This window comes from Myotis myotis, unplaced genomic scaffold (assembly GCF_014108235.1).
Source record: "Myotis myotis isolate mMyoMyo1 unplaced genomic scaffold, mMyoMyo1.p scaffold_m19_p_11, whole genome shotgun sequence".
NCBI classification, from domain to species: Eukaryota; Metazoa; Chordata; class Mammalia; order Chiroptera; family Vespertilionidae; genus Myotis; species Myotis myotis.
This window is the reverse complement of record NW_023416315.1, coordinates 37640555-37712643: the sequence shown is the minus strand read 5'-3', so window position 1 is coordinate 37712643 and position 72089 is coordinate 37640555. Positions and strand designations below refer to the sequence as shown.

The window sequence follows — 72089 nt, the reverse complement described above, 5'->3', positions numbered from 1 at the left end:
TTTTAGTCTGTATGCCTTTTATTTCCTCTCTATGCCTTATTACAATGGCTGGGATTTCCAGTACAGTGCTGAAGAGAATTTATGAGAATAAGCATCCTTGTCTTGGTCTTCATATTAGTTCCCTCCCTCAAGGAAGGTTCCATCTTAGTTTGCCGATAATTTTTACCATGAATTGTTGTTTTCTTGGCTACTCTTGCTTGTTTATATTTTCCATATCAATTTAATAACCATATATGGTTCAAAACATTTTTGGAAATATAATAGAATTATATTAACTTATAAATTAATATTGACTTGATACATTAATGATGTATCAAACTCTTGTTCAAGTGTAGTTTATAATTTTAGTAATGTTTTAAAGTTAAGGCTTTGTTAAGATATTTTAAGTTATGGTCTTGCCTAAGTATTTTTAATAATTTTTCACTACTGTAAATGGACCTTTTCTTATATTTCTAACAGATTATTTGTATCCATGAAGACTATTAATTTCTATATGATAATTTTTTATCCTTCTCCTGTACTAAATTTTCTTAGATTTTTAACTTTTTTTTATTAATTCTATCATGTCATATCACCCACCAATGATGCTAGTTTTACATTTTATTTTCTACCCTTTGGTCTCTAATTGTTTTTCTCTAGTTGCATGGGCTAATATCTTCAATGCTATGTCACAGAGGGGCTGGTACTGGGTGTCCTTTTATTATTCCTGGCTTTGTTGCAAAGACTCTAGTGTTCCCACATTGACTGACATGATTGATTGTGGATTGTGACATAAAATTTGTTGGAAAATGTCATGTGAGTTTGTTTGTTTTTTTTCTTTTTTCTTTTTACTCTTATGGCTAACTAGTTTGGTTTTAAGGAGGAGTTTCAGGGAAATTAAAAAAAAAAACACACACACTGCTACCATGATCATGCCATAGGAAGTTCCTCAAAGTTTAACTTTTATTTAGTAGTAATAGCAGAGAGAGAACAAGAAGGAGGGAGAGAGAGATCTTCTCTATGACTAGAGATAAGTGACTGCAGTGAAGAGATTGCTTGCCTGCAGAGACAGAAGGAGAAGGCTTGTTCAGTGTGTGAGCGGAACACAAACCACTAGAGCACTAGTAGTTGTGCAGCAGCAGGTAATGAGGAAAGAAGCAGCATGCAGGAACATCCCTGTAAGCAAATATGAAGTACATTATTGGGAAAATCAAATAAATTGACCAATTAACATCAAGCTACTATTAAAAATTCTGTCCTTAGATTGCTTTAAGAGCTCATTGGATGCAAAAGGTAGTTTAGGGATTAGGATTCCAGTTTTTTATCTTTGAAGACACACTCCAGCTCAACTGAGACTTGATAAAATGAATAAGTAATTTGTTTTAAATCAACTAAAAACAAGCAATAGTTTTTTTTTTTTAAAAAATCTCCCTGAAACTCCTCCTTAAAACCAAATGAATCCTGTAGGATTAATTTTCCACGGCTTCCAACTCTGCACCTATTCAGCCTAGAGAACTCTGACTTCTTACATTTTAGTACTTCAAGCTTAGTGGAAATGCTTTCTTCTCAGAACTGAAATTCCTAGCTCTAGTCCTCCTTTCTTGGACAAATCTCCCCCCGCTCCCCCCCCCCCCCAGATTCATGACATCTACCACGCTAATCACCAAAACTCCAATTTATGAAAGGATGGCAGCTAACTCAAAGGCAAGTATAAGAAATAAACCCCCAAAGAATACTATGGTTGGTATTCAGATCAGAGATCTGCAGCTCTCCATCATCCCTACTGAGTTAATGATCCTGAAAAACCAAGAGATTGAATAACAATGCAAGTTTATTTTGGCTTGAACATTCACCCAAGTTATTCTGAGATTCCAACTACCCTAAATGTCACCCAAGCAAGTCACCCCACTCTGATAAAGGGATGTAGTCAAAGAGGAGAAAAATATATTTCTTTCCCATCACACCATGGTAAATGCATTATCACTACCTTCTGTATTTACTTAAATTCCTGGTTGCATTGTATCTCCTGTTATCCTGTTGCACTTCATTCAATGCATCATAATTTTCAGATAAGTTTTGGAAATAATGATTTTGAGAATTCAATTTTCCCCTTTTCATTTTTTATGTATGGGCATGGTGTTAATTCAACCATAAAATTAATTTGCTTTACTTGAGGGAAATAGTTCTATGAGGCTATGACGTTCTTATACCAATTTTAGCACTGGGGATTTTGCTATGAATATTGTACAGCCTAGCTTGTCAAGTGTGGGAAGACTAAGTACTGTGATGTGTGATAATCTTTTTTGCCTGAATACTGAAGCCTCTGCCAATTAGAATGAACACTGATTGGGGGATGACTACTAGATATTTGGAGAGAGCCAGGCGAGTATGAGAGAAAACTCCCTTTTGACCTGGTAAGCCATGCAAACCAGGGGAATAGCTTCTTCAGGGATTGTCATTTCAGGAATTACTCTGCAAATGCAAGAAAGTTTGCCAGACAGCTGTCCCTGAGAGCAAAGTTTTTATTTTACTGTTTTCTGTCTTATTTCTGTTTTGTGGAAAACTCTCCTAGACAACCAAATATTTGTGCTGGAATTACTTTCTTGTTCTGCTCCTGTCAGTCACAAAAAACAAGAAAACATTCTGTTTGCTCCAGAGGAGCCATATAGGTGGCTAAATGGCAGCACTGAACTATATAAAAAACCACAACAAGGCAAAAAAACATAATTAGTTAATGGGATTTTAAAAAAAGAGAGCAAGAAAGGAGAGAGAGAGAAAAGAAACAAGAAAATAAATATTTATCTCATAGTTTGTCATTATTTAACTTGAGGACAGTGTTAAATATTCAAATTTTTTAGACTCTCCTTATTAGTTTCAGGTGGTCACCTTTGCAAAATATATATTTCCCTCACTGTGCTCTTCTAAGATGAATTTCTATTATGGATTGAGATGGTAGAAAATATAACCATGCGTTAGTAAGACACATACACTCACACCAGCAACAACAAAAAAATAGTTTCTCATTTACCCAGTGCTCAGATTGTTAGATAAATATTCCAATTTGGGTATTTTTGCATATGGATAATATATGTTTTTGAGAGTTAAGAATTTTCTGAGCTGTATTATTTAAGAAAGAACTCAGTTTTGTGTCTATATCATTCTATACTGTTGGATAATGAAAAAAATAGTCAGGATTTTTTCCCTTAATTTATGTCATTTTGGGTTGGGTTATTTGTGTTTGTTTGTTTTTCTCAGTATCCCTTTAAGAAAGATAAGAACCCTAAAATCTGGGAAATAACTTATTTAGGCTTAGGGAAAGGAGGTTCATGGGAGTTGCTGATAAGATTGCTCATCAAGGATACTCTCCCTGTTTGAAAGCTGCCAAAAGAAATCTATTGGAAGGACATCACCCATGGGCTCAATATTTTAAAAAAAGGATTTTTTGTGAAGAAATATGAGATGGATCTCCCAGATAAAATGGAAAATAGAGGAATTCCTTTAGGAAAAGATACCAGATGTCATAGAAAGTTCATTGAGGGATGAAACATCAAAGAAATACCTCTTCCTTCTCTAAACGACCATGGCACTAGGTCAGAGAGAAGCGGCACAGAGATAAAAGAATCCCATGTAAGGTTTCATTTAAGAAAAAGGAATTCAACTTCTATAATTGGGAAACCATTGGATTCATAGTATTCATAGTATTCATGGTCTCTTTCCACTATAAAATTCTATAATGTAAGCATTATAAAAGCAGAATGTTTATTGTAGTATTACTCTTTATAGTAAAAAAATGTGCTCTGGGCAAAACATAATGATTATCTCCTAAGCTTTTCAAAAAGTTAGACATAAATGTCCTCTTTAGTGGCTTTTGTCTAGGGGTCCTCTGCCTAGGAGGTAACTGGCTTGGCCAATGGGAAGTTACCCTCTGAAATGAGCAGCTCCCTATTCACAGTTCCAAAGCCATATCATTGCACAGATCTCTCAGGAACACTGTTTCAGGGGCAAAGTATCAGCAGGAAGGTGAGAACTTAAGCAAAGGAACAGAGTAATAATATTAACATTATTAAAACTCACAGAAAAGGAAACAGACCAACCAAGAAAATACCATAATGCTTCTCTTAAGATCGAAGGGAAGTCTGATGTCCTGACACCCCCATCCAGGACAAAGCAACAATCTGATTAATAGTTGTCAAAGGGAAGGGGACCACCCAGCGACAGAATGTTATCCGTTTTAATGGACACCTTCCATTCCCATTCTCTCACCCAGGCATACTTCCTGCTCTTTGTAGGAGGAAATGTGGTCATCCAGAGACAGATGTGAAATTCTGCCTGTCAGACTTTTTATTTGGAAACAGGATTTGCCAATATTGCGTGTGATTTTATGCTTACCGGGAATCTTCAGAAACCCACTCTCAGCTCTATGAATGACAGATTCTAACAGCTGTTATTTTCCTGTCAAACTTTTCATTCCCCTCATGACTGTTCAACAGAGACCACCTCCAAACCGAAATTTGACGATTCAAATGTATCCTTCTCCCAGATTCCTTTATGATGTGGGTCTTGTGGTCCTAAAAATTAATTCTGTGTCTTTCTACTGACCCACCTTCCTTTAGACATGTTAAAGTTTCTCTTCTTTCTATCTCCATGTTCAAAATCTCTTGTTCTTTTCTCTCACAATCCTGGATATATGTCCTAGGTGATATCCTTCTTATAATAATTAATTCTTTAAAAATATTAATGTCTTTCTCTTCCGGTGGTAAGCTCCTTCCAACCTACAATACTGGACTCTAATTATATGAGGGACAGGATCTGAGACATTCAGGTAGAAAAATCCCTTTTTTAAAAAAAATTTTTTTATTGCATAAAGTATTACAAAGAGTATTACATATGTCTCCTTTTTTTCCCCTTCTTGACATTCCCCCAGCCTCCCCTATCCCCCAATGTCTTATGTCCACCGGTTATGCTTATATGCATGCATACAAGTCCTTCGGTTGATCTCTTACCCCCCCTCCTTCCCCCCAACCCTCCCCAGCCTTCCTGCTGTAGTTTGATAGTCTGTTCGGTGATGCTCTGCCTCTATATCTATTTTTGTTCATCAATTTATAATGGTCTTTATTATCCATAAATGAGTGAGATCATATGGTATTTTTCTTTCATTGACTGGCTCATTTCACTTAGCATAATGCTCTCCAGATCCATCCATGCTGTTGCAAATGGTAAGAATTCCTTCTTTTTAACAGCAGCGTAGTATTCCATTGTGTAGATGTACCACAGTTTTCTAATCCATTCATCTGCTGATGGGCACTTAGGCTGTTTCCAGATCTTAGCTATGGCGAATTGTGCTGCTATGAACATAGGGATGCATATATCCTTTCTGATTGGTGTTTCTGGTTTCTTGGGATATATTCCTAGAAGTGGGATCACTGGGTCAAATGGGAATTTCATTTTAGTTTTTTGAGGAAACTCCATACTGTCTTCCATAGTGGCTGCACCAGTCTGCATTCCCACCAGCAGTGCACAAGTGTTCCCTTTTCTCCGCATCCTCTCCAGCACTTGTCGTTTGTTGATTTGTTGATCATAGCCATTCTGACAGGTGTGAGATGGTACCTCATTGTTGTTTTGATTTGCATCTCTCGGATGATTAGTGACTTTGAGCATGTTTTCATATGTCTCTTGGCTTTCTGAATGTCCTCTTTTGAAAAGTGTCTGTTTAGGTCCTTTGCACATTTTTTGAATTCTTTTTAAATAGCAGTAGCAACCCTCAAAAAGTCACTCAAAGTATTTCCCAAAAACTGTGATGGGCCTTAATGAGGTTATATTTAACCTCACTTGTAGGAATCTATTGTGGTGGATTAACCTTTTCTCTAAACTATCCCTTATCATTTGTAGAGTGTCTTTGCCCAAATTAATGGAATTATTGGGTAAATATCTGGTTTCTGTAATGACTACAAAATATTGACTTGGATGACTTCCTTCCCCAAATGCATTTTTGTCCAAAATTATTCAATATCATTATCTTCATACCTTAATTTTGTCATATAAAGTACAAGAGTTTTCTTTACTTTAGCATTATAAAAATAGTTTATGTAGTTTTGATATTTTTTTCCTGGAACTTAAACTACTATGTATTTCCTAAGATGCCATTGTAGACATGGGGTCAGGAAAGGTAATAAACCAAGTGAAGGACTCCCAGGTTGCCATGGACAAGACACATTCCCTGTGTGTGTACACAGGAAGATTGGCTCACCAAATCCTCCACTCTAGAAGGAAGGGTTGTTGCATTGCTGCTCATGAGTCTCTCTCAGATCTCATCATACTCACTGGTAGCAATTGTTGGCATAAGAAATCACCCAAAGCAAAAATTTCATTTTATTCATGTGACTCCATCAGGGATTTACATGTATAACAAGCAAATCAGAACTTATTTCTTATTATTTGCTAACATCCATTTAGCTTATTTTATTCAAGTAATTCAACGTGATTAAGCAGTTTAAACATAGCTGGAAGTCAAACCTCCCTTAAAAATTTTGTTTTGAAAGCCCGGCCAAGTGGTTGAGCATCAATCTATGAACCAGGAGGTCACATTTACATTCCCTGTCAGGGCACATGTCCAGGTTTTGGGCTAGATCCCCAGTGGGGACATGGAGGAAGCAGCCGATCAATGATGCTCTCTCATCATTGATATTTCTCTCTCTCTCCCTCTCTTTCATCTCTGAAATCAATAAAAAATATTTTTTGAAAAAGAAATTTGTTTTGGAATATTATAAGCATAGATTTGATGTGTTCGCTAGGAAAGTGATTTATAGTATTTATGAGCTAATTATCTTAAATGTGTTACTTTCAAAGGTAAATTGAGAATAAATAAAAATCAGATACCTAACTATTTCAACTATTCATCTTTGGATAATCTCTTCTCTAGTTTCTGATTGAAAAATAATTAATTTGCATATTTCCTCCCAAGTCTGATTAAGGGACCTAATACTCTCACAAAGCAATTTACTTAACATGGGCAATTATGTACATCTCAAGCATCTCCATTCACTAGACATGTTTTGGGAATTTGGAAAAGGTGACCTCATTTCATGTTAATTAGACTAAATTTAAAATCTCACCAGAAACCTAAGGTCATGTTCCCAAGTTTCACCTCATTTCCTTTCTCTGAGTCTGTACATGGGAAGATTTGCCATGCTTCTACATGCAGCAGTGAAACTTCTAAGCAAACTAATCTTTAGTTTTTAGTATGGGTTTTGTCTGAAAAAATATTCAACTTTGTCAGCAGACTCAGTAAGTTTTAATCATTGTTGGAAGGCTAAATGTGGATACAATTCTGTTGCATGGGGGTGGGGGGGAGGGAGAGGGGCGGAGAGAAAGAGGAGAGAGAGAAAGTGCTTTGTTGTTTCATCAAAAATACAAAAGACCATGATGTTGCTTTTTGAAGGTTGAATGAGAAACAGCTCCACCAGCCCCCTTCAGAGGATGGTGATCTCAAGAGGTCTTCATGGTGAACTCCCTTCTAATATGATGTAACAATTTGTCCTTTCTCTTTGGCACTACGGTGTCATTTCCACTGTAATTGTCATTTACAAGTTATTTGCTTAGACTATTTTGGTTTGTGTTCAACAAGGGTTTTGAATGGTTTTGTGGGATAATTTTTATTTTTTCAGGATTTGTGGGTGCTAAGTTGACGCTTATCATTATCAAAATTCGTTAGAATAACATAATGACTCCTTGTTGTATTTTGCATTGCTCTTTTTCAATTTGGAGTCATTGGCCCTTGAGAATATATGAACCCAAAGTTTTCAGGTTTTTTCCATCTGTTTGCTTTATCGTTAGCACTGAGTTCATCCCAAATTTTGCATTTGATTTGGTCTTTAAAATATTTTTCATTATTGGGTTAGCCCTCAACGGTTCTCAGCCTGTGGGTCGCGAACAATAAAAATACATCCTGCATATCAGATATTTACATTACGATTCATAACAGTAGCAAAATTACAGTTATGAAGTAGCAATGAAAATCATTTTATGGTTGGCGGTCACTACAACATGAGGCACTGTATTAAAGTGTCGTGGCATTAGGAAGGTTGAGAACCACTGGTTAGGAGGTATGTGTATGCTGAACAGATATCCGACATCTTATATTCAGGTTCACAGGATTCCAAGTGACCTGGACTTTTATAGGCACAAAGTGCATAGCACAGTGATGGCAAACCTTTTGAGTTTGGCGTGTCAGCATTTTGAAAAACCCTAACTTAACCCTGGTGCCGTGTCACATATCAAAATGTTTTGATATTTGCAACCATAGTAAAACAAAGATTTATATTTTTGATATTTATTTTATATATTTAAATGCCATTTAACAAAGAAAAATCAACCAAAAAAATGAGTTCGCGTGTCACCCCTGACACACATGTCATAGGTTCGCCATCACGGGATAGCAGGAAGATTTCTAGATCTTCCAGATATTTCTTCAATCTTTAAATTGACTCAGCATAACTATCTATAATGAACTGAATTTAAGATTTAATCAACATGGCAAAACCAATTCCAGTTATTAGGCTAAGCACAGAATCTTTGGGGGATATGATATTGTAAAATTCCACCTTCCCCTCTTGGTTTTTATGGCTGATTGAGTAATTAAAACGACAGAAGGCAAATTAACAGAAGAAAAATCAAGTTTTAGTACATACACACAAGGGATTACATAAGCATGAAGAATTCGAAAGAATAAGGCCAAATGAGGCATATTTGTTATGCTGGACTAATGAGGAGTTAGGAGCCTGGGACTTCACATGGAAGTCAATTTATAGGTACATGAAAAGAGTTCATGTTTAGTAAACCATGTTTGCTGGGCCATCTAGAGACAATGCATCAAAGAAAAGATTTTGATCAACCCTCCTCCCTGTCTATCACACTTAGGAATTTTCTATAGTTATCTGTGGTGATAGCTCCTTCCTGGAACAGGCCTTCTTTATAAAAATAATATTTATTGTTGAAAGTATTCATATGTCCCTTTCCCCTTTCCCCCATTGACTCCTTCTAGCCCACCCTCACCCCCACCTTAGGCCTTCACCACCCTATTATCTATGTCTATATGCATACAAGTTCTTTTTTTAAAAAAAAATATATGTTTATTGATTTCATGGAGGAAGGGAGAGGGAGAGAGAGATAGAAACATCAATGATGAGAGAGAATCGGCTGCCTCCTACATGCCCCCTACTGGGGATTGAGTCCACACCTGGTGTGTGCCCTTGACTGGAATCAAACCTAGGACGTTTCAGTCCGCAGGCCGATGCTCTATCCACTGAGCCAAACCAGCTAGGGTCATACAAGTTCTTGGGTTGATCTCTTCCCACCCATACCACCCACCCCACCTTCCCTCTGAGATTTGACATGGAACAGGCCTTCTGCCTTAAATTCTTTTAGACAGGGATAAGGTACAAAGTTCTTCCTGAGCCTTCTACACCTACAAATTAACCAGCTTAAAAAAAATCCAAAAGAGGCATATTTTGGAGTGGCAAATTCTGCTCTTCTTCAGTGTAAAGGCACAACGTCATGGCTATATCTTAGGGTTCTATGTGAACATACCAGATTTGTCATTATGGCCATTATAGAAATCCCAAAGGAAGATCTCTGTGATGAGTTGACTGTGCTTTGAGTATGTTCAAGGACATGTTATTACTCCTTTGGGATGTTTCAGGAGACTTTCTTGCACTTTATCATAAGGTAACCACAGCAGTTATTACAATTTTGTTCTCCTTTTCTGTGGTTACCTACCATCCTGTGCTTTCCCAATACTGACAGATAGAGCTGTTGGACTTTCTTTCTTTACAGATTTGGCTTGAAACCAGTTTCAGGGAAGGAAACAGAGAAAAATTTCCCCTTGCCCAATAAGCCGTTCTCATCTAATAAAATAAATAATGCTGCTACTGTTTCCTTGGTGTGCTGTGTTAATCAACTTTAGAAAATTATATCTCCATTTTTACACATGAAACTATGAAGCACAAAACTGGACCGCTTTTAAGGAAAAGAAACCAATTATATACAAAGATGTGCTTGAAAATAAGCAGCAATCATGGCAAATTATTTGTTTGCATGCTGCAATCTAATCCTTCTTGCTTTCAATGAACTTAGAGAGTTTATTGGCATCCACATAATTTACTCTGGAGATAATGACATAACAAGCAAACCATTTTATTTTCTCTTGGTTAGCTAAGTGAACATAATCAACAAAAAGATTTTACATAACCGTACAGTCTGAGTGGAAGATTCTTTTTCAAAGACATTCAAAATCCAAGGTGCCAAGAGAGAAAACTTCATTACTTCCAAGTGGTTATTTCCCCAAAGTTAAATAACAGGCAATGGTTGATCTAAGAATATACAAGATGGTATAACCAAAAGATTAATCATTGTATACTTGAAACCTAGATAATCTTACTAACCCAATAAACTTAATTAAAAATGCACCAGAAAAAATACAAACTTCATAATTTTACCAAACTATAATAGAGTATAAGTTTAATCTTTATAAATAAAAGCACTTTAGAGGTGACATCCTGTCACCTCTAAGCAGGAAGAATATTTTTGTACCAAGACAGAGCCATGAAAGCTGAAACAACTAACATGACAGGAAGGGGAAAATCTGGGGAAACAATGATGTTGAGAATATTTGGCTACATTTAAATATTTAATGTTCTGTAAGATTTACTTTGACCTTGCGGGCTGCCTTAAAAATAATATATATGTATATATGTTTATGTAAGTATATATATGTAAATGTATGTATATATGTTCAATAAAATGTCACCGTATAATATTATTTGTAACTATATCATGCAGCCAGTTTTCTGTTCTAGATATCAGCAGAACTTACTGGCCCTGTTAGTACTGTATCTTTATTGAAGTTCTTATACATGTTTCTAATAAGGTAGATATTATTATCAAGGAAACCATTGTATTCTACCTCATTTACTTCCTACATCCCCACTGAGCCTCTGAATTATTTGACTTAACCAAAAGAATTAAGTGTGTGCTTGCAATTTATTTTCCATTACTTAAAAGTATCAACAAAAATTATAGTTAGTTATTATAAGGCAACACAAGCTACTGTCTAACAAATCTGGTTTGTTGGATCAAAATATTTTAAAACACACGTTCATGGAAAAAAGAAAATAATGGGGAAAAGAGTGCTTCTTTGGTAAAAATTTGGGAAAAACAGCCTTAGGTGCTATTTAAAATCATGCTGACAAACCCAAATCAATACCTTGACAGATTCAAAGTTCAAACCAACAGGAGAGGTGATTAAAGTTACATCTATCTAGATCTAAGACATTTGGCAATTTAGCATCTGTGTTCCCAATAAAGGTCAATAAAATTCCTTTTCCAAATTGAAAATCAGGTTAAGGAAAGAGAATCTTAACTAAACTCTGGCCTCAGACTCATGTTTCCAAGAAATGGAGGAATTATAACAATTAAATTTTTTAAAAAATCAAATGAAATATCATATTTGATGGGGGGGGGGGGATGCACTGGCTCAAGATTCAACCAGTATATTTTCCTGAATTTTCACATAAAAAGCAAAATAATGTGGAATATGCATTAAAGACAGGTAGCTGAAATGCTTTGAAAAGGTCATAGATTACATTGCCCAAAGTATATAGTTCTCAAGTTGTTCAATGTTGTTTATTATTCTCCCAATAGCAAGCAGGACAAGGAGATATAAATATAAATATATATTAATATGTTCTAACTATTATCAGTGCAAGTAAATGATAATATCTGTCTTTGGGCAAAACACAACTCTGGTATGCATCAAAGAGAGCTGATAATTTGTTAGATCCAAGAGTGGGTCGCTCAATTATTTGTATTCCACCCTATAATCAAGAGCACAAATTTGCTACACAGAGATAACTTTGTAGACTCTAAATTTGGTTTGTTCTTTTCTTCCTGTGACGTAGCCTGCAAGTTAGTCCAGTCACCAGAGTGGCATAAGAGGCTGATTTGAACCAATTTTGAATGCAAATTAAAGAAATTTAGATCAAAAATATATATGGACTGCTCTAGTTCCTCTTTTTAATATTATATAATTTGGTCTTTCACGTTGGCTCCAACTCTTCATCTACTTTGTATAAAAAGGTGACATAATTTAAAACTGTTTTCCAGCCCTAGCCGGTTTTGCTTAATGGTTAGAGCAGTGATTCCCAAAGTGGGCGCTACCGCCCCCTGGTGGGCGCTGCAGCGATCCAGGGGGGCGGTGATGGCCACAGGTGCATTTGTTTTAACTTTTTGGCTTACCTTTCTATTCTGAGTTCAATAAATAGTTTCATAATTTCAAACTTCAATGTTTCTAATTTACACCTTTCTTTACTATACTTTACGAAAAAGGTAGAAACATTAATACATATATCTTTCTGTTTAATTGCTATTAAAATTATAAAAAAAATTAATTTCCAGGGGGCACTGAGTAATATTTTTTCTGGAAAGGGGGCGGTAGGCCAAATAAGTTTGGGAACCACTGGGTTAGAGTGTTGGCCTGCAGACTGAGGGGTCCCAGGTTCAATTCTTGTCAAGGGCACACACCTGGGTTGCTGGCTCGATCCCCAGTACGGGAGGCAGTCAATCGATGATTTTCTCTCATCATTGATGTTTCTATCTCTCTCTCCCTCTCCCTTCCTCTCTGAAATCAATAAAAATATGTTAAAAAACACACAGAGAAAACCTCATTTCCTTACCTGTGATGGTACAGTCCTAAGAGACACTGCACTGGTTCCTTGCCTGTGGACAAAGGGTGTCTGAATCCATTTGAGTTCTTTAGGTAGAAGGGATGTGATCTGTCCTCAAATCTATAGAAGGCATTGAAGAGCTCCAAAAATTATAAATACATGATTAACATCAAAGATAATATTTTCTCTTATATTAAAAAGATAAATTACTCTACAGTTCAAAATACATGTAGATGCAATATATGACAAAATAGCATAAAGTATATGAGTTGCAGAACTAAAAATATATTTTTGTAAGATTTTTATATTTTGTATGAAGTAGTGCAAAATTAACCCTGAGTAGGTGGTAAAAATTAAGAATATATTATGTAACCCCTGAGGCAACCAATAGAAAAATAACCTAAGGATAACAGCTATAAAAGTTAAGAAAAAAAAATGCTAATATGAATTTCGTTAACTCAAAAGTAAGGCAGGGGAAAAGGAATAATAAAGATAAGAGAAAGGAAAAAAAATAGCAAGTGGTAAGCCTCAATCCAACTATATCAATACATATTTTGAATTAATGTATCAGTTATTGCCATTTTTTATTAAATCCAAAAGTTTTCTTACAAACAGTTTTTTAATCATGTCTATAAAACAAATAAGTAATTGTTTGGAAAAATAATTACGTTATAGGAAAATATTTTTAGATTGGATAAAATAGCAAGATCCCATCAAGAGTCTGCAAGACATGTACTATAAATAAAAACTAAGAGATAGAAATAAAAGGAAAACAGATTATGAAAGCAATCAGTATATATAAGAAAGCTGGAGTGGTTATATTAATATCAGAAAAAAATTCAAGTTAAGAAATGCATTTTACAATGAGAAAGGATTAATTGATCAGTAATGCAAAACAATTCTAAATATATATGCATCAAATAAGAGTTTCAAAATGCATGAAAGAAAAACTAACAAAAGTAAAGACAGAAATAGGCAAATCTACAATAATACTTAAACATTCTGACCCTTTGACAGTAATTGATGGAGCAAGTACACAAATTTTAGAAAGGATGCAGATGTTAACAACATTACCCATAACCATGACCTAACTGACATTTATGGACATTACACCTAAAAACTGTGAAATAACACTTATTTTAAAATGTTTTGGAACATTTACTATATGTTGTGTCATAAAACAAGTCTTAATAAATATAAACATTGAAATATCACGGAGTATATTATCAGATAAAACAAAATTAAATTGGAAATCAATAGTAATAAGATATCTAGAAAGTCTGATTATCCGAAACTTAAACAATGCACTTCTAAGTAATCCATGGGTCAAAGAAATAATGTCAAGGAAAACTAGAAAATATTTAAAACTGAAATCAAAATTGATGAAATACAGCTAACGCAGGACTTAGACATTTACATCTTTAACTACTTATATTAGGAAAGCAGAAAGATTTAAGATCAATTATTTAAAATTTACATAATGAGAAGCTTAAAAAAGTGAACCAAGTAAATCCAAAGTAAGTAAAAATGGAAATAACAAATATAAAGACAGAAATCAATTACGTAGAACACAGAAACAATGGAAAAAATTAACAAAGCAAAAAATGAATTTTTTCAGAATACTTATGAAAGTGATAAATCCACAGTTAGACTGATTTAAGAAGACAAACAACATCAAAACTAGCCAATATCAGGATGAAAGAGGAGATCCTGCAGAAATTACATGAATAATAAGAAATTATTATAAAGAACTTCATGCTGATATATTTAACAACTTATATAAAATAGACAAATTTCTGGAAAACCACCACTTACCAAAACTCACTAAACAAGGAACAGCCAGAAATATTCTCAACAAAATATAGATGACCATTGCCATCTGAGGTATGCAAAATGTGTTTTTAGTCGAGAATTAGAAAGCAAAAAAAAACAACAAAAAAAAACCACCATTTAAAATTTTGATAAATTGGACTTAATTAACATTAAAAGTTTTACTCACCAGAAAACTGTTGGAACCCAAGACAGTCTGTCCCAAAATATCTCATAATGGTGAATTGAATCCTTTGAATTAAAGTTACTTACAAGCAGCCAAGGCCCAAAGGGTACCTTGGTCCTCTCTTGCCTCATGGAATGTATCCTCCTGGCACCTGGAAGACATCCCTTGTCACTAGACCCCAACAACTCAGTGCACAAAAATGTGTGTAATCAAACCTTATTGCCTCTTTTCTAATGTACTATGGGTAGATTCTTCACTAACAAATATCCAAACCTTGCTTAGATTCCTTTCTAGTGAGTACTAACTTTCTTTGTCCCTGTCAGTTTCTCATAAATTTATTATTCCTTTATCTGGAAGTATAAAAGTTGCCTGGCTTGATCATTTCTCTGAGCCCTATATTTATGATCTGAACATCATATTGTGGTTCTCCCATGCATACATAGTAAATTGGTTTTTCTCCTGTTAATCTAGTCCTGTGTCAATTTTATTTTTATTATTAATCCTGCTAAAGAAGGGTAGAGGGGGAATTCTCCCCTCTCCTGACAACTCTATTAAGAAACTGAAATGTAAGCCATAAACTGAGAAAATATTTGCACAGCTTTTATCTAGCAATGGAGTTATATCTAGAGCTTATGAGGAATTCCTGTAACCTAACAGTAAGAAAACTAACCACTCAATTAAAAAGCAGGCAAAACACTTCACAAAAAAGATGGGGGGGGGGACCTTAAAAAGTTGCTCGATGGCATTCATCATTAGGGAAATGCCAATTAAAGGCAGAGTGAGATATTAGAATGATTAAATGTAAAAGGGTGACAACCCTAAAAGTGTGAAGAAACTAGAACTTCTATACATTGCTAGTGGATGTGTAAAATGATAAAAACCACTATGGAGAACTGTTTGGTAGTTTTGGATAATGTTAAACATTCGCTAGTGACCCAGCTATTCCATTCTTTGTGTTTTCCCAAGAGAAATAAAACACATCCGTATAAAATTTGTACTACTCATTATAGTCAAACATTGGAAAAAATCTAAATAAATTGTGTAGTATTCATATGATGGAATATTACTCAGCAATAAAAAAAGAAAGGACTGCCCTGGGCCTGTGGCTCAGTTGGTTGGAGCGTCATCCCGTACACCAAAGGGTGGTGGGTCCAATTCCCAGTCAGGATACATTCCCCAGGCTGCTGGTTTGACCCCTGATCAATGTTTCTCACATCAATGTTTCTCTCTCTCACTCTCTAAAAAGGAATCAATAATGATAACAATAAATAATAATAAAGGACTACTGGATACTATCTCACAGATGTTATGTTAATTGAACGAAGCTGGATACAAAAGAGTACATATTGGATGGCACCATTTCATGAACTTCCAATTAAGCAAAGTAAACTAGAGGGAAAAGTATCAGAAATTTGGTATCTCTGGTGGGGGATGTAATTGTGTGGAAAGTTCTGTGAAGGAACATTTTAGGATGATGGAACTATTTTTTCTTTATTTTGATAGGGATATGAATTACATGGTTGAGCAGAATTATCAAAATTCATTATATTATACTCTAAAGTTTTGTGCATTTTATTGTATACAAATTTTACTTTTAAATACCTGAAAACAAAAATTAAACAAAAAGTAGACGAGTATGCCTTATATCATGAAGATAATAAATGTACACCTATAGGGTGCTGGGAAAATATCTGTCAGGATGCTGTGCAAATGGGTACCAGTAGCTTAGAAAAAATATTCAGTGACCATACCACCCACGGAGTCAAAGAGCACTACTTCTCAATTTAGACAGAAGTAGAAAATGATGTAATCTGACCAATGTGACTCATTCGAAACACTCTTTGAATTGATTTTATAGATGTGAATAGTTTTAATAAAACTGTTTCATGAAATATGAGTAGAAAAACATCTTCTCAAGTACCTGTACATACTCATTCACCCTGAACCTTCTTAAATATGGAAACATTTCAGACCTTTCCAGAAGGAGTAGGGCCAGGTGCTGGAATTACCCAGTTACGACAGGTTAACCTTGAGTATCCATTTTCCTTGAGTATTTTTAGGGACATGTCCCCCAGAGAAAAGTTGGAAGAGTGGGAAGTTTTCCCCTCGCGTGTTCAGTCCCTGGCTTCTCCAGTCATGCTGACATGCAGTAGTGCAATGGAAAAGGGATCCGTAGATTACTCCACGTCATTCTCTGTAGGCCTGTCCCTTCCCCATTTCTGACCTGGTCTCTCTTCCTGCTAGCCAGCAGTGATATTCCAGCATGTTTCACATTCACGTCCCCATCGATTACGGACGACTCAGAGAGAGCTCTAGACCAAGAAGGGCACATCACACCAGTGTTCAGTCTGCACTGAGGAAAACGTCCTGCTCTCTCTACCTTCAAGTTTACAACGGGTCCCTACTGACAGACATACCTTTTCTCACACCCACCACCCTTCCTAAGGCAATTTTATATTTGGCATTAGTCTCCTTCATGCATAGCCACCTAAAACTCTCCATCACCACTGGGAACTGCTTTCACCACTCCCTCCACCATGCTTCTGTTTCTAACCAAAACTGAGACCTGCATCTGCCTGAGGTCTGCCTCTGCCCCGGCCGAGGCAGGAGGAAGCCCCAGGCGGAATGCTTTCCAGACTCCCTTGCTTAGGAAGCATTGGATGACTGCACTGTGTATGGTGGACTCCCCACCCACGTAGTGGAGCAAATATTAAAGGCTTCCCCTCACCCCCGCCTTATATGAGGACACAAGTCAATCCCTTCACCAGCACATCTCAAAGAAGCCCCTGCATTTATTGCTAAAGTACTGCCTTTATGTAGGGGGGGGGGGGGGGGGGAATTAGTGATAAGCCAAAGGACTTGTATGCATGCATATTAGCATAACTAATGGACACAGACACTGGGGCGGTGGGGGCTTGCCCTTGGGGGTGTGAGTGGTGGGTGAGTGGGGGGGTTAATTGGGGGGAGGGGACATATGTAATACTTTAAACAATAAAAATAAAGTACTGCCTTTAGTAGTAGAGCAACTACTCATTCCTACTAAAATGCTCAAATCTATCGCCTTAGGAAGCTGGAGTCTTGTTCCCAGAATTTCTTAAAACAGAACCTCTCGCTGCTCCTTAAAACGCCCCTTGTGATGCCCTCTCTTTGCCCTCTCTCTGCCCTTCGCCCTGGGAGAGTGGATACATCAGCCACTCCCCTTTAGCACTATCCATCTCAGGCTTCAGGTCAGTTTTGCAACTGAGTGAGTGAAACTGCCTAATGATGTGTGAACCCTTGGCCTTGCAAGCTGAACAAACTGACCTGAGGAGATAATGTGATCTCAGCATTAAACAGTGCACAACTCGCTTCTCTAGAAGATGTGATTAATGGACTTCACTAGGGAGTATGTCTCAGCATTGAGCAATCCAAATCTCTCTTTTATTACACTTGGCATTACAAGGAAGGAAAAGTTACTTATTTTTTAACATAAAAAGAAATGTGAAATTATTCTGGAAAAAAAAAAAACACAAAGTTAATTTCTGTTCCCTAACAAATGTAGTTGTTCCATTTCTATAGCAAATCAAAGTATCTATTTGTAATCATCTACTATTCATAGTCTATGAAAAGCTTTAATAGGAAAGGCAAAAAGGAGTCACTATTGCATGCTAACTTGTATTTCGTAACCTCCTTCTTCCTATACACCTTTATTCTAAAAGTAATAGACCTGAGAAAATAAAATTTAAACTAATCTTCTACTCTCACACTCTGTGGTTAAAGGACATGTCACTTTTCCATGAACTTTGTAGTTCCTGCTCCTTAACTTCTCAGAGAGAGAATGTTTGCAGTACTTGATTTATAAGTTTCACAGTGAACAAGTGCTGTTTGAACAAGTCTCTGTGGTCCACATAGTGATTAATTTCCAGGTAAGAATGGAAACATGGCAGTTAGAGAAAGTTACACAAGTTATTTCTTGCTCACAATAGATAACTATGGTGATTAAACACGAAGCGACACAGTCTGGCACAAATTAACTTCTGCTTTTTATTTCCAAAGACAGGGAAATAGGCCATTTATATCATCAGGTAATTGCCAAAAAAAGAAAGAAAGAAAAAAGATGATATTCAAGTCCTTTTTACAAACCAATGAGTCCAACCTGAAATAATACAAGTATATGATGAAGCTTTGCATTGTGATTGCTTCCTACAAATTAATGTATTTATTTTTTACATTAACTTGAAATTCATTCAAAGGATAGTTATTAATTGCCAATAATTTACAAACACTATGGTAAGCATTGAAATCTACAGGTGGGAAAAGAAACAGTAAAAAAGCTTTCACCAAATACATCTAAAATTACAAAACCTCAGGAAAGATGGCTGGGCTGTAGAGAATAAAGTCTGGACACTATAGGCCTGACCTTAATAGAATATTAAATTTATGATTCATTTACTTCATCATAAAGTGATTAACTGATTTATTTCAGAAAAGCCTTCCAGGAATTCACATTTTCAAAAAATAGTTTACAAACTGGTAATCTGTACAATCATTTGATGAAGTGACTTGCACAATATCAAAGATATAGACAAAGATGCAGAGCAACTGGAACTCCTGCACTGCTCGTAGAGGTACAACTTGTTATCCCCTCTTAGAAAACAAATTGTAATTATCTTGAAAAATTGAACATGAACACACTTTACATCATGGTGGTAGCAGAACCCACTTACAGAACCACTACAGTTTTATGCTCTCTCTCCGTAGTGTAGAGCTGTTGGAAAGCTGGTGCCCAGCCAGGGACTAGAATTTCCTGGCTTCCTTGCATCTAGTTTAGATCATGTGATGAGTTTTGGCCAATAGACTGTGAACAGAATCTGTAAGTGTCATTTCCATGCTAGGTGGCTATTTATCCTCCCAGGATCCTTTCTAGGCCACTGTAGAGCCAACTGTTGAGGACTGTGGTAACATAACATGTAGAAATCTGCCCAGGAGAACTAAACATAGACTAGTGGGTGATTTTATCAGGCGTCATGTCAAGGGCAGTCTGTCAAGAAATCAAGAGTATATAAACAAAACTATCCTTAAAGACTGGCTAAAGCAAGTACTTCAGACAGAAAATAAATGATAAAAGAAAGAATCGTGGGTACCAGGAAAAAAGGAATGGCAGAAAAGGAAGAAATAGGAGTATATATAATAGACTATTCTTTTTGTCATCAGTTTTGTAAATCATATTTAAAACAAAAAATTTAATGCCATCCGATACTCAAGACAGTTATACTTAAAAGTTGTGAAAGTTAAAAAGACTTAATTGGAAATGTGCTTTCCGCAGTTTGCTTGAAGTGGTAAAATGTTGATACCAATAGATTATTATAAGTCGCATGTATATATTGTACTCTCAAAACAAGCACTGTGGAAACTATACAAAAAGATACACTCAAAAACACCTTAAATAAGTCAAGGTAGAATCCTAAAAAAATGTTGAAATACCCCACAGGAAAGCAGGAAGAGAGAAATGAAGAAACGAAAACAAGAAGGAGCAAATGAAAAACAAATAAAATGGCAGATTGGTTCTACTATATCAATAATTACCATACATGTAAATGGTCTGAATGAGCAAAAGGTAGAATTGATTTTTTTAAATGACCCAAGTATATACTGTTTACAAGAAACTCAGACTTCAAATTCAGTAAAATAGGTACAGTGGGGCCTTGACTTACAAGTGTCCCGACTAACGAGTTTTTTGAGATACCAGCTGTCTCTCCGCCAATTTTTTGCATTGAGTTGACAGAGTAATTTGAGTTAAGGAGCTCCTTAACGAGCTCGGTCTTAGAACGAATTAAACTCCTAAGTCAAGGCCCCACTGTAAATTGAAAGTAAAAAGAGAGAAAAGAATGCTTACTACTTAAACATTAATTTTTAAAAGAAATAGTGGTATTATTGTCTGATTAAATAGACTTCAAAAAATTGCTAGAAAGGAAAAAGAATATAAGAAAAGGATCAATTTTACCAGAAACACATAATGTTATTACTGGTGCACACCAAACAAAAATGTCTCAAAATAAATGAAGCAAAAATTGATGGAACTGAAAAAAGAAGCAGAAAAACCATGCAGATTCTTACTGGACATACATTTTCAACTCATTGGGTAAATACCTAGGAGCATGAATGCTGGATCATATGGTAAGGCTATGTTTACTTTTATGAGGCTGGGCCCCCACGAGTTTTTGTGTTTTATTTTTCTAATATATTTTTATTTATTTTAGAGAGCGAGAGGGAAAGGGAGAGAGATAGAGAAACATCAATGATGAGAGAGAATCTTCATGCCCCCAGCAACCCAGGCATGTGCCCTGACTGGGGAATCGAACTGTGACTTCCTGGTTCATAGGTTGATACTAAACCACTGAACCTCACCCCACCCCCCAGGAGTTTTTAATCTCCAATTAGCCCATTCTCAGGCTCCAGCAATTAGTCAATTTCTATTTAAATATCCCTACTCCTTGTTGGCTTCAGCCCTGTGCTTCTGCTCTTGGGTCTCTGCCCCTGGTAAGCTGTTATGCTCTGTATTCACTTCTAAAAATTTTTTGGAGGGTGAGGGAGTGGCAGCAGTTTACCCTGTGGCCTCAATTTTCTAATAGATCTATGAAGAGTAGTTGATTTTAGTTTGTCCAGTTATTTTTTCTCATGAGGACAGAATGACGCCTCCCAAGCTCTTCATAAGCCAGACTGAAAACGGGAGGGCTCCTCTGCTTTTATAAATATACATATTTTACTCGGTGTTCTGTTTTCTTTCCTTTTTATTCTGCTTCTGTGATATTTCAGTTCTTTTCCACTGGCTGCTTTGTAATTTCACTTAAATTTACTTAAATGAAATGCTCTCCGTTCCCTCTTCTTTTAGTCCCAACCTATCTGTTCCCTACAGCAGAACTAACTCGTATCCTCTATCCTCCCGGTTGTTATTGCATGGTTTTAGTCAACAGTATGAGCTTAGTATTTGTATTTGTAAAAATGTTCTTATCCCAACTACTCTGTCTCTCAGCTGTTGAGTGATACCCTTTGATTCCCAGCTATCTCAGCTGCTTCTGTTTTCCATTTTCTTTTCCCTCCTGATGTTTGTTAGTTATTTCATGTCCACATTGAGTAGAAAACAACATCATTCCATTCTATTATGCTTATTCTCACCTTTTCTTTAGTCTCAGTTCTACAGTTAAAAACATTCGTAGCTCCCAACGTTCCTTTTCCCTCAAATTCTCTGTCATGGAGAGCCTGGCTGCAGGTTCTCTTCTTGGATTGTGTCTGTTCAATTTTCTTTTTAAATCATCACCTGAAGGTATGTTTTTATTGATTATTTGAGAGACAGGAAGAGAAAAAGAGAGAGAGAGAGAGAGGAGAGAGAGAGAGAGAGAGAGAGAGAGAGAGAGAGAGATCAGTTACCTCCCATGGGAGGATCAAACCTGCAACCTAGGTATTGCCCTGACCTGAAATCAAACCTGAAACGTTTTGGTGCACAGGATGGCACTCTGAGCCGCCCTGCCCGTGTCCTTTCAATTTAAGATTTCTGCTTTGTTATCATAAAAATTGTGGCAAATATGCTGTTATTATCGTTGTCATCTCTATTCACAGCTATACTTACTGATATTTATTATTTTTGGTCTCCTTTCTTTGTTTTTGTTTCGTTAATCTTGCCAAAAATATATCCATTTTATTAATATTGCCAGTTTACCAGGGATTGCTTGTTTGTTTGGCATTGTCTATTCTTTCCCTTTATCTTTGATTCTACTTCATATTTTTCTGCTTTGGGGGTTTTGGGGTTTTTGTGTTTTTAGTTTTTAGTTATATCCCATTGTTCTGACTCTTGGGTAGTATAAATGCTTCAGAACAGAGGTCAACAAACTGTGGTCTACAGGCTAAATCCAGCCAGCCACCTGTTTCTGCCAATAAAATTTAATGGACCACAACTGCACCCATTTATTTATGTATTGTCTATGGCTGCTTTTACACTACAATGATATTGTATTAACTTTGAGTTGTTTAATAGTCTACATATCCTTAGTGACTTTTTTCTGTATTGACCTTTCAGTTATAGAGAGAAGTTTAGCAAGATTTCCCACTATGGTGGTGTACAGTGGTAGGCAAAAGTAGGTTTACAGTTGTGGGTGCATGAAACATGGTTTATTCTTGTATTATTATTTATCAATGATTGTATTATTTTCCATATGAACAACTATAAACCCACTTTTGCCCCACCCTGTATTTGTTCATTTCTCCTTATAATTCTGTTACATTTTACAGTTTTGCTATAAGTAGATAGACCTTACATGCATGGAAGTTAGATTAGTTACATTTCCTGGTAAATTTTTTTTTTAATTTGAATATTGGATGGAATTTTGGCATTATTTTAATAGAGATACAATTTATTTTTTACTGGTACTTGCCTAGTGTATATTTCAATTCTTTTACAGTCAGTCTTTTTGTTTGTGTTTTATATTTGTCCATGTTGAACAGCAAAGAGCTAAAATTTATTATTTCAGATAGATAATCTTTGTCTTTAAAATTCATTCCGAGTGCACTTACTGTAGTTGCTGTTAAATTTATATTTATCAGCTTATATTTTGCTTTCTATGTGTCCTGGCTTTTGTATCTTTTGAGTCTTTTTTGCTCCTTTCTCACCCTCATTTGATTTTATTGTTTCTAATTTTTTTAAAAAAATTGGAAACCACATATTATATATTTTTAGTGACCATATTTAACCTACTACAATCAAATGTACTTTCCTAGAATACTATCATTGCAATCAGTTTCCCTTCCATTTAAGCTTAATTTTTCAATTTAATTCTACCATGTTTTAACCACACTCTAAAATTTGCATTACTGGGTTTTTGCATGGATATATTTGAACTTAACCACAGATTTCTACTTTTTTAGTTAATTTCTTATTACATTTCAAATCTTCCATATGAAGCCATATCAACTAAAAAAAAAAACAACACCTGAAAACTTACGTACTTACAAAAACAAAATGTTGGAATTAATAAACATAAAAGGAAAATTATTTATTATGACACATACAAAAAGTAGAACCATGTTTAATTAAATGTTTATTTAAAAGTATAATAAGGTAGACAAAGCTATAATCAAGGATAAAATACAAAAATTTTCTTAAAACAATATAATGTAAAATTCAGGGCTAAAATTTTTGAAAACTCCATCAAATTACATGAAAGGAAAATATTAAAATCAGCTCGAGAAGATATAAAAAGCTTGAATAAATGAAAAGTCATAAATAAAACAAAAAAGTTAACAAAGAACAACCCCTATAAGAGTGATAGGCTCAGACAGTTTAACCTGTAAGCTATTAAAACTCTCCAAAAACTAACCAAATCTTATAAAATATTTTAAAATGCCAGAATATAGAAAAGACAGACTATTTTAAAACAGACTGTATTTCATGGGGAAATCTTCGAGATTGGAGACCCAGGGGGGTGTTGAGGATAACACTACCAAAATGTGACAGCATCAGGAAGCGAAAAACAACAGATTTTAGGCCAATTTCTTTAAAAATTATCAAAGTTAGTTCAGCACTATATTAAAAGTTTTAATGTTCAAATAAGGTTTATTTTTTAGAATGTATAGATAAGCCCATATTGATACATCGGTTAGATCATTTATTTATTTTTTTGTAATTCACCCTTTTAGTAGTTCATTTATTCTAAGTGGTGAGAAGCAGATATAGAATTAAATTATTATTCACCTGCTATGATTTGTAACAAATGTACTTGCTATATACAAGTAGTTAAGCCCCAGCTTTGCCTGGCTGTGGAGTATCTCTGGCTCCAGCATTAGCAAACAATATGAATCTCATGTAAGCCATCTTCCTTTGAAGGACCAGTTGATTTGGACAAGTCACTGAAAAAATTACCCTTCTAACAGCACAGAGAAGTGAAGCAGAGGTGCAGATGATTGCTGCTAGTGCTTCCTGTTCCATAAAAGCTTAAGTAGGGAACATGGACAGAGAGCAGGCTTCTCCCTGAGTCTAAGGTTGAATGTCCAGATCTGTCATTTGCAACTGAAGAAGCCTCTCAGTTCCCACTGATCTTAAACTATCCAAGTGAAACTAACAAACTCTACTATCATAGATTGGTACTAGGACTTCACAAGTCTTGAAAGTAGGATCTGGGGTGGGTGGGGGGGGGTGGGTGGGCTCATATGATTTGATAAAATAAAGAAGATAGAAATATGACCCTACTGTATTCTTTGTGTTCCTGATAAATTTTTTACTTTACAGATGATAGTTCTATGGGAAGTGTATATGTTATATAAATCCAATTAATGGGGTGGGATTATTTTTAACTTAAAAAAACAGTTTTTAAAATCTAGTTGAAGAATAAATGTACCCAAATAGTGAAGAAATTACTTTCAAAGAAAAATAAAGCACTGTGATTTCATTATAAAAATCAATACAATTCCTTAGAAAAGAAAGGCCAGAAATAACCAGTTGGTTTTTTTTTTGTTTGTTTGTTTGTTTTTTAAAGAAGATCCCTGGCTTTAGTAGTTAAATGTTTAATACATTTTAGGACTATTGATTTAATAATTTAGAAATAGCCTGATTTTAAAGGTAATTATGTCCTTGAAGCATAATAACACTGAACCTTGAGATTAGGCTAGCCTTGATTATTAGTTTTAAGAAGTGACATTTGCATACAAAAGTTTGATTTAGAAAATAATATCTACCACATTTTATTTTAGGCAGGAATATTTGTTAAAAAGTTATAAATAGCTTTGTTTTGTTCACTTAAATTGTAGACTATATTTGAAACAAAAGTTTCTTTTTAGCAGGTAATAATTAAACTGATGATATCCCATCATTCAACTAGCTGCAATATATTCAAGAAATAGAAAAAGACTGAGAGACTTCTCCCCCGGACTCCTTAGTAGTCTGCCAGTGAGAGGTCCTTGTTACCATCCCCTCGCCGCCTCCGGGCCCACGGAGCCCTAAAAGTCTCAGTTATGCGTGAGTGCATCTCCATTCACATTGGCCAGGCTGGTGTCCAGGTTGGCAGTGCCTGCTGGGAGCTCTACTGCCTGGAACATGGCATCCAGCCTGATGGCCATATGCCAAGTGACAAGATGATTGGGATGGGAGATAACTCCTTCAATACCTTCTTCAGTGAGACAGGCGCTGGCAAGCATGTGCCTAGGGCAGTGTTTGTAGACCTGGAGCCCACAGTTATTGATGAAGTTCGTTCTGGTACCTACCACCAGCTCTTCCACCCTGAGCAGCTCATCACAGGCAAGGAAGATGCTGCCAATAACTATGCCCGTGGACACTATACCATTGGCAGGGAGATCATCGACCTCGTCCTGGACCAAATTCGGAAAGTAGCCGACCAGTGCACAGGTCTTCAGGGCTTCTTGGTCTTCCACAGCTTTGGTGGGGGAACTGGTTCTGGGTTCACCTCCCTGCTGATAAAACATCTCTCTGCCGATTATGGCAAGAAGTCTAAGCTGCAGTTCTCCATTTACCCAGCCCCCCAGGTCTCCACAGCTGTGGTTGAGCCCTACAACTCCATCTTCACCACCCATGCCACCCTGGAGCACTCTGACTGTGTTTTCATGGTTGACAACGAGGCTATCTACGACATCTGTCTTAGAAATCTCAATATTGAGCACCCAACCTACACTAACCTTAACCGCCTTATTAGCCAGATTGTGTCCTCCATCACTGCTTCTCTCAGGTTTGATGGAGCCCTGAATGTCGATCTGATTGAATTCCAGACCAACCTGGTGCCCTACCCCCGCATCCACTTCCCTCTGGCTACATATGCCCCTGTCATCTCTGCTGAGAAAGCCTACCATGAACAGCTAACTGTAGCAGAGCTCACCCATGCGTGTTTTGAGCCAGCTAACCAGATGTTGAAATGTAACCCTCGCTATGGTAAATACATGGCTTGCTGCCTATTTTACCGTGGTGACGTGGTCCCCAAAGATATCAATGCTGCCATTGCCACCATCAAGACCAAACGTACTGTCCAGTTTGTGGACTGGTGCCCCACTGGCTTCAAAGTTGGCATTAATTACCAGCCTCCCACTGTGGTACCTGGTGGAGACCTGGCCAGAGTACAGCGAGCTGTGTGCATGCTGAGCAACACTACAGCTGTTGCTGAGGCCTGGGCTCGCCTGGACCACAAGTTTGACCTGATGTATGCCAAGCGTGCCTTTGTCCACTGGTACGTGGGTGAGGGCATGGAGGAAGGAGAGTTTTGTGAGGCCCGTGAGGACATGGCTGCCCTTGAGAAGGATTATGAGGAAGTTGGAGCTGATAGTACTGAGGGAGGGGATGAGGATGAAGAGAATTAATCTGTTTGCTGCAATGTTACACTTCATGTCTTGAGACTGTCTTATTTCTGTTGTTCTGTGAAGTCCGTTGTGCTATAACTTGTCAATAAAAGTGATGTTTTATTTTAAAAATAAAAGTAAAAATAAAACACTGAGAATATATTCCTAAAATGTATAGCCAAATTCTCTGTGTGAAAAAAAAAAGTATTTTACAAGTAAAAGTTACTAAAAAAGATTAACATGTAACTGAGGAAATAATATGAAGATTATCCAAAAAACAGGAGTGTGTAGTGGGATCCTACTTTAAAACAGAATGTAGAATATCAACTTATCGTGAGAGTTATAGTGCTGTGATTCAGACGAAAAATTTCCAGGAGAGGATGGCTAAGAACAGTGGATATACCTCTTCAGTACCCAATATCAAAAGAATCGTCTAAGCAAAAGATTAAACTCTATTTTAGTTTTAGGGGGAACAGCTAGACTCAAGTACAAATCTCTAGCAATTTTTGTCTTTGCTAAAGATTCTATCTGCATCAAGTACTAGGTAACATAGGTTAAAAATGCATCCTTGGGTTCAGGAGCGTAGGCTCTGAAGGTAGTGTCAACATATAATTTTTATTCTGCATGCATTATGAAATACGAATATAAGATCAAAGTAAGTTAAAAGAAAATTTGATCTATGGTTTTTAAAACTTAAAATATTATTTTAACATAACGGATTTCAAATTTAGGTAATTCGAATACTTAAATAGTAATCTCTTCACATACCCTCCAAAGACTGCACAGAATAATGAGCTAGAATAAAACTACCCATACTTGCATCTTGGGCAAAACTAAAAGAAAAGAAACACATACATTTCAATTTACATGTAACTGAGGAAATAATGTGAAGACTATCCAAAAAACAGGAGTGTGTAGTGGGATCCTACAATTGGTGAACTAGAATGTTACCCTGAGAAAAAGACGGTTTTACCCCAACTGCATCGAAGCCTACTGGGGGGAATTGGGATGAAGAAGAGACATGGAAGTTGTAGGACCAGAGGTGGCAGTCATGGGAAGTCATTGTTTAGGGTGGTAGTGATGAAAAGGCAACAAAAAAAACACACACACATACCTTATGCTAAGGCATAAAACAGTTGTCCTCAAAGTGCGATGCTAGTGTACATCCTAATCATCTGTAGCCATTCTTCCTAATGTACATATTTGAGTACCAACTCAAACCGACTAAATCAAACCTGTGGGCATGGGGCAATAGGAGCTGCAATGTCCCTGGCTCCCCAGATGGTTCTCAGGCACATCATTTGAACAATCAGGTGGTATAACATGCTTTGGAAACTAAACATAATTTAGTGTAACCGAATTGTAGGTTACAGGTGACAGTGAAATGAGACAGATAAATCCAGAGAGGAATGTCATGATCTACTTGTAAGAAGTCTTAAATGACACACTAGGGGCTTAGACAGGAACATGAAGATCCAATAGGAAGCCACTAAAGTGTTTTAAACAGAAAAATAACCATATAAAAAATTTTTTTTCAGAATTATTACCCTGGCATCAATGTGTATGGTTGGATATAGAGCAAACATAGGAAGGAAACTTGGGAGAATAATTTTCCTAAACTAAGATTAAAATAGCCTTGAATCGATACACTTGGCAGCTAATTGAACTGGTGAATGAAGGGAGAAGAAATCATTTTGGATGAATCTGATTCCCACATTTGCTTGCCTCCATCACTAAGTTTATAACAATATATAGACAAATAATATTTTAAAGCTACAACTCTGCACTTTTCCTTATATATCACAAACCTATATTTTACTAGAAACATGAAACTTGTAAAGACAAGTTCCTGCTGCTTGGATGGAGTCCATAAGTTCCTAAGAAGCCCAAAGAAGGACTAATAGACATCCTGGTGTTGATTTTTGTGCTACACTCCCTGGGGACATCCCCCTCACTGGGAAGATTGTTAGCTAAAGGTCCATGAGACTGCTAGGGGAGATAGCATCTATTCTTGGAGGTATGTGAGCCAGGCAATCTTGAAGGCTCCATTGCAGAGTCTATGGTTGAACATGTGACAATGTGTGTGCATAAAGGAGGCATGAGTGGTAGTCCAGAGTAATTTTTTTTTTCAATAAAAGACTGTGTTATTTAAAGCTACCTTGTTCCTTTTTTGTCTTTTGGTGAATGAGACATTCCTTTTAATCAAGCTGTCTGATGCAACCACAATAATGACTTGTCTCCAAGCTGATGGTGGCAAAAAGGCATTTCCCTTGGATAGCAGAACATCCTACAACAGCTTTATGAAATAATCTTCATTAAAATAAAATGGCAGAGGTTTGGGGTATTAGAATAGTTGTATCAAAAGCATCTCCTTCCTACCCACGCCGAACTGAGAGCTGCGGCGGAGGGCTCTGAGTACAGGGAGATTCTAGGAAGCCGGTGTCAATCAAGCTTCTCTGTATCACTGGGAACCCCCAAGTCCCAAAGGCTCTGTATCACTCATCCAACAACCCCAGAGCACACACAAGATCCTTCTGCCATGATCATTTTCAAAAACCACCACAAACAGTCATAATTCAACTAAAATTCCTTTAATGGCATCTGCTTTTATCTCTAAAAGCACTGCCTCCTCCTCCTCCTCCTCTTTAAAATTTCATTGGTTTGTTAGAGAAGCTGAGCTCTTTGTCCTATCGAGTGTCCAACATTGTGAACTTGGCTGATGGACTTTTTGTGGTTTCTTCTAACTTGCGCCTTTATTCCCAAAAGTCCCCTATAATCGGACAATATGATAGTAAGATCTAGAAGCTTAATTAACTTCAGGTTCAGTTGTTTTTTTATCTCTTTCTATAGGATTACTTCATGGGAAGGGGTGTGCACTTCATATTACCTCACATTAGGTAGCCAGTACTGCCTGTTGGCACACTGTTAGTGATGTTATAATTATTTATGGGTTCAGAGGCATTCTTCTGATTCCTCCATAATATTGTTCTTCATCAACCTGCCAGCCATGGTTTCCACATTCATGGATGATTGTTGCCCAGATGCATACTTTCATTGGGGGTATATTATAACACTTTAATACATGTATTATAGATTCTTTTATGAGTAACATTCTTTCATACACTATTTAGTTTCCTTTTGGTACAGCTTTTAAAGGATAAAAAAAGAGAAGGACAAATGCTTTATTTTTTTCTGTTTATTCATCATTTTTCAATGCAATGAGAATGTCCTAGAAATCTCCAAAAATGACCAACGAAGTGTGTGTGTACTTATGAACTAATTTTATATTCATATTTAAATACTTATATGTTGTGGTGGCTATTTGTTCTGATGCTCAGATTGTCGCATTTTAGTTACTCTCCTGTTGTTTGTTTTTTTCTGTGTGTGTGTGACATGATTTAGTAGTCCTTGGTAGCTTCCTTGCTTTCTGGAATAAGGTTGCCCAGATTCACCTTACATATTATTCTCCGTTCTAGACCTGGACTTAGCAGGTTCTCCTAGAGCCCTGGCCCTAGTTCCTTTTAGTGAAAAATGATATTTAGAGACCACAAGCTGGATAGTAAGTGCATTTACTGCTAGTGGGCTGTCATTCCTTCAAGGACTTTTCAGTGGAAGAGTGGAAAAACATTTTTGGGGGGGAAAAATTTGAATTCATACTAATATTTGTAATTTCCATTTAAAAGTTGATGGTTTTTCCCTTAATTTCTTAATTTTATACTTATAGCTCTTTTTCTCTTAACACTGAAAATTGTGACTTCTAAAGAAATGTAAATACATTTTCTAACAGAAAATATAGTATAGCATAGTATTCTATATACAATAGCTTCAAAATAACAATATCAATATTACTAATAATGATAAGTTTGCTAAATGCATTTTCAAATTTCTTCAGAATTTACTTGAACCTTACGAGTGTATTCCCCAAAAGATATATAATCAAAATACTGGGTTTAAAAGTCACTGAAAAGAATTATATATCCTTTGTGTCATTATACTACTATTTGGTGTTCATTTGGGTTCATTAACTGGTTTCCAATTTTAAAGGGAATGCCTTTTATTCTTTTTTATTTTAATTTGGGGTTTTAATTATGTAAAATATGTGCATGGTCTATGATCAAAACTATATAGCTGTGTACATTCACATACATTTTGTTCTTGTTGTTGTTAATCCTCACCCAAGGATATTTCTCCATTGATTTTTAGAGAGTGGGAGAAACATCTGTGAGACGGACATGGCTACAAAGAAAGAGAAAAGCATCTGTGAGATGGAGACAGAGATGAAAGTGGAAGATCTCTGTGAGATGGAGACAGAGATGAAAGTGGAAGATCTCTGTGAGATGGAGACAGAGATGAAAGTGGAAGATCTCTGTGAGGTGGAGACAGTGACAAAGAAGGAGGAAACCGTCTGTGAGATCGTCTCTGAGACAATGAAAGTGGAAGATCTCTGTGAGGTGGAGACAGTGACAAAGAAGGAGGAAACCATCTGTGAGATCGTCTCTGAGACCATGAAAGTGGAAGACCTCTGTGAAGTGGAGACGGTGACAAAGAAGAAGGAAGACATCTGTGAGATCGTCTCTGAGACAATGAAAGTGGAAGACCTCTGTGAAGTGGAGACAGTGACAAAGAAAGAGGAAGACATCTCTGAGATGGATGCAGCCATGCCCTGCTCATCCACATTCGACTGTGCCTCCGGATCAGGGCCGTCGCTGAATCTTCCTCCCAAGGTACATGCCCTTGACTGGAATCTAACCTGGGACCCTTCAGTCCATGGGGCAATGCTCAGTCCATTGAGCCAAACCAGCCAGGGCTATTCACATACATTTTATCTCCTTATCTATCTAATCCTGTTTCCTCCCTCCCCCAGAGGCAACCACTTTTATTATCTTTATATCTTCTGTGATTTGTGTGTGTTTATACATATTGTTCTCAACCCTGTTTTTCTTAATGTATTCTGAGGATCAAATGATATCTATATAGATATTTTGCTTATTTCTCATCCATCATTTCTTCAACCAGTCCCCTGTTTTATAAGCATCTGGTTTGTTTCCAGTTTTCAGTTATCCCCAAAAATGCATTAATGAATGTCCTCAGGCAGATACCATTTTATATTTTTATCACAATACCTTTAGGATAGATTGTGTTGTTGTTGTTAATCCTTACTTGAGGATATTTTTTCCTTTTTTTTTTTTTTTTTTTTTTAAGAGAGAGTGGAGGGAGGGATGTGAGAGATAGAAAGGAAGAGAGAAATATGGATGTGAGACAGACACATTGATTGGTTGCCTCCTGCAAGGGCCCTGACTAGAGTCAGGAATCAACCTGCAACCCAGATACGCTGTGTCCTTGACCAGGATCTAACCCAGGGGTGGGCAAACTTTTTGACTCGAGGGCCACAATGGGTTCTTAAACTGGACCGGAGGGCCAGAACAAAAGCATGGATGGAGTGTTTGTGTGAACTAATATAAATTCAAAGTAAACATCATTACATAAAAGGGTACGGTCTTTTTTTTTTTTTTTTAGTTTAATTCATTTCAAATGGACTGGATCTGGCCCGCGGGTCGTAGTTTGCCCACAGCTGACTAACCTGTGACCCTTCAGTGCAAAGGACAATGCTCTAACCACTCAGAACACTGTCCAAGGCTGGAATTGATTTTTAAAAGAAGGATTGCTTAAACAAAGGGCAAATGCACTTATAATTTTGCTATATAAAGTGCATACTTTTAAACATATTAATATTGCCAAGAAAATGTAGGAACTAAAAAAATCTATTTATTATTGAGAAAGAGAAAACTGTTTAATTGGAATGATCAGATTTATCAAGAATAATTTATTAGTGGGAATTTAAATTATTAAATTCATGCATAGTCTCTGGTGTAATGTAAATAAATGCCTTGAACAGTCAAACAATTTTAACTTCAGTGGTCTCCAATCCATTAAGTCTTAGGAAATAATGTAATAAAGGAAAACTATTAAAAGCCATCTATCAATATGTATACACAAACACAAACCTGCAAGTGGGGATGGATGGATAGATGGATGCATGGATAGATAAAGGGAGACAAAGAGAGAATTTTTTCCCTTGAGAATATTTCTGATTTTAATAAATTTACAAGCTCTTTAATTCGCTCAAAAATTTATTTTATTATTTTGTAAATGATACCACAGAAATGGAAGTAAGTTAGCAGTGTCTAAATAATAGCACTTGTAATACTTCTTAAGCTATAGGTAAATATACAAGTTTGTCACCTGGGACCTAAAATATAATTCAACTTTTAAATGTAAAAGAAAATGTATTTACTGGTCCTTCTTATGTTCATATGTATTAAAAGAACATGATTATGTTGTCTTTGTTTTTCAGTCGCAGTCATCGTCTAATATCAAAAAAGCAACCTCCAAAACTGGGTGAGTCATATTTGCTTTCTTATGCAGAGCAAGACTTCAACCTCATAAAAAATAGTTATATGGTAAATATAAAAATAACAGTTTCACATTTGAGTAGCAGCTAGTTATGTATAAAAATGGACAAAGTTTTTAAACAGTAACTTTGATCAATAAAAACTGGTAAATAAATCACTAATTATTCATTTACTCATGTTACCATATTATTCTTCAGATATAAGGCAATAATTGCATTCATCAGATGACATTAAAAAAATAGCAGTTAATATCACTTCTTCTGAAGTTTCAGTCTTCTACCAGGAAAGAAAAACCTTGGCGTCTTCTTACTTATTTTCTTCCTCAAGGCTAAAGTCAACAACAACAACAAAAAAATCAACATCACATTGGGCTGTAGGACCACTATAAACCACCATTTCCAATATGTTTACAAACCGACCTCATCTTATTTTTAGTGATTACAAAGTCAGTAGTACTGTCCACTCAGTTAATAGCATTATAACTTTAAAACACATTCTTAGCTAGCCAGAATAAGCATTTTCACAAAACCGGTCAGTACTAATGTGCCATTTATGTAGACGTAGTCTGGAAATGGCAATATGCTATTAGTAAAATAGATACATAAAATATAATTTTGCTTATGAATTATTTATAAAGTTGGTTTAAAAACTGAGTAAGAAAAATTCACTACCTTTCATGCAAACACGTTTGCAGTCCTTCATGCTAACAAAGTTATTGTCATTCCCTCCACAGCCAGTATAGGTGAAGGCCTGGCAGGCATTGTGTCTTGGATTAAAATGATAGCGAGTCACGTTAGCAGAGCATAGTCCCTCATCTCTTGGACTGTAGCAATATGATGGACCTTTATGCAAAAGACAATACAATTAGAAATACAGTGATACCGGAATTAATAAGCTGTGGTGGTTACTAAAGTCACTGGAGAAAATATAATCCCATGGAAGCTTCATGCTGAATCCAAGATACCATTTTAAATCATTTAAAAAGTGTGCCTCAAAATTCAAGAAAGCTTTTTACATGGTGTATTTTGTTAATTCTAACTTTTGATAAACTGAACAGAATTTCTTCTGAAGCTATGTCCTTATATCATTTGATTATGTAAAGAAATGAAACCCCAAAAACAGATATGATCAGGTAAAAATGGGATGCATATCAAATGATAATATATGACATGTTTTGTAAACTTTCTCATGTTGGTAGTTTTATTTTCAATGTGTTTATCAGTACTCCTTCCATTATTAATCATGAATACATGTATCTAATTCCCAGGTAGTCACTAAAACATTTACATTTACACAGACAATTTAAGAAAACATCAGCAACAACCATCTCCTCATTAATTCAAGAGTTTGCATATTCAACACAGTATTATAACTATAGAGATTTATCAAAGTCTCTGCCAACGCAAATTTTCCGTGGTTGAATTTATTTATCAACATGTATGTATCTCTGTTGTGCTTCAGGAAAATGCCTGTATTGTCTCTCTCTACAAATATTAAATGCTGCCAGAGTAACCCATTATTTAAGGGACTGTGTGTGGGCGTAGGGGACTGTAGATAAGAAATGGGGAGGAGAGAAAAGAGGGATAGAGATCTCTTTATGCTCCACAATTTGCAATTTCTAAAGGATACAGAAATGTAACCAAAAACTTTAGAAAGAAATTTTCAAGTTTCACCATCTTAAGTCTGTATACATTCTACTATTTTGTGCATACAACTGAGTCCATGCAAACCTGAGGTCATGGCATGCATTAATGAATACTTACTGTAATTTTATGTGTAAATCAAAGAGATGAGAAATAGTTTTAAAGAAACAATGCAGAGGAGGAAGCACAAACTTGAATCATGGCTTTGTTGCTTTGCAGGCCTGAGAATGTGGCAAGTTATTAACTTCTCCCAGCTTGTACTCTTATAGGTAAAATGGCAATAATAATACTCCCTCAGAGGACAATAGTGTGAAGACTGATATTATATATGAAATTGCCACAACGCAAACCATGTGAATTTCACATTGAATTGAGTTTTTCACCCTAAAGTCTCAATAAAGAGATGAAATAGAAACACCATAAAAATCTTATTTACGTTTCCTTGGTACACAGAAGTCCCTGCAAGTAGCTTCATCCGGGAACTGGTTCCCACTTCGGTGGCACCCACCAGACGTGAATTTTTCACATGTCATGGAACTCAGATTGAAGAAGTAGTCTCCTCGGGACTCCCCACAATGCCCCTCACTGACTTCCAAACGGCAGATTTTGGGAACTTCTAAGGAAAGGACAAAAAGCAGTTCAAAAATTAGTCTTTTCAAATTTTACTCTATTTTCAGAAACAACTGGGTGGGGGAATGACATCATATTTAGTGCTGGGATAGTAAATCCCCCAAAGGCTGTCCATTCTAGGAAGCAGCTATTTAGCTTTTTTGTTTTTTTAACCTAAGTGTCTCCAGACCTGACTGAGCTGTGATCTTCCCAATTCAATAGGAAGACCGTTCTCTCAGAGAACACACGAAGTTAAATAAGTTATCCACAGGAATATGCACTTCCCCTGACTCCATGCATTGAACGGAAAAGCCCCATGTTCTGTTAACAGGCCTTCACAGGAAGAATAAACATAATCAAAATAGGAAACAGTATCTTGAACCTCTGCTATATCCTTTTATGCTCACACAGACATGTTTGGCTATGAGGAGACAAAAGCAAGGTTATCATTAGCTAAATCACAGTTAAATAATAGAACCCACTAAATGTATTTCAGATCGATGGGTAATTGACAGGAGGAAATGGTGTTCTCAAGGAGGCGTAGAAACTATAGGCGTAGAATTAATGACAAATCCAGAAAAGCACGCAGGCTGCACCTCATACATTGCACCCTGGCATTAGTTTGCCCTAAGGTGGCATCTTGCCCTGAGTCTGCGCAGGCACGGAATTATGATCCATGCCAATGAGGAGACAGACAGCGCGTCGCAAACTTGTGATGACTTCAAAGCAGCGAGCCCTGCTCCGTCTTGGAGAGCGTTCAGGCTCACCCTCAGACAATGGGACCTGGAGAGCTCGCTGCTCCTGCTGGCTGTGCATGCCGCCACTTACTCTCTATCCTCCAGCAAGCTTCCTCGCAGGCCTCCCGGGTTTCGAAGTTGTTGGCGTTGCCCTCGCAGCCCCCGTACATGAACTGGCGGCAGCTCTGAGTGTACCTGCTGTAGTAAAAACTGGGGATCCGGGCGCGGCAGGGCCCCACCTCCGGGGGCAGGAGACAGATCTCCGCGTTGTTTCCTACGGGAGGGACAGAGAGCCCGGGAGAGGGAAGATCAGCCACTTTCCCGGGGAGGAGAGGTTTCCCCGGCGCAGAGGGCCTCTGCAGAGAGAGAAAGTACAAACTGGGGCAGCTGGCACCTGGGCAAAGTAGGGGAGCGAGCCGGTGGGGGGCACCCTTGCCACGGCAGCTGGGCCCGGAGGAAGCCAGAGGGATGAGGGGGTCCTGGATGGGGCGATACCTAGGGGATCCTGAGCAGCCGTTCCCATCAGGAGCAGGGGCAGAAGCCACAGCCCGAGGGTCCAAAGAGGGTCCATGGTGTCCAGGTTCGTGGAGCCCGCGGGAGGAGGGCGCGCAGCGTGCGGCTCGGAGGCCTGTGTGCCGGGCGGTGGGTGTGGGCTTTATGTAGGGGTGAGTGTCCTCCCGACCCCGGACGGGGCGGGGCGTGCCTGTGGGGAGCCCGGCGGGGAGGCTGATTCACGCCCGCAGGCGGTGATCCTGGCACTGGAGGGTGTGTGCTGGGAGAGGAATTCCCCGCCAAGTTGAACCTGTCTCCCCAACTTTCTCTGGCGTCCAGCGGGAGTGACCACATGGGGCATTCTGTGTCAGTGATGGGAAATGGACAACGAAGAGGGAAGTAATTAATCAGGTTCCAGCTTGTAGCCTCGCCCCAAAGACTGAATCTATCCTTTGAAAGCATGAAGTCCACGTATTTCAAAGGCAGGGAGAAAGTGTGAAATTCATGGGTATACCCTTTCATTAGATTAGGAATTTAAGTATATGTGTATTTACATTTATACAGGTATACATACAGACGCTTTTCAATCGAGGTCCACATTACATTTAATAGAAGGCTCATCATATATCTTAAGTGTAGTTTCAAGAATTTTTCATAACTATGTATACCTTTGTAATCACCACTCTAATCAAGAATTAGAACATTCCCAGCACCCCGGAAAATTCAGTCGTACCGTTTTCCAGACAATCCTTATATCCTCAGGCCAGAGGCAGGCACTCGTCTGATTACCGTAGAGTGGTATTGCCTGTTCTTGAGTCTCATGCAAATAAAACCATAAAGCAAGTACTATTTTGTACTTCATTTGCTCTGCTGCTTTTTTATTTTTATTTTTGTGTTGTTTTTTTTTGAGACACATCCATTTGCTATGTAGTTTGGTTCCTTTTAAATGCTGAGGAGCCTTCGAATTAGTGAATATTCCACAAATATCCTGTTTTTGGACATTTGTGTTGTTTCTAGTTTGGGATTATTATGCGTAAAGCTGCTTAGTGTGTACATACAACTTGTATTACTCTTGGGTAAAATATTTAGAAATATTAGAAACTGCCAAATCGTTTTCCAAAAATGATAAGACCATTTTACACCCCCATCAAGCACGTGTAAGAGTTGTAGCTATGTTTTTTTGAGCAGGACAGATCAGTCCCTTCTCACAGAGTGTCAGTACCTGTGTTAAAGTTCATTACTATTCCTTTGGCATATTGGCCTGAGTCTAACTTTGTTTTAATCCTCACCCAAGGATATTGGGGGGGGGGGGGGAGAGAGAGAGAGAGAGAGAGAGAGAGAGAGAGAGACGAAACATGCTTGCCTCCTATACGCACCCTGAACAGAGATCGTACTGCAACCTTTTTGGTGTAGGGGGTTATGTTTCAACCAACTGGGCCACCAGACCGGGGGAGTCTAACTTTTTTTTATACAAAACAAATTATCTACTCTGGTATTTTACATGAAACATTAAAGATATTTTGGAGGCTGTTTTAAAGAGTTCTCTTGATGAATGTGACTTCCCTTCCTCCTCCTTTTCTTCTTGTTCCATTCAATATTCTCAATTCCTGGCTTCTCCTGAGGAGATGGAAGCAAATTTACAGGATTTCTCATCCAAATTTCTGAGAATCCCTATGCTCACAGCAGTTGATAGTCTGGCCATTTTGCATCATAGCCTCTTGTGCTAGTTTTCAGTTATTCTGACATCATGGCATAGAATCATATTCCTAAGGAAAACCAGCCTGGCTGGAAATACTCAATGTCCTTTATGCTGTCAGTTACCAGATATTTATGGTTAAGAATGACAGAAATACAAGGATAGATAGATGTTTAACAACCAGCTTTCCAGGAAGAAGAATGGAGCTGGCTTGCATAGTTTATTGATTTCCATGTTGCAAATGCCCCCGCTATGACCAATTTCAACCCTCAGTTTGTCAGAGCCAGTGTAAGCTGGCTCTTAGCACACCAATGAATGAGACAGCCAGCTGGTTTTAGAAAGACACATTCATAAGAGAATCAGATTAGACCCTCCCAGTAACTCCCAACTATTACCAGGGGAGGGAAATTTTTACCAAACATTTCATCGGGATCATGTTCAGGAGAAAAGTTAATTCCACTTCAGATTTACCTATTTCCATTCTTCTGAATATGATTAAATGTATCTTCCAAATGGACTACAATTAATTGGACTGATTTGGAGTCAAACTTGTCATTCAGCATTGACTATTGTCCCTTCTGTTGTTTGTTCTCCACTGCTGGCATTTTTTGATCATTTTTTGCTTCATATAAAAAGAGGAATCTTTTGAATTAGGACATAATATTTTGGGAAATTGCATGATGTGTCAAAGAAGACCTGGATTTTTATCCCTTGCTCCTTTGGACCAGTTATATAAACTCTCTAAGGCTCGGTTTCCTTATTTGTAAAATGGATAGAATAACTGTGCCTTAGGAGTGTGTTTTGAGGATTAAAGGGAAAGTGCCTAGAGTAGACGCTCCGAGAGACGTGCTTCAGCTCCTCACACACAGGTGCAGAATCCACCCTGATCCTCTCATGGCCCAGTTCCTATTGTGCCTTGGCATCAACCACATTCAGGGAATAGAGCCATAGGAAATGTTCTCGTAGGACTGAAATCTGTGACTTGGCTCATATCCGCTCTTCTCTTTGGCTGAGGTCAGAGACCACCTCTCTGCCTAGAAGGAATCACACAATCAGACCTCACTCTGTGATGGTCTCTTCTGGAGAAAGGAGTTTCAGGGTCTCTCAGCCAGAGCAGAGTACTCAGTCTACTCAGGCCTGCTGTGTAAACACATGGAGGGGAAAGGGAAGGGACGGGAAGAGGCCAAATCCAGGCTTTTCACCATCCCTCTGTGGTGCAGAGTCTGTGTCTGAAACCTATGTCCAGATATTCCCGAAATGTTAGTTTCCTTCCCTTGTTCTATGCCAAATAGGGTGCATCTTTAACACTTCTGTGAGTACAGAGCAAGGACAGGGAAGAAGGAGCATTGAACAAGCAGGGTCGTTAGAAATTTGAGATCATCAAGCCAGGTTATCAGAAAGGAAATTGGTCCTCTTATTGTGAATCACTTGAGTACTTTCATGTCCATGAAAAAAAAAAAAAAAAAAAAAAAAAGTCTTCCAATGTAAAGGAGAATCTAAACTTCCTGGAACTACTTTAAATTACTGAATTTATCCATGTGACCACCACAATCAGCCTCCACAGGGATGTCATTGTACTTCTATCCCCTTAAACCAGTGTCTAAGCCAAAGGTGACGACATAGCTGAGGAGAGCAATTCCTTTACCCAAAGTCAACAGGAAATGCAAAGCTGGAGGGGACTGGGAAGAACAGTCACCCAGACTGATTTGTCATTGCAATACCAAGTGACAGCTTGGGTGACTGCAGCTAAACACAGAGGCTCAAAGTAGTTTGGAGTTCTGCAAAATAAGGCCTGGAGTTCTTACAATTAGAATGCCGAACGGAACTATAAATAAGGTCTGTTCCAGTATTTCCATTTTACAGAGTTACAAAATTACTCCTAGAATTCCCAAGTCTTTGGCTTGATGTTCTATCCTCTGAGAACCTCCCAGGCTTGGGAGATAACTATGAATTCAAGAAAAGGATTGAGGCACATGATCTTCCTCTCTGTCAGACAACTTAGAGAGGTTGGCATGTCTAGCCTATGAGTGAAGGAAGAGAATTCATTGAGCCCAGTGATCTGGGGATCCATATTATAAAAAATAGTTACTTAAGGAGTTGCACTGGTAACTCATTAAAAAAAGTTCTTGCTGCCTGTTAGTTTAAGCCCTGACAAAATAAAGCCTGAAGTGAGTCCAGCTGGCACCAACGAAGAGTTTACACATCTGCTAAGAAATCCAGTTAATCTCTTCTAAGAGATTAGGGGTCAGGAGGATTTTGTTAAAGTTTAGGCAACTGCTTCACCAGTGAGGCATTTTTCTAGCAAGTTGGGCATGTAGGAAATGTTTATCCAGTGTGCCCTCTGTCTGATTCAGAGCACATATGTGAGTGTTATTATACAAATTGGTGCCATGTGAAAGGTGGAGACATTCCCTATGCTTAATTTTATTAGGCTCATTCTCCCTAGAAAGAACGAGATCCTGGAGTGTATAATGTGTCTCCTACCATGGTCATCCTTTCATTCACCTATTTAAAAAAGAAGCAAATTAAATATTTTAAAAGTGCCAAACTTTGTGCTAGGTATTTGGAGTGAATAAATACATTAGGAATCTCATAACATAATAGGGTTGACTGATGAACATGATATAACCTAGTGTTCTTAGCACACCATTAAAAATATGGGTCAGGTCCTATGGGACCACAGAAGAGGAAATAAATAAAATTAACCAAGAGCTTGATTCAAAATAAAAGCCAACCTACACAAACATATCTAACATTCCATCTTCAATACTTATGGGACACAGAGACTCATTCCTTCATCAGCTAGTTGCTTTGGTTGGTTCTTTTAGGAGCTGTGGTTCTAGCAAAGCATTGTCTTCTACAGGAGGGCAGAATCTCTGAAACCCCTTTCTCTTCTTGCTACGTGTATGCTTCCTCAAATGTCATGCTTACTTAGGCTGCTGGCCATCTTTTCTCTCACCCAGATTATTGTATATTTAACTATGTAGGACATCCAGAAGGTTGGGCTACATTTTAGACTATTTAATCCAAGACCTTCCCTGCACAGTGCAACCTCACCACTCACCCAGAATTCTAGCCTGGGTTACCAGTCCACAGGAGATTGGCATGACAAGAATGGAGAAAGGCAGAGAAATGTTCTGTTCCCCTAATTCCTGTATACCATGGGGGACCTCTACAGCAGTAACTATAATGATGGATATAATGATTTTGAGAGTTTGCATTCTACTTTGTATTTGTTAGTTCATTAAATCCCCTGGAGTAACCACTTAAGGAAGATCTGTAGTCTCCCCACTCTCCTAATAAGGAAGCTAACGTTCTAGATTGTTATGGGACTTGGCCAAAGCTATGCAGCTAGCACAGTCCATCGTAATCAGGATTCCCTGGGCTCACTCTGCACACATCTTTTTTGTCTACATTAGTGAGGACCAAATTCAAGTTTATCATATACAACATATTCTCATAACCCTAGTTCAGTTCCTGGACAGCTCTACCTCAGAAATCTTTCTCACTCAAACATAACGTTTATCATTGAGAACAAATAGTAGCTACAATTTAAATATGTTGTTATAAAGCTCTAAGAGAGACATCTGCCAAAGTTGATAATCAGATTAGAGGATTGAGAGAGTTAAATACTAAAGTCTTTATTTTCAGGGTTATATTTAGCAGAAAGTAATGGACCTTGACCTTTCCAAGTAAAAAGCCACCCTTTCTTGTAAAAATACTCTCATTTTTTATACTCTATCCCAAATCCCATGTTAGTTATACATTACTTACTAAGGAGGCCTAAGCCCGCCAAATGTTCATTTCTTATAGCTTCATGTGGAAAAGCTTTGTATCTTAAATCACATGAGAGAGTCAACCCTGCCTTTTGGAAGAGGCCGTCACTGCAGTTTGAAAGGGGCATACATATCCTAGGACTCTCACTATTTTTTTCCCTTATTGACTTTTAGTGGGGAGGAGGGGAAGTAGAGTTGAACTGAAAGGTCTGCATTAGTAGAGAGTTGAGTACACTATTTTATTTTTCTTCTTAGCCCCTATCACAATCTGATACAAGGTAGGTTTTATTCTTTTATCTTGTTCATGGTTTTGTTTTCCTCATTATATTGTAAGTTGTAAGTTTTTTCCTCTGCTTTACCCTTAATCATCTATATTGAATAGTGTCTAGCACATAATAGTACTATAAGAAATAAGGAAATTTATACCCACATGATTACAAGTTTATTATACATGACACAGTTGACTTGTATCTGAAAAAATGTGTCAAAGTGAATGTTTGTAATTCAAAATACTTAAAGTATACTGGCAACCTTTCTATTTCAAAGAATCTATGATTGCTCTCTGTATAAAACAAAGGATTTCAAAAACTAATTTTAGTAATTTTCCCATAATATAGCGCTTAAAAATTAAATATTTGTCCAGTTTTCTTCAAAATGTGCTAATCTATAAAGTATAAAAAAGAAAGCAGGTAGCCTTTGAACTTCACATAGCCTGTTTTAGTTATAAAATAAATTAGCAAGAAACCTAATGGAAACTCTTAAAGATGCTGGTGAGACACTTAGGCTACCAACATCCCCTCACCCACATCCACAAAAACCAGTGAAAAACCATAAACTACCTAAAATATTTTCAAAAGCCCCTCTAGGGGGCAATATTGCCCCCATTGAGAACCACTGTTTCAAGGATAGGGTAGGACTGTGAGATATGTCCTTCCCCTCCTCTTCTATTTGTACTTACCTTTTCTAATGGTAGGATGGAGGAAGATGTAAAAGGCAAATGCCTTCTATTTAATGGGGGTATGTTTCTCCTCTGGGTTAGCTTAGCTACTACCTTAGCTTGTTGATCTATATGTTTTCAGTCTTCTCCTTATATTCTGAAAAAGATGGGGTTAGGATGCTTGGTAAGAGGGCCAGCAATCTGATCTAGCCCCACTTAGGACTTCCATGGAGAGGTAGCCCTACCTGAAAGCATAGAACATAAGCAGCCCAAGCAGCAGGGTAGGCACGGGAAAGGGTGAGTAGTAAACTCTGCTTGTTGCTCTATGTAATTGTGGAGTATAAAAAGACAAGTCTCTTTATGCTAGTTGAAAAAGGGTAACTGAGAGAAGTGTGCTGGGGTAGAAAACACATCAGGCCAGAATACAAATACCTAAGTAATAGCGCCAGCTCTATTGCCACCCATTGTATGATTTTGGATATTTTAATATTTTGGATATTTTGGATATTTTAATTCTCTAGACAACCTTTGACTCATCAACCAAAATTGGATAGAGATTAAATTAGAGGATGTTATATCTGAATCCTTTAAACCCTTGAACTTAACACAATTCTGGGCAGTTGGGCTCTCCTTATAGACAGTATATACTACTTTTATCCGTGTGTCTGGGTGTCCTTGAGAAAGGTAAGAGTTTTGCTCCTCACTCTTTAAATTTACAGAACAATAGGCAGTAGTAAGTACATAAAAGTTATGAAAGATATGTGTGCTCTTGTAAAGGCCCTTATTATCCATAGTGTCTTTGATTTCTTAGAAGCAGAGCCAAGATGGACCCTTGTCCAAGTGATTCATGGAGGGTGAGCTCTCAGGAGAAACATCTGAAGGAAGGAGGAAAGCAGGATGAAGCAGTAACAGTTAGGCAAATGTGGGGTTTCAGATGTCTAGTTTCATCCTGAACCCATGGGTCTCAGTTACACCAAGATTCTTCAGCCCAGAGTCAGGTGGTCTGGGCTATGAGAACCTCACTTCAGCCAGCCGTTTACGACTGGTCACCTACAGGGGCCAGTAGTATCCCAGGCATCACCTGTTGAAGTGGTTCCCATAAGCCAAGGATAAACCTATGCAGAAGCTTTTCCCTTGGCAGTCAAAACCCACAGCTGTTGGAAAGATAATAAATACCCACTCCAGAAAGGAGAATCTGGGCAGAGCACCAAGAGTATCTACTAGGCCTGGTATTAAAGGAGCCACATCATGTCCTCATGCTCTCCTTTAAGAGCACTTATAATGCCACCTCTCAGTAAGCGACATGAAAGATAGCACAGTCTGAATAAAAATTGGGCCACAGAGACAAAAGAGAAAAAAGTGGAGATTATAAGCATGATGTCATTGGCTCTAATGAAATATCTTCCAGGCAATTTCATATAGATACCACCAAGCTACTGTGCCATCTTTCCCATGGCCCACAGATATAATGAAGGAGAAGAGATTACTGAGAGTGCAAAAGAAAGAGTCTATTCTTTTATGATGATATCGACAGACCAAACTCACTAGGCCCCCTATATCTTGCCACATTTGCTCATCGTTGCTGTCTAAATCTTTGAGACGGTTACATACAAATTCCAAGTACTCTAATGCTTTGAAGTAATGTGCTCATTATTTTTCAGTAACCAAATTGTTTGTTCACTTTATTTCCATTTTAATCCCATAGTTATAAAGAATTTGCAATGACACTTTTTTATGGTTCTCTGTTAATACCAGATTAAATACTCTAGTGATTTAAGGGATTAATGGGGAGTCCTCAAAATGACCTTAAACAAACTTAAATGGCATAAATTATATAGTGGAGGGCTTTGGAGCTGGAGATGAGGGTAGGAAATCCAAATTTTGACACTGTGGGGGAAAAAAGAAAAAAATCAAGGAAAAGAAGGAGGATCTTTGGGTATTTAAGATTACCTGCTGACTATACTGACCTCCCCTCACAAACCTACTAGCAGGTGTTTAGAGTCTAGTGCTTGGTTTAATCATATTAGTGAAGATTATAAAGAAGCTTTAAAATCCCAAGACTGGTGTTCAGTGCTAGGATTGTTCGGAGAGCATTCGTGAGAAATTGATTATCAAACACACAGAGAAAGAGACAGTTCACTCAGCAAGTTAAGAGCTGAGGGAAGGGTTGGCTAACATTGACTTGAAGCAAGTTCCACAATCCAGGTGTATGAACTAACTTTCTACCTTTTAGCAAGAAAAGGTTGCCAGCCGTCAATATGGAAGAAATGGCAGAAAAGGAGAGACTGAGGAAGGAAGTTGCACAGCTCCGCAGAGAAGCGGCACTGGAAAGAATGAAGGTAAATTGTTTTCTTTTGAATTATATTTTCAACTGCAGATACTGTAGGATTGGCCAGATTAGAAACCACTGAAAGAGTACAGAATTTGCTACCCCCAATTATGCCTCTTTGGTATAAGGATTACTTTAGTCTGATTATTGTTGAGAAACAGCAGACACAGGAGAAGCTCTGAAAACGTAGCAGAAGTTGCCCTTTGGTAAGAGATTTTGACATTTTTAAGGGAAATCTCCATGTGTGAGGGTGTCTCCTCTCTGTACCTGGAAGAGGAGGGTGACTAAATCTCTAGAAACTATTATTAAGGGCGGTAAGGACTTCAATCTGTACAATCTTATCCTAGTTTCCTGTGCTTTGCCTGGGAACCTCTCATAAAAGGTCCTCAGTCCCACCCTCCCACCCATCTTTTATCGTCAGATGGAGGTGGCATATAAGGAGCTGCCTTGGGCCATTTTGGGGAATTACTCATTTTTCCTGAGTATCCCCATGTATACAGAAGGTATACATGTTATTAAACTTCTGTTTGGTTTTTTCCTATTAATCTGCTTTTTAAAAATTTATTACAAGGGCTTCTGAGCCAAGAACCTAGAAAGTTAAGAGGAAAATTATTTTTCCGGCCCCACACCATTCACCGGAGAGGTTCAATGGAGTTAAAAATAAATTGTGCAGGTAAAAATTTATCAGAGATTAAGAAAATGAATAATCACAATTATATCTTGATTTAGGTTTAAATCAAAGAATTGGAAAACTGTTTTCCATGATCCAAATCCAGAAGTTGCCTCTTTTTGCATGACCACTAAGTTAAAAATGCTTTTACATTTTTAGAGTTGTTAAAGAAAATAAACGAATATGAGACAATGACCATATTTTGGCTAAGCAATAAAATAAAGTAATGCATATTGGCCTTTTGGCCTTTTGTTTTTATCTTTCTAAATTGAGAAGCTTCTCTTTATTTGATGCAAATCTTTGATATTGTTCAAATACTCGTAACCAAGAAGTCATCGCCTCTAGTACTCTCATAGCCAGTAATGAATGAGTACATTCTATTCCTTCTTTAGAAGCATAAATTAGTTCAAGCACAAGAACTCATAGTTCCTCCCAAAAACATCTGACAAGTCTTGGAAATGGTTATCAAGAATTCTCTGCCATTAAAGGAGAATAAATGGCAAAGGCATAAAAGTTCCCATGGAGTTTAGAAAATGTAGATATGTATTTTAGATTTGCTCATTTTAGGAAAGTTAGTATAAACAAAAGCTCCTTCACAAGTGTAGTGATAAAAGTATATTTTTATATATTTTTTTAAAACTCATTTTATCAGGCCAAAGTGAAAAAAGGAATGTATTATCTTTAAACTGTGCTCAATACTCTTACTCCCAATAAAAATAAGAATTTTGGCTTTTTTGATATTTACAAATATCTCACACTTCCCTGTTGCCCTTCCTTTAGAGGCAAAATGTATTTTGCTAGAAAGATAAAATTAAATCTATACACAGCAGAAAAGCTTGGAGCATAACCAAAAAGTTCAAATCGTTACCTTTATAATTTCAGGAATATAAAATAAAGTTTTGGAGGAAAGGAGAGTTATTTTTTTCTTCTTTACTTAAAACATCCAAAAGGTGTTTATTATTTATATATTCAGGATTGTGGTTTTGTAGGCAATTTGGCTGTCTTCATGTTTATTATTCACTTGTGGCAAGTTCACCTAGGAATTTTTACTTGTAGTAAACAGTACATACATCACCATCTGTCGGGTTTTGAGTTCCTTTTTCTGTTCTTTAACATCTTTTTACTCTTAGAAGTCAAACTAATTTAATCTGAGACTGCCGAACACACACACACACACACACACACACACACACACACACACACACTCACTCACACCACGGAACCTCCAGGTCCTGAACCCAACACTCTGACCGAGGATGACATAGTGTCATTACAGGATGGCTAAGTGGATGGGCTCTGGAGCCATATCTCTGGTTCAGATTCTGACTCCTCGACTTACTCCCTGTGTAACACTCGCCTAAGTTATCTAACTTACCTGTGCCTCTGTTTCCTCTTCTGTAAAATGGGCATAGTGACAATAGCTAATGCAGAGGGCAATTGGGAGGAATAAGTGGGAAATATATACAAAATTCTGAGTGCAATGCCTAGTATATGGCAAGTACTTTCTACCATTATTATTTTTTTAGTTGCTATTAATAGCTATGAACCAGACTGGTCCATAATATACCTCGACCTATTTTGTTGTCAGGGTGCAGTATGGTCAGCCAGCCAACTCTGCATCCAGTTCCTAAAGCTGGGAGATTTGCAATGATTATAAGTCAGTGCAATAGGCAGACTAAAGATAATCTTTGGAGTGATGGCTAAAAATAGCTACCATTTTACTGAGCATCTTCGTATGCCAGGCACTTAATGCAGCTAGTGTTGCTCTTGCTATTTCATAGAGGAAGTAACTTAACTTGAACTAAGATACATGGTTGGTCAGAGGGCAGAGCCAAAATTCAAACCTGGAGTGGCCTGAATCCATTGTGAATGCTTTCCACATACCATGGAACCCTGAATTAAGCCATATGCACTGATAAGAAGCCTTGCTGAAATAATTTTAAACACATACATTCACATAGAGATCTTAGCCAGACGCTGTCAAAGTCCTGCATTAGGACAGCAACTTAAACCTCTGTTCCTGACTTCTGATTGGAGCCAATGGGCTGGTGTTAGGAGGAGAGGAAAAGAAAAGTGAATTTAAATCTCAATTTTGAATTTTTGAGGAAAAAACCAAAGTGAACCTAAATGACTGTATATTTCAAAAGTGTTTACAAACTTCACGTTTCATTCTATGAAGGAGCCACATAACTGATGCCTGCCCCAGTTAGAAATGATTTGTTCTGCGATGTAAATAATGAGTTTGCAGAGTTGTAATCTTACTACTAATGTTGCTTGGAATCTGTGTCCAAAATTGGCATAAAGATTTTACTTAAAAAAGCAAAAACAAAATTGGTTTCATAACTTATGAAATGACCACTTAATGGACTGCCAAAAATGAAGTTTTTTGTGTTAATGTCTTGAATGATATATTAAGTGAAAACAAAGCAAGTTGAAAGTTAAACAAATGAATACCTTGTTCCCATATGTACCTATCAATGTACACACACACACACACACACACACACACACACACGCACACACTTATATTATATATGTATAAAACATTGCCTCTCCCTAAAAGATATGTTAAATGGTACATTAGCAGGCTCTGGCTGTGTCCGTTAAGGTCCTAAAGCCTGATTCTTCATAATGGTGCAGAGGAATGAGGAGCAAGTTTATAAATGAAACAGCTTATTCAGTTCAGCGAATATTTATTTACTGAGCACCAACTAAATGTAGGCTCTGCTCTACATGCCTGGGATCCATGTGAACAAATCAGCCAAAGGTGCCCGATCCTTTGGAGTTCACCTTCAGGTACATTGTCATGATCAATCACTGTAGCTAGGATTAAAATGAAATTATCTGTGTATACTTCTGAGATTCCAGCAGGGTTGATAAGCCTGGAATTTAACAATTATTCATTCCCTCCCACTTTTACAGGTCACATTTTTGGAATGAGGAAAAATATTTCATTAATATTCCCTCTGGTGACATTCTTGACTTGTGTTGCCAGCTGTGTTCTGATCTCTGTGTCTGCTGGGAGCCCTTAGCTGGAGTGTGGCCAGCTGTTTATTCTCTGCCTGGAGATATCCAGGAGGGGAGGGGAGGAGAGGGGAGGGGAGGGGAGGGGAGGGGAGGGGAGGGGAGGGGAGGGGAGGGGAGGGGAGGGGAGGGAGCAGCTATTTCCTCTTCTCTTCTAAAAAGTACCTAAGTGTGGACAGAAAGCAGAATCCCATTAGAAAGATAGAACACACAGAAATTAGTATTGTAAATACATTCCTGAATTCTGCAGTTTTGTATGTTAAACCAAATGAGTCATCTCTCTCTGCTTTCCTTTAAGGTGTCCCAATGTTGTGAAGACCTGCGGGAGTACGTCCTACAAAATGCTGCCAATGATCCACTGCTGAAGGGTGTCCCAGATGACAAAAACCCCTACAAGGAGATCAAGGGAGGCTGCGTGATTTCATAAAGAAATAAAAATAAAAATCCCTGGAATATCTTGAGCTTTCATGACAACATTCATTTTTCATCCTATGTCATAGTATCATTAAGCATGTGAATGAATTTTAAAATTCATTAGCATAAATCTTTCATGAAAATTGGCATGTGATAATGTTAAGTCTATGTTTTAATATGTTTATTTAGCACAGGGTCTAACTCATAATTGACAATAATGTTGACTGACCCCTTTCTTTAACAGTAACTACTGTGATCTATGAATGAGTCTGTATTATGTTGGTTGCCAGCATTTAGTTACTGTTTTATGTTTCTTCACTTCCTTTTCAACACTCATAATATTCCATCTGGAAATTTCATGGTTAGACGTATATATTTTTTCAACCTTTCTCTTGCTTACTGAATTAGGAAGTCTATTCTTTTGATTCATAAGACTGATCTTTGCAGAATGTGTGCTGTGAAGATTTTGGATGTTGATGGTTTGTTTTCGGTTTCTCTTTATCTTTCAACCCAAAGCGAGCAGTGATGGTTTTAACATTAACCTCTTCCTCCATTCTTACCAGTTCTAGTTGTCATCAATGATGTGACTTTCCCCTGGAATGCCAACTGGATCGAGGGTTCAGTGTATGGTCACAGGGCACAGCAGGTGTAACCAGCACCAGAATGAGGAGGATGAGAAGCCAGACAGCTCGGGCTCTGGCACTCAACTGCCTAACTGACTTTGGATAAATGACTTAAGCTGTCTGAGTCTCAGTTTCTTCTACTGTAGAATAAGGAAAGAAATGGTGCTATCCCCTTTGTCCTGGGGATTAACTGTGATACTAGGGTGACTATAGCACTTAGCATTTTGCCTGGCATAGAGTAAGACCCACTAGGTGTTAGTTTATTACTGGGAAAGGAACTGGACTACATGCATAGCATCCCCATGATAACTCTCACCAGTCCCATCGATAGAAGGCAAGACGATAGAAAAGTAGCTATCCGCATCCTCCTGCTAGTCGATTTCCTCCTAGCTTCACCTTGAGTCTGCCTACGCCTGACCTCACTACCTTTGCGCTGCTAACGCCTCTGCTTCTGTAACAAGTGGCGAGTATTAATAGATAACTAGATGACTATTTTTGCTGCGAGTATTTCCTTGTTGCGCTCTTACATTTACAGTGCTATTTTTGTAATAGATTAGAAATGCTAATTATTCTTTTAAAAAGATAAGAATTAGCTATTATTTTTTCTGAAAGAGATCTATTATTGTATGAATATTTAAAATCGCTAGAGCAAAGATGAATATATGGAAGAAAGCCTTATAAATGTCCTCTATTATTATTAACCCTACACACTTCCTGTTGTCAACACACTTAAATATTAAGTAATCCCTCACATGACTCCCCATCTTCCATCTTCTCGAGTTTAGTCCTATGAATCCCTCCACCTGAAATATTCCTCTGCTCCATTTCATTTCAGCCATTTGAAATCCTATTTCTCTTCTGACACTTAATAAAAATTATCTCCTCTGTCCCTCACTCTATTCCAAGAGTAATGTGTATTGTGTATCTCTTAAGTGATTTTACATTATTGTGCTTTCTCTTCTTATAGCTTGTATAACTGTCTTAATTTCAATAACATATTGTAAATTTCCCAGGCCGGAAGTTCCATTCATCTGTGTAACTGCAAAATCAACTAATAAAGTCTCTAAAATTTAATTGACTTAAGTGTTTAATTTAAGGATAATTCAGAATCTTATTGGCTTACTACTTAAATCAGCAGTAGGGTAAAATTCCGATTGCTTAAAAATACAGATTGTCGGGGATTCTGAGTAAGATAAAAATCATAGGAAGGAACTATAGAGAAAGATGGTCCAGGGAGAAGGAAATGAAATCATGGCTGTCCCATAGCCCATGCAACTACAAGTGGCAGTAAATGATTGTTTTTCCCCCAGAAGTTATTATTTCAGGGACACGGATTACTAGGTTAAATGGAATGAGGTAAAACTAAAGGAAAACAAAAAATACTTCAGGCATAGCCTTAGCATTTGGCTGTTCAACAAAACTACCTGATATCACTAGTGAGAATGGGCAAAGTGACATACTTTCTATATCATTTGAGATATTAGCCCTTTCAGGGTGTTTTGTATACATAAGTAAGTTTTAAAGGTTTAGTAAGAAAAAAATTCACTGTTATTTTCATTTGGATTGATTGATGTTAACCACATTTTAAAACAAGGCTAATATTAAACTTCTAAATCTCCTAAAAACACGTGAGGGAAACTATAAACTGCGTAATGAGAATGACCAATTATATGCAATGAAAATTAAAGTCTTGTATGAACGTAATTGATGAAAGGAATAATTTTGATATCACGAATTATTAGTTGTTAAGGTAACTGGAGCATCAGACTTCCCAGTGTCTCCACCAGGAAAAGGAATCTTATAGGTCAGTTTATGAAAATGTCCATGTGATAGTTATGATACATTGAACCAAATGTTAAATGAACCAAGAGTGCACGAAATGTATTTTAAATACTTTCCTTAAAGAAATCATCATTTTAATGGCCTAAACAATCACCACTTACTTTATAAATTTTAGAGGAGCAGAATTTGGGAGGTAACCACATTTATTTACCCTAACAAAACAGACGCAAAGAGATCTATGTTTTGCAAAAATCACAAGATTAAAAGATCTTCTTTTAATTCAAGTTAGTATAAAATCAACTCTAATATAGCTGCCCTCAAATTTTTCTTATGATATTCTTTATATGGATTTTTAACAACATACTTATTAGTACATCAGAAAAATAGTCCAAGAATTGTTATTTTTTCTTTTTTTACATTCCAAGGTAAATATTTCATGGCCTTTGCTCTTTTATATTCTAAAAGTAAAAATAACCACATGGTTAATATTATTTTTATTAAGAAGATTTCTTTTTTAAAATTTTTATGGAACCAATGATTTTTTTAATTTTTAAATTACAGTTGACATGCAATATTGTATTAGTTTCAGAGGTATAACATAGTGATTAGACATTTATATAACTTTCAAAGTGATCACCTCACTAAGTCTAGTACCCATCTGACACCATACATAATTATTACAATTTTATTGACTATTTTCCCTATGCTGTACTTTACATCCCTCTGTCTGCTTTTTATGACTGGCAGCTTCTTTAAAACATTTGTCAACAGATGGTGGGATAATAAAAGTTTATTTCTGATTACACCTGTCATTTTCACTGCAGAATGGTTTCTACACATATTTTGCACACTAACTTTGATTAGGGGTAACACATAAAGTACATGTAAAATGTTAAAAGTACATTTGAATGCAACTGATAGGGCTTTTACATTTGTTTATCAAAAAAAAATTTTGCTGATAGAATATTTCTACAAGAATACACAAGAAATCACTTGCCATGGTTGCTCTCTGGGAGGTAAATTCCATGCTTAGGAATAGGGGCTACCACTTAAAACCAAACAACAAAACATTTTTCAGAAGATTGTGTGATCATGGGACTTTCCTAATTCATTTTAGTTCAAGCCATTTACTTAAATATATTAGCATATGAATTATTTAATAAGAATAAAACTTTTTAAAAAATAGACTAATATATATTTCATCTCTAATTTAAGTCTCACAACACTGTGGAAGAAGTTAAAGAACCATTATGGATTTATAAATATTTTTCACTGCGTGCAACCAGGTGATTTCACTGGAAAGAAATTTCCAGACCAAAATAGCTCTATTTTTATGATTTGGAACAGACACACTGACATTCATTTACTTAACCAATTTATTTCATTTGGATGCTGCTGCTTATTTAATTTAGGCCACATTAACTACTTTCACTAACTTATTTAAGCTATTTTTAACCAACCTTTTCAATTTAAACAATGGGGAATCCAAAAAAAAAAATGTATGAGTTCTGGAAACATGAGTTTTTGTCTTGGCTCATAGCTCACCAACAGGGAACACTCCATGAGTTGACCTAACGTCCTTGAGTCAGGGAGATCCTGGAATGTGTGGTATTTCTAATGCAAAAAAAGAACCTCCTAACATTTTTTTTTTTAATATATTTTATTGATTTTTTACAGAGAGGAAGGGAGAGAGATAGAGAGTCAGAAACATCGATGAGAGAGAAACATCGATCAGCTGCCTCCTGCACATCTCCCACTGGGGATATGCCCGCAACCCAGGTACATGCCCTTGACCGGAATCGAACCTGGGACCTTTCAGTCCGCAGGCCGACGCTCTATCCACTGAGCCAAACCGGTTTCGGCCTCCTAACATTTTTCTTCGTGAAAGTGATGTATCAGATGTAGAGACATAAATACAATTAGAAAGGAAACACACCCTAGCTAATGCACCTCTCCCCTCCCCCATCACATATTTTACACATTAAGAAAATCAGAATCAGGGAGCGGGGAGGGAGGGAGTAACCTTTCCAGGGATGGCCAGTGTCAGAGCTGAAACTAGAATCCGGGAGCACTCAGCAAGTAGATCATTGATTTTTGGACAAACAAAACCTTTGCTTACAAAATGAGGAGTGACTATAGCTAAGTCCAAGTTCCCTGAAATAATTCAGTTAATGCCTCCACTCTTAACTTGAATTTGACTCAGTCAGCAGTAGGTCATCGCAGGAGAGAAAGGGAAACGTCTGATTGTTTGGGAAGATTTCTCACATTCATGCTTTATTTTTTCTTCTAATTCTTTAAGCAGCACTAACAAGGTTTTCGTTGATAGTCCAAGGGAAAGGTTTTATTGCAGGCAAACATTTTTCACATCCGTCACTTTGCCTGGCTTTACAAAGTGGCAGCTAGATGAATACTGCTTTCCAGAAAGGGGAGAAACCAATACTTTGTGAATCAGGAATTCACAATCCTTGGTGTCAAGTGTCGCCCACATGTTGGCAGATGGAGTGGAAGAAATCTTTTGGGGGAGAACATTAAGATTCTTGCTCTCTCCTCTGGTATCATCCACTTACCGTTCAATCATTACAAAACACTCCCAATACAAACGCTGCTATCCAGGATGCAGATAATTATTTAATGTCAGAAAATGCCCCTGCAAACTGTAACTAAGATCCATACCCTGGTCCCCCTTTGGTCCCCAAATGTGGGTCAAAGTCCTTCCCAGTTCCTTAATACACTGGAGGGCCAGACACCAACAGCTGTGGCGGGTGTTTCTGAGGTCACAGCCCAGCTCCATTTTCCATCTGGGACTTCTCTCCGGCGCCCACAGTTCCCCCAATACATGTGTGTAAGTCACTGGGAAAAGTTACGTGCTGTATCCTTTGGAAACTCTCGGAGAAGTGAAGAGCTGTTATTTCCTGCCGGGTAGTGTCCCCCTTTCTTGCTTCATAAACAAAGCCCGGATATGACTTGGGAAAGGGTAAGAAAGGGGAAAAAAAAGGAACAAAAAGTAAAACGTTTGTTTTTTCTCCAGAGGCTAGCGCAACCCCAACCCTTGGGCCCCAGCCCAGGACGGTCCCCCGAGGGCGAGGTGGGGTCGGCAATCAGGCCCGGGGCCCTTGGGCTGAACCCTCCCCGGGCTCCCTGGGACAGGCCTGCTGGGTTTGGGGGGTTGGAGAGCGCGATCAGGGGTTTTAAGCTCTCGGGACGGAGGGCAGGGCTGGCGAGAGGGGCCGGCCGAGGCAGCAGCGGCTCCCCGCCGGGGACCACCGCGCGGGGGGCGGGCCCGTCCAGCACCGACGGGGCGGGCGGGGGGCGGGGGTGAGCAGTTATTTTGGGACGCGCCCTGGTTTATCGCATTTCCAGCTGCTCCACTTCCAGAGCTGTCCCTGGGCTCAGCTCTGGGGCGAAGATGCCGGCCCTGCACATCGAAGATTTGCCAGAAAAGGAAAAGCTGAAGATGGAAGTGGAGCAACTTCGCAAAGAAGTGAAGTTGCAGAGACAACAGGTAAATGGGCTGCCCCAGATTTTTTCCTTCTCCGAGGGCCAGCTTTTCCTGGTTTGTTGCAGTAAAACAAGTAGGTGGCGGCTGTGTGTGTGTGTGTGTGTGTGTGTGTGTGTGTGTGTGTGTGGTTTTTGTTGTTGTTTTTGCTGCTGGAAGTAGGGCTTTGGTGGCGCCTGGGAACTGCCAGTTGATGTGGAAATCATAGGAGGTAAAGGAGAGAGCAGGGATCTGATGAGTAATTTAAAGCCAAATGTCAGAACATCTGAGGCGCCTAGACTGGGGAAACGGGCAAGAAGTTGTGCCTGCTGTTAGTCGGTTTTAAAACCCCAAGCTGTAGGAAGAAGACAGATGGCTGCTTACTTCCTTGATTTTTTTCGTCATGGGAAGGGTGGTATCTGAAAGGCCTTTTAAAATCACAGTTTAAAGTCTTGAATTACCTAGTTTTGAATTTCACAGGGCTCTTTCCAGAGGTGTTCAGTGAACGGCCCATTGGGGCTTGGAAGCAAAACATTGCAATCTCCGTACTTATTTGTAACTCTCATCCCTTTGTAATGTCCGGTTTATAAGTAATGAACGAACACAGTAGTATTGGTTTATTGATAAATACACATATACTGAGATGCTATAAAAACTGCTGTGTTTAAAGGGAAAAAAACCAAAGTTACCTGACTCAATGAATAGGCTTGTTTCTTGGAAATTTAAGGAACCCATTTGGTGGCTGGCAAAGCCCAGTGGTAGAGCATGTGTTGACCCCTTAATTTTTTTCACACAATGAAACTTAGGTTACATATTAAACAGAGTTGCATATACTAAAGTAAAGCGTTGTTGAAAAGTTGGAACATCCTGATAGCTAGTACCCCTATGCAGAAGTTATAGGGAGAAAAGAAACAAGTATCTCCCAGTTATTTAAAGCTTCAATTTAGAAGTTGGGCAGGGCCTCGGTGCAGCTGACTGTGGAAATATTCATTAGCAGGTCCTCCCTGCCAGTTCCCCATCATCCACGTCCAGGACACACCCTGCTAGTTCAGCTTTCCAACGCCAGAAACTCCAATTGTATGCCAGAGGGAGAGAAAATGTCAAAGATAGCCATAGGGGATCGAGGGAGAGGCACTGAAATCCTAATAATAATAGTCAAACATATTTCATTATGCACTTTGAATTATAGAATGTTAGTGCTAGACAAACACTGTGGCTCTTAGAGATCATTCAGCCCTCTTACTTTTAAGAATTAAAAAAAAAACCCACAAACTTGAATGCCAATGGGGCCCCAGAGCTAATGATAGGACAGTCACTGGAATACTGTCTTGTGATGCCCATTGGTTATTCTGTCAATCAGTTGTTCATGTCTGAGCTGTATGCTCTGCTCAGGCCAAGGGCACGAAATTCACAGGCTGGACTCTGGCTCCAGCTAATTGTTGTTCAAACACATCCTCTTGATCGTGGAAAGAAACGCATCAGAGGAGTACTTTGGCAGTTACAGATCTCTTTGGAAACCTGATGAAGAAGCCTCCTTAAGAACGGATGCAATTTAGGGGAACTTGAATCTTATCCTTAAATTTATCTGGGACCACAGACCCCACATCATGGATACTTGCATCTCACTTTTGAGAATTCAGTGTCAGCAAGGATGGAAAGCAGATACGACCTGAGAGAATGGTACTTGAAAGGGTTTTATTTTGCCACATTTTAAGCCAAATAATTGAATCACCTACTTTTAAATTTTAGATCAGTGGCCTCCACACTGGTGTGCAAGGAGTCTTTGGGATATGGGAGTAAAATATTAAAATTTATACTTTTGATTAGTTTCTAATGTCTATTTTTAAATAATTTCCAGGTTATGTTTTATAATTATGAATGATGTATTGACACAATAGTATCTGCATTCTAAGTAAGTAATTACAGTGGGGCCTTGACTTACGAGTTTAATTCGTTCTGAGACCAAGCTCGTTAAGGAGCTTGTTAAGGAGCTCGATAACTCAAATTACTCTATCAATTCAATGCAAAAAATCGGCCGAGAGACAGCTGGTATCTCAAAAAACTCATTAGTGGGGACACTCATAAGTCAAGGCCCCACTGTATATACATTTTGGGATACACATGCAAACATGTTTTAGTGGTCACCACCAAAACAGTTTGAAGATTAGTAATTAAAAATTTAGTGGGAATATTTTTGTCTAGTCCTAGGTGGTCCCCTCTGGAATTTTGCTTGAGTTCTATAATTTTTGCTTCTAATTTCTTACTAGTAATAGAGGCCTTCATTAAGACATGAATCCTTTTATTTTCCTTCCCTTTTAAGTACTTTTTTAAAAACTCACTCTTGTAACCTGTCTCTTAAGGGTAGACTTTTTAAGGGAACTATTTAATCCTTTCTCCATTTCAGATAAAGTTTTTAAATGATTACATACACACAAGAATCTCATAATAAGTCTCAGACAAGTCTTTTATTATGGCCATGGCCCTCAAGCAACTAACAGGAAGGAATTCTGAGCAGAGACAGAATGGTGTGACTGGGCAACTTCAGCCTTTTCCCGAGTCAGACTTTCCAGTGAAATTGCAGAACGTTGCACACACCCATAATAAGTGAGAATTTTGGCAGGTATACCCCAAAACATTTGGGAGTTTACTATTACACCTGTTCATTAGCATGGAAAATTGAAAGCACAGTTTGGTTAAGTTCCTAAAATATTGTGGACACGTCACTAACTGCATTTTAGCAGAGGAAGGAAATCATGTGAGCCACAATGCATAGAAATTGCTGAGGATAATTTATTTAATACAGTGACTAACATTCTAACCCATAGTTAGAAATATATTTTACATAGATTGTATCATGTATTATATTATATATGCTTCATGCTATACTCTAATATTTTTGGTCTCACTAAATGTTGGTCATACCCAATTATATTAGTTTCTCTAAAAGTTGGGGATACAGTTTGAACAATCCTGACCTAATTCATTCTTCCCCCTCCCCCACTTCAAGGTGTCTAAATGTTCTGAAGAAATAAAAAACTACATTGAAGAACGTTCTGGAGAGGACCCTCTGGTGAAAGGCATTCCAGAAGACAAGAATCCCTTTAAAGAAAAAGGCAGCTGCATTATTTCATAAGTAACTCTGGGGAGAAACTGTATCCTCAGTGGCAGAACTAGCTTATTTTAGTTTTCCGAAATAAAACCGACATGCCTTTTAAAGAAGGAAAAACTAAATTAAAAGCGGACTTTCTCAAGCACTTACATAGATATGGTTTTGTATAAAAGCTATGTGCTTCTCATCTTTGCTCACTCCCCACCCTCTTGAAGAGGGCAGAGAGTATCAAATGTACAATTATGGAAATAAGGACATTACTTGCGCATGACTCACCTCTTCAGTATATTGCTTGATGCCTCAAATAAAGTGTTATCGCTGGAAAATGAGTGTTGGCAATTTTAGAAGGCTTTCTCTTTTTTTTTTTTGCACTCACTTTAATATTTCTCCCCACACAGTCTGGGTGTTTGGGACATGTATCCAAAGATGGGATGGCTTGATAGATCAGGTCTCCAATCCAGTTCTTTCTGCTTCAGACCTATCAAGAGCTTTACATTGCTGTGTTCAGACTAATGCAATGCTTTCAAACATTCACTGTTTGGGAACTGGGGGAATAGAATCGCTAATGGTGACAGGAGTCAGATTATCTGAGTCAGGAAGGAACCAGGCCAAACCACAACTACATTAGCACTTCCTCAGTTTATCATCACACAGATCTTGTTCAAAGTGTTGCTGTCCTGGTGGCCTTGGGGGTTGGGGATCATGAGGGGCACCCTCGGCCAGCTCCCTATGTTCACCCTCAGGGCACTGCATCTCCCATGTGGTCTCCAGCTCTTGGGCATAGCAACCCTCCAGCTGTGTGGCATTGGCACAGACACGTGGCTCTGTACCCTGTCCTGCCAGCCTTTCCAGGCAGCCCTGAGTCAAGCACGCCTCCTTTCCTTCTCCTCCAAAGTCTCCCGTTCATCGTTTGCCCATTTCTAGCTTGCCTTTTCCCTCATCGACTTGTAGGAATTCCTCATGTAATGTTGATCAGTCATCCTTTGTCAATAATAGGTGTTGCAAATACCTTTTCCCAGTTTGTGGCTCAGCTGTTCACAGTGATCACAGCTGCAGCGGTTTGAGCCAGAGTATGTGATCTGTTTGGATCCTTTATGAAGGCAACTGCAGGTTGGACCACAAAGAAAGGGACCTTTCCTCTTTTCCTTGAGCATTTTATGCCCCCCCCCTTTTGTCTAATTTTTGGATGCAAATTGCTCCAGGTTTGAACCAGAAAACAGATGAGCAAATTCCTTGCAAGTTAGCTTCAGCTCAAATGGCCTTAGTTACTAACTTGCCCAGCAATTCTAAATGTGGAGCCAGAAGCCCAGGTTTCTCCCTGATGAGGCCTTTTCTCCTGCTTAGACGCATAGGTGTATCTTATCAAGCCAGAGGGGGTCATGTGAGCTCTAGCCGCTTCCTAAAGCACATCAGCACCCTCACTCTGAGATTATTTCCTTTCCCTTTCTGCAAGAGAACAGGATACCCCTGCAGCATTTGAAAGACCAGGTTATAGCAAACAGAGAAGGGACTATTTCCACCAGTTTCCTGCTTTTTTCCAAGTGCTGACGTCAACTGGAATTACTAAGGGCCCCAGGATAATTTTAGCCCAAAGCATCATCTACTCCAAGGTGAGTGTAAGGATAGTAAACATACGCATTTCTCCAACAGCCATAGAACAATTAGTATTTGGGATGTGTTTCTACTATTAGTTATTTAACATTTAGGTGGCAGGGGATTTCGGTATCTTGGTGCTTTCTGAATTTTACTTGAATGAGCTGTTTCCTTTCAAGTCACAAGGTTTTCTTCAGTTGCATAAAAAAGCTGATGTCAATTCTGGTTCTTGGTAAAGCAGATAAAATCATGTGCTTCTCTCCTGGAGAGCTAAGTCAATACATTTATCTCCTAACTTTTTGAGAGTTGCGGATTACAAGGCAGTATCCTGGATTTCTGGTAGCCACATTCAACTATCCATTCATGTGCATCTCCAAGTCCTAGTTTTTGTTTTTCATGTACTTTCAATCATTTGACAAATTAGCCCACTTCTGGTTTTTCCTTAACAAATAGTCACGTAGATGTTTATACTAGATCTAATTCTATTCTCTCTTTCTATTTCATCATAGTAACTCAGCAGACCTAGAGAAATGTAATATAATCATTTTGATTTTCCACTAAAAAGTTACCGGCTTGCATTATGAAGAAAATGAAAAAAATATGGTAACTGTTCATTTGGATATATTACAAAAGGAACCTTTAGTAAGTGGGAATTTAAGTGCAATTTAAATCATATGTTCAGTTTCTGCCTAATATACGCATTAAGTTTGAAATCATTTGGTAACTGATAAAATAGTTACTATGCTTTGTGTATTGAGACTTAGATTCTATGAACTCAAATTAGCAAAATTGGCTTTTTTAAATATATTTTATTGATTTTTTTACAGAGAGGAAGGGAGCAGGATAGAGAGTTAGAAACATCGATGAGAGAGAAACATCAATCAGCTGCCTCCTGCACACTCCCCACTGGGGATGTGCCCGCAACCAAGGTACATGCCCTTGACAGGAATCGAACCTGAGACCCTTGAGTCCCCAGGCGGATGCTCTATCCACTGAGCAAACCAGTTAGGGCCAAAATTGGCTTTTTTATTTCTAGGCATAATCTACAGTACCAGCTCACCCATACTTGGTATTTTAAGGACATTTATTTTATATGTTGCATGCAAACTGATATCTCATCATTGTCTAAATTTGTATTTTCTTGATTTCCTGTGATATTTACAGTCAGATTTTCTTGTACCTTTTTATCACGTGCATACATTTCACCCACCCCCAACTTCCTGCCTATAGTAATCATCACTCTGTATCTACGAATTTGGTTTTCTCTCTCTCTTTCTTTTTTTTTTTTTTTTGGTAAGTGAAACACACAATATTGCTCTTTTTCTGTCTGACTTAATTGACTTAGTTTAGCATAATGCCCTCCAAGGTCCATTCATGTTGTTGCTATCAAGGGCAAGATTTCCTTCTTTTGTTATGGCTGAATAATATTCCATTGTGTATATATAAATATATTACATTGTCTTTATCCATTTATCCATCGAGGAACATTTAGTTTCCATATTTTGGCTAATCTAAATAATAGTGCAATGGATATGGGGGTGCATATATCTTTTCAAGTTAATGCTTTTGCTTTTTTCTGATAAATTCTCAGAAATGAAATTGCTGGATCATCTGGTGGTTCTATTTTTATTTTTTGATTAAACTCTATGCTGTTTTCCATAGTAACAGCACCAACTTATGTTCCTACCAATAGTGCACAGCGATTCTCTTTTCTCCAAATCCTCACCAACAGTTGTTATTTCTTGTCTCTCTAATAATATCCATAACAGCCATAATTACATAACATAATAATGTAATAGCTATAGCAAGTGTGAGGTGCTATCTCATTGTGGTTTTGATTTGCATTTCCCTGATGGTTAGTGATGTTCAGCACCTTTAATGTGCCTATTTTTGTCCACTTTTATTTGTTTAAAGAAACATTGGAAGGTCATACAGGGAACTAATAAAAATTGCTACCTGTTAGGGCCAATTTTTGGTGTAACCAGGTGGGAAAGAATGAGATTGAGATTTCTCATGGTATATCTTTCTATAAAGTCTTCACTTTTAGAACCTGGGAATATATTATCTGGTTTTAAAAGTAAAATTAATTTCAAAATAAAAAATAGAAACAAAATTTATAGTGCTATGTTTAGGCTTTGGAGAGTAAGTATATTTGGTATTAAACAATCAGAAATAAGTTTGTGTAATCAACATGCTTTGATGAGTAGTATATTTTGGTCTGTTAAGCTTATCCTACCAAGTAAAACAAAGATATTGAGTTAGTAATAGTTATATTTCATCGTTATCCCCTCTGAGTCTTAGAAGGATGATAATGAGAAGAAATAAACCCCTATTTTGAATACCAGTCTAGAAGAACAGCGTCTACTGAGAAGATATCTTTGGTTTAATAGAGAGAAGTGGGATGGTGACAGAAGAAAAGTGCTCTCTGGTTAGAACGAACTCTGATACCCTACTCTGTGCATTGGGCCATCCTAATGGGAAGAACATTCAACCACAAAAATATTTGGAGCTCTTTGTATGCATGAGGCACTCATTTAGTCTTAAAAGATACAGTGGTGGGTTAGACAAAGTCCTTAATATCATGGATTTTATAGAAATGATAATAAGTTAGATATCAGTGGAGACAGAGTATATTATGATATATAAGTTAGGATACGTAGGAAAGTGGGTTTTTTGTATTTTTTGAGGATGATGATGATTATGGTGATGATGATAGCTTATACAAATGAATTGTTTAATATTTGTCTGGTATTGAAGTAAGCTTTTTACAAAGATTATGTCTTTTAATTCTCACAAGTACCTTAGGTATGGGGTAAATAATTTACACAAAGTCATATAACTAGTATAACTGGCAAAACAGAGACTATGCCTTACATTATGCAAAACTACCTCTCTTGTAGAAGCCAATGCATATGCAGAGTTAAAAGAACTATTAGCACAGCAATCTTCTAAAGTGGCTTTTGGCATAGATAGGTAAAATAAGTCAGCTGCTGTAGCCTTAGAAAATTTTAGCCCTGGTGTATGACATAGAACTTTATAGTAGCTTATTTTAGTTGTTGGCTGGCTGATTTTCTTTCACCACAGCCTAATATAACAATTTTAACCTATAACAAGTGGATAAATTTTGCTTTCATAATAAAAATAATATCATGACTCAATTATTATAACAGTGATAAACTTTAATTATATATCAAATAGTTTTTTCTCATTTGCTGAATAATATACTCTCTCAGTTTAGTGCCAGAATTTTATCTGATAGAAGCTACAGGAGTGATGATAGAATGCCTAGAAGAAATAATTCACACGCTGTAAGGAGTTTCTCGGAAATATAGAAATGATTAAGTGACAGTCAGCCCTAGAGAAATGCCTAAAGTTACTAACCAATCTTTTCTAATAAGTGATCAAGCTTAATCTCTGTGTTTTATCTAATAAGTGTAGCCATAGGCTTTAGCTGTGTTGTCTCAGCCTTTTCTTATAGTCAACCTGAGGCATATGATGTTAATGACCTACACCACAGAATTGGTTTGGGAATTAATTAATGGGCCTGATTACCAAGGCTATGAGTAGAGCTCTTTAAATCCATAAAAAGTCCTTGTGTATTGGCATTGGTCAATATTCATCAATGAACACCTTCGAATCCCTTTTGGAAGTAATCAGATTAAATAGAAATACATGAAAAATATATCTATTCTATAGAAACAATATATTTAGTCAAATTTTCACAGCTCTCTTTGGTACTGTGTAGGGAAGTAAGGAAAGGGAGTTGGTCTTGTTTGACTGAGTGTTTTGAAATAGTATAAAATAGAATAAAAAGGTCTATGTATCTCAATCTAAGAGAGAAAGAAGGAAGAGGAGAGAAACATTTAAACAAATTGAAAACGTAATCTAAAAACTCTAATACTGATGTAGTTCACTAATTGCTTAAGATATTCAAAGGTAATTGCTGCTAAATGTTTCCTCTTTATAACTAAAGTTGTGTTAAAGAGGAGCACCACAACATGGATGTGCATGCTCTTTAATTGCCAATATCCAGATTCCCCTTTTCTCTTTTTTAATTTTAATTAATCTTTGAAAGATTGTATGCAATTGGGCTTTCAGCTGATTCTTATTTACATATTGTATAAGATAATCTTATACAATAAAAACCTAATATGCAAATTGTTCCCTAGACTGGGAGTTCGACCAGGGAACCGAATTTTGTTCATTGGGCCTCTAGTTTTAATATAAAAGTAGATATAAGGTATAATAAATTAATATTTATTAACATTTGGGTTTTCAATTTGGAGCAGGGAATAATTTAGACATTTAAAAACCATTTGTTTAATTTGATTCAACAAATGGACTAAGAGTCTGTAAACATGACAGTCTATGGACAAGTTCAGCCAATATTTTTCCTCATTCTAGGAACTGGCAGTTGAAACAAACAGTAGTGACATTAATCAAGTCCTATTAATTAAGCCGATTTTATTTACAAAGTATAAGTGGATTAAGTGTTTGAGAAAAGGAAGGGTAATAAGTGAACAAATAATGAAAGACTAGGACATTTCTACTTTTTTTATGGGAACATTGCATGGTAGGAGACATAGTGGCTTAAGTGAAAGAAAATAATTTGTGAAATATTAAACGAAGAGGGAGAAATTTCACTTGCTGAGAGTAGCTTGGCAAAAGAAAAAAGCACTTACCAAGTTTATGTAACAAGAGCAGAGGAAACCTATAGATAATGGGGTCTACTGCCTTTGGTAAAAAGTCTTTGAAATGCTTTTTCAGCTGTTGTGGGTAACGGATTCCCCCAAATTCAATGACTTAGAACAATGCATTTGTTATTGCTTATGAGTCGGCCAGTCATTTTATCTGGGATTGGCTCTGTTGATCTTGGCTGGCTTCACAATTCATCTGCAGTCCCCTGATGGATCAGCCGGAGGCTGACTTGTTAGCTGGGTATTGGCTCAAAGTTAACTGGGGCAAAGTTGGTGACTGGGTTCTTTCATCTTTTAACAGTCTTGTCTGGACTTGTTTTCATAGTGTGGCAGGGTTCTAAGAAGAGAGTGGAAGCATAAATGGTATCGTAAGGCCTAGAGAAATAACCAGGACACCATCCCTTCCACTGCATTCATTTGTAGAAAGCAAGACACAAGGCCAACCCAGATTCAAAGGGAGGGAAACTATATGCCCTCTCTTGAGTGAGGGAACTGCCAAGTCACATGGCAACAGGCATAGATACAAAGAAGGGTGGAAAGGTGGTGACATTTTACAATCTGTCCACACCATTGGATTCGGATTGTGGTTTCAACCTTAGGCAGTGGAAGCCAATAGGAATAAGCTAGGGATAGGTGAGAAAAGAGGCTTCATTAGGATGAACCAGAAGACTCTGATGCTACCGACAAACTATGGGGATGGTCAGGACACATACTCACAATATTGCACAAAGGTGGGAGGGGGGATTAGAATCTGTTGTGAGAAGAAAAGCATCGAGATGAATGTGAGAGTTCCATAACTTGAAAAACCCTCACAATTTGTATGGCAGAGCTGAACTGCACCTAAGAGAGAAGGAGCAGCCTCTTGAAATTAACTTGGCTAACCCAGTCTATTGACACCTCTCAAGTTCTGGGAAGCAGAAGACCGCAGGTTCTGATTACATCCTTTTTGCATGTTGTAGAATAGAACCGATTCCTGCAGCTGGATCACCTCCTCTTCACGTAGAGCTCATTTTCAAAAGAGCCAGGCTCTGTGAAGTCACAAGCTTTTATTTCTGTCCCCAACACTGATCAGCCAGTCTGGTGAGGGTAAAAGCCATAATAAGCCAATCCTGCCAATATTTCAGAAACTGATAATAGTGTACCGCTCTTAGCTCACTCCCTGGGGCAGCCTGCATTTTTTTTTCTAGTCCTTTTCTAGCATTCTACCTTAGATGGCTGAGATGAGGGAGATGTCCAGAGAATTGGGGCTTGCTATTTAATTTATTCCTCACCTCCCAAATTTGCTTGTGTTTGAATTGCTTTGAACATTCTGTCTGAATTTGGTCTTTAGAGGGACTCCTGTTGATATTTCTTTGGGTATTTGTCTGTGTTGGAACTTCTATTTTTGGTAAGTACATTTCTCTTTGAGAGTAATCCTAACCAGTATCTCTCGGGTTTCTGATTTCTCTTACAATGCCAAAAGTTTCTCACATAATTCCTCATACTTTGCTGTAGTTGAAGGGGTGTAGATTATCTGGAAAGGAAGGAGTTAGTGAATACTTTTTGATTAACGAGTAACACAATCCCAAATCTGAGGGCACGCAAAGCATGAGCTTAAAGTATGACACAGCCTCAGTGCATCCATTGACTCGGTAGCTGACCCTGGAAATATATGATTCTTTTATCCATTTTAGAAGGACATTTCCCAAATCATTAACATGCATTTGTATAAACTGAAAAAAAAAAGATGGGTGTAAGGTTATGCATTTGTCATAAATTGGAAGGAATATAGGCAATTTTATAAATGTATTTTCCTTGGGGTCATAAATCACAATGATACACTAGATCAGGGGTTGTCAAACTTTTTATGTAAAGAGCCAAATAGTAAATATTTTAGCCTCTGCAGGCTGTGCTATCTTTGTAGCAACTACTCCAATATGAAAGCAGCCACAGACTATAAAATACATAAATGAACGGTTGTAGTTGTGTTCCAGTAAAACCATTTTTATAAAAAACAAGTAGCTGGATTTGGCTCACAGGGTCCTGCTCTACATCAATGCTTTCAAACTGTGTATTATTAATACCCATTAAAGGTCAATTTAGTGGAATGTTAACAATATTTTAATAAAATATCAGCATATATTCCATATAGTAAAGGGTATTTCTCTTATAAATATATGTGTTCAAGTCAACATGTAAAATTAATTTTTTGTTGGTTGCAGTCAGTAAAAGCTGTTTTTGAGTGTTAGAGCTGGAAGGTCAACATTTGTTGACCATAGTATAGAGTGAAGACATTAGCCTTCTCCAAAGAGAAGTCTGGTCTTTCCCTGCCTCCTCTGGAAGATCCTCTCTAAGCCCTTTGAACGTCCTGTTTGACAAGAGTGTCTTTTTGCCTGAGGACTTGGGCCGGGATCGAAAGTAGTATATTGTGATGTATGGCGAGTCTTTGAGCCATGTGATTATCAGCTTGACCTGTGCAGAAGCTGGAGACTGAAGCCAGCCACCATGGAGTCCCAGGAAAGAGTTTGGACACCAAGGCTTCAGTGAATTTCCCTGTTTGGCAATACTCCCTGTATATTGTAACACATTGTTTCCGAGAGAGTGGTGTTGTCCATGACACCACTGGGAGAGGGCAATGGATAAATCTGTCCTTGGAACTTTCCTGGACTCTGCCCTGTGCATCACTTCCCGTGGCGGATTTTAATGTCTTTGAGCTGTAGTGAACTGTCATGGCAATCAAAGCGGCTTTCGGTGAACCCTGGGAATCATCCTTGCCAATTCGTGACTAAGGGTGGTCTCGAGGACCCCTGGCCTTGTCATTGGTAGCAGAAGTGAAGGGGATTTGGGGAACTGTGTCCTTCTAACTCCTACAATGAGGAAACCATGGGCCTGTGGCATTTATGAAGGTTGTGCTGCAAATTAGTGGCAAAGCCACAAGGAGAGAAGCAGGTGTGCAGTCTCCTTATTTAGAAGCTTCCTCCTACTCCTGTACCTATTCTTGCTTCTTGCTAACATTTGTTGAGTTTATCGGACTTTGTGCTATGGGCTTTGTACATGTTAATTCTTTGATTTTCACAAGGAACCTATACAATTTAGACTAGGATTATCATCATTTTACTGCGACAAAACTGAGATTTGGATAGTTAGGTACATTTCCCAGGTTCATACTGGCTTTAAATGATAAAACCAGGATTTGAAGCCAGAGAGTCTGATTCCACTTGAATCTCATTTTCTCTTTGCTTAATATTGTTTTCTTGGATGTTATACATTCCATTCTCTAGTGAAACTAATTTTAATTCCTTTTATGTGAATCCATCAGGTTATCTGGTATACAATAATAATAAAGTTCACCATATACATCTTTTGCATTCCCCTCAGTACATGGCATAGTTAACCTTTAATAAGTAGAGGTTGATAATGGATGAGAATAAAAGAAATAGGACACTGGGTTAGAATCCCATGTACCTTCTTGACTTTCCACATTGTTGACAAATTAGTTTTCTTTTGCATCTTTTTCTCCTTTTTCCTCTCCCTTCTCTTTTCTCCTTTTCTTCCCTGTCTTCCTCTTTTCCTTCTCCCCTCCTCCTCTTTTACCTCCTCCTCTTCCTTCTTCAAAACCTGAATAGACTAATCTCAACTTCCTTTAACTCTTAAAAACTGAGTTAAGCCAAAATTGCAGTTTAATGTAGTATTTGGTTGAACTTTGCTTGAATAGATTTTTGCTATAATACTTCCCTAACAGAGTTTTACTGCTGTTTACTGCACTATGGAATCCAAATTTATCTTTTTCCCCCAGACACTTAGGGTCAGCATACCTAGAAAATGAAATCTGAGATTAAGAAACAATGAAAAAATAGGCTCTGTATAATTCCTATCAGTACCATTGATAATGCACCTAAAACTGAAATCAAAAGACTTTTCTGACTGTTTCATAATTCAGACCATTTAAAGTTTTTAAAGAAAAATCTCCCTTTTGAATTGTATTTTCTCCTTTTTGAAATGTTTTTATTTTCTTTTTTCAAACCCTGATTACAGATTATAGATGAGGAGACTCACTTGTTTATTTACCAGTGAGAATAGGAAAGATGTTTTCCTGTTCCTCATGTGTTCAATGTTCTAGGAAAAGCTGGGTTTGGGGGGATGAATAAGCTGTAATTGATAAGCATAAACTTTTGGGGTGGTAAACACACAATACAACATACTGATGACGTATTGTAGAACATGTATACCTGAAACCTATATAATTTCATTAATCAATGTCACCACAATAAGTTCTATTGAAAAACACTAATAGTGACTTTTAATTGTATGGTCCTTTGATGTTTTCTGTGCCCCATCACATTACTTCATTGGATCCTGAGAGGTAGGCAATATAAGTATTAAACTTCATGTGATGTTGTGCTTTATATTAAGAAATATATATTTGGTCTTTTGTGCCTGCCCATTTTTGGCCCAGAACTCTTAAAACCTTTGGAAATTTCCTAAGTGAGGAGAGCCTCAAAGTGTTTTTTGTTATGTTAATGAACTGACATAAGCCTGGGGGCAGGTTGCCAGCAGAACCCACCCTGTGATTAGAGGGTTGACACTTTCTGTTCCATCCTCTGACTTTTGGGGAGGTCAGAGGGGCTGAGGTTGAATCAATAGCCAATAGTCAATGATGCAATCAATCATGCTAATGTAATGAGTCTCCATAAAAACCCAAAAGTTCATGCTGCTTACTTTTGCCATCCTCTCTCCTTGGAGGCAGTCACCTGCTAATTTTGCTTCTTCCTTGATGACATCAGAGACCTGGACTCCACCCTTCCCTTTACTCTCCTGCCAACTTCTAAAATAATGAGATGATTTTTAACACTTCAACCTTAGGTTTTTCAAACTCCTTAGCCCAGGTGATTACAATAGTAGTTGTGCTCATCCTGCTATTGCACTGTGCCATGCTACTTTATGCTGTGCTATTCAAAGTGTTAAAATACTAGTATTTTTGTTGGCATATTAGCAATTTGGGGTATTAATAATTCCTATTTTGAGCTATGTCCGGAAAGTACTAAAAAATGTGTACAAAATGACAGTAAACTTTTTTTTTTGACAGTAAACTTTTTAATGCGAAATGAATCTATGGTGTTAGAAGTCAAGACTGTGGTTGCTCTGAAGTGTGTGGTGTGACAAAAGGGAATAGGAAAGGGCTTCTGGGATGCTGGTAAGGTTTTGGTGTTGGGTGAGGTCCCTAAATATACAATTGTGTTTGCTTTGTGAAAATTCTTTGTGCTGTGTACTCTTATGATATATACACTTTTGCTACCACATGGAAGATATTCTGATCCCTTTATCCTCTGTGAAGCTGTCTAATGATACTTTTCTGTTTTAATTCTAATCCCCCAGGTTACTGATGAGCTGAGCCTATTATAATTCAGTCAGTTGTAGTTCCCCCCAAGGCCAGTTTGTCCTGCACTTTCTGAGGTTCATGATAGAATCTTAAAAATTGTGTGTATGTGTGTTGGGGGCGGGGGAGACAATGGAGAATAGGGGAGCGCCTGGTAGGGGGTTGTGGGAGTAGAAGACAGTAATGAAAGGTTGGAGGTCAGTACCTCGTCCAATTCCCAGATCATCTCTGCAGGCTGATTACTGATGCACTTCACTCCCCTTCCCTTCTTATTCTAAGCCTGACAAATTGTCAGGGACCTGACCCCTGCTGCTCTTAGATGATTTATTTAAACAAGGACTCTTTTTCTGGATCATCTGAGCCAGAAGGTCAAAAGCACTTCAGGCCTGGACCCTGACCCTCTTTCAGGGAGCAGCACCCTGGGGCAGACTGTAGAATATAATGACACCCACGTCTTGCTTTGTGATAAATTACCAACTTAAATATCAAACTATCAGTATTGTCCATTTGCTTTTGCAGTTTGGTCCATTTGGTATTGCAGTTGCTACTGTGTTTCATTATCTCCTCTTCCCCTTTACTTCTGTCAGCACTGTTTTATCTTAAAATTCTTTCATCTTCAATCACAAACTTGTGAATTTCCTAAGCCTCCACCTTATGATATATACACTTTTGCTACCACATGGAAGACATTCTAATCCCTTTATGCCCTGTGAAGCTGTCTAATGATATTTTTCTGTTTTAATTCTAATCCCCCAGGTTACTGTTATTTGTCCACATCCACCTTCATAGTCCCTCCACTTTCCCAAAATCCCCTCCCTCCGCCCCCCGCCCCTCGCCGCCTCATTCTGGTTTTCTTTGCCTCTATCCAGTCCAGATCAGCATTTTAAGATCATACATGTATCAGTTCAATGTCAGATCATTTCACACCATCCTTGAAGAGTTTGACAAAAATCACTCCGCTCTCCTGTTGTTATGTCCTGTGGGAAGCTGAGGCCTGTGTGTGAATTCCTGAGACTTAATTTCTCCAGGTCACCTCTGGTTTGGAATCTACACAACTCATCCCTCCAGGCCACTGACATATCACCTCCTGCCACTATTCTCTCCTCTGAGTCTTTTCTTCATTTCCCCAAAATTCTTCTCATAGGGCACTTCTGTATGTAGCCGATATTATTCACTCAAAGAATTGGAGTTTACAAGGTACAAGAGGAAAGAACCCCGAGTTGGGCATGTTGTCTCTGGTACTGTCATCCCAGCATCCTTCTGTCTAAGCCTTTCTCTCCAGTCCCCCTTCAACATTTCTCCTGCCCTTCCTCTATTTTCTTTCTATTCCACCTCCAAATTCCAGTTAATTTTGAATGAAAATTAGCCATGGTAGTCTGGAGTTTATTGGCTCCCAGGATGTTGATTAGGTATGGAGAAAAAACCCCTAACTTTGTCTAGGGCTAGGCCCTTTGCTGCATTGGGGTTTTTTTTCTTGTCACTGTTACCTATCTTTTACTTCTCTCTTGAACTCTCCATTGCATCAGTTAACCATCTTTCTCTTTTCTGTTCAACAGTTCAGTGTTCCTTCAGCCTGCCATCCTGCTGACAAATGTCCTACCCTTTTACTCAGTGCAAAGGTTTGAAATATCAGATGTGCACTTTCTCCCTTTTTCTCCTTCTACATGAGAAAGTGTCCAATGCTCATCTTTCTTTCTTGGTCTCTTTCTTT

At 37.8% G+C, this 72089-nt stretch overlaps 4 protein-coding genes across 5 annotated transcripts; 3 read left to right on the top strand and 1 right to left on the bottom strand.

Moving 5' to 3' along the window:
- Positions 1-25668: 25668 nt before the first annotated feature.
- LOC118666216 (tubulin alpha-1C chain-like) lies at positions 25669-31684 on the top strand. Its single transcript, XM_036328165.1, has 2 exons — positions 25669-26989; positions 31377-31684. The coding sequence occupies exons 1-2, from the start codon at positions 25675-25677 to the stop codon at positions 31412-31414; spliced, it is 1353 nt and encodes a 450-aa protein (XP_036184058.1). The 5' UTR covers positions 25669-25674; the 3' UTR covers positions 31415-31684.
- Positions 31685-33121: 1437 nt separating this feature from the next.
- Positions 33122-37062, bottom strand: TFPI2 (tissue factor pathway inhibitor 2). The gene is made up of 5 exons (XM_036328164.1): positions 36901-37062; positions 36497-36679; positions 35496-35675; positions 34088-34258; positions 33122-33744 (listed from the first exon to the last, which is right to left on the bottom strand). The coding sequence occupies exons 1-5, from the start codon at positions 36974-36976 to the stop codon at positions 33668-33670; spliced, it is 687 nt and encodes a 228-aa protein (XP_036184057.1). The 5' UTR covers positions 36977-37062; the 3' UTR covers positions 33122-33667.
- Positions 37063-44130: 7068 nt separating this feature from the next.
- On the top strand, positions 44131-51378 carry LOC118666579 (guanine nucleotide-binding protein G(T) subunit gamma-T1-like). The gene is made up of 3 exons (XM_036328989.1): positions 44131-44222; positions 45540-45645; positions 49628-51378. Exons 1-3 carry the CDS (start codon positions 44131-44133, stop codon positions 49754-49756), a joined length of 327 nt encoding a protein of 108 aa, XP_036184882.1. The 3' UTR covers positions 49757-51378.
- A 3833-nt stretch (positions 51379-55211) lies between these two features.
- On the top strand, positions 55212-59071 carry LOC118666214 (guanine nucleotide-binding protein G(I)/G(S)/G(O) subunit gamma-11). Of its 2 annotated transcripts, XM_036328162.1 has the most exons (3): positions 55212-55233; positions 55512-55650; positions 58631-59071. In XM_036328162.1, the coding sequence occupies exons 2-3, from the start codon at positions 55555-55557 to the stop codon at positions 58754-58756; spliced, it is 222 nt and encodes a 73-aa protein (XP_036184055.1). In that variant the 5' UTR covers positions 55212-55233; positions 55512-55554; the 3' UTR covers positions 58757-59071. The 2 variants fall into 2 exon arrangements, with proteins under 2 accessions (XP_036184055.1, XP_036184056.1); XM_036328163.1 differs by lacking the exon at positions 55212-55233 and having other exon boundaries at positions 55509-55650.
- Positions 59072-72089: the final 13018 nt, after the last annotated feature.

Bases quoted from the DNA above. Each gene is read 5' to 3' on its own strand.
- LOC118666216 (XM_036328165.1), top strand. From the start codon at position 25,675: ATGCGTGAGTGCATCTCCATTCACATTGGCCAGGCTGGTGTCCAGGTT. The intron at 26,990-31,376 runs GTACTGAGGGAG...GATCTCTGTGAG, and splicing joins TGAGGAAGTTGGAGCTGATA to GTGGAGACAGTGACAAAGAA.
- TFPI2 (XM_036328164.1), bottom strand. From the start codon at position 36,976: ATGGACCCTCTTTGGACCCTCGGGCTGTGGCTTCTGCCCCTGCTCCTG. The intron at 34,259-35,495 runs GTAAATAAGATT...TTTTGCATAAAG, and splicing joins CTTCTGTGTACCAAGGAAAC to GTCCATCATATTGCTACAGT. The intron at 33,745-34,087 runs GTAGTGAATTTT...TGTTGACTTTAG, and splicing joins CAAACGTGTTTGCATGAAAG to CCTTGAGGAAGAAAATAAGT.
- LOC118666579 (XM_036328989.1), top strand. From the start codon at position 44,131: ATGGACCCTTGTCCAAGTGATTCATGGAGGGTGAGCTCTCAGGAGAAA. The intron at 44,223-45,539 runs GCAAATGTGGGG...TCTACCTTTTAG, and splicing joins GATGAAGCAGTAACAGTTAG to CAAGAAAAGGTTGCCAGCCG. The intron at 45,646-49,627 runs GTAAATTGTTTT...CTTTCCTTTAAG, and splicing joins CGGCACTGGAAAGAATGAAG to GTGTCCCAATGTTGTGAAGA.
- LOC118666214 (XM_036328162.1), top strand. From the start codon at position 55,555: ATGCCGGCCCTGCACATCGAAGATTTGCCAGAAAAGGAAAAGCTGAAG. The intron at 55,651-58,630 runs GTAAATGGGCTG...CCCCACTTCAAG, and splicing joins TGAAGTTGCAGAGACAACAG to GTGTCTAAATGTTCTGAAGA.